This window comes from Bubalus kerabau, chromosome 5 (assembly GCF_029407905.1).
Source record: "Bubalus kerabau isolate K-KA32 ecotype Philippines breed swamp buffalo chromosome 5, PCC_UOA_SB_1v2, whole genome shotgun sequence".
Lineage (NCBI taxonomy): Eukaryota > Metazoa > Chordata > Mammalia > Artiodactyla > Bovidae > Bubalus > Bubalus kerabau.
The window spans coordinates 9,609,890-9,681,978 of NC_073628.1; the positions used below are offsets into that span (position 1 = coordinate 9,609,890).

Consider the following 72,089-nt stretch of genomic DNA (forward strand, 5'->3'; position numbering starts at 1 on the left):
ATCAACATGAATCCACCACAGGTGTACACATGTTCCCCATCCTGAACCCCCCTCCCACCTCCCTCCCCATACCATCCCTCTGGGTCATCCCAGTGCACCAGCCCTGAGCATCCTGTATCATGCATCGACCCTGGTCTGGTGATTCATTTCACATATGATATTATATATGTTTCAATGCCATTCTTTCAAATCGTCTCACCCTCTCCCTCTCCCACAGAGTCCAAAAGACTGTTCTATACATCTGTGTCTCTTTTGCTGTCTCGTATACAGGGTTATCATTACCATCTTTCTAAATTCCATATATATGAGTTAGTATACTGTATTGGTGTTTTTCTTTCTGGCTTACTTCACTCTGTATAATAGGCTCCAGTTTCATCCACCTCATTAGAACTGATTCAAATGTATTCTTTTTAATGACTGAGTAATACTCCATTGTGTATATGTACCACTGCTTTCTTATCCATTCATCTGCTGATGGACATCTAGGATGCTTCCATGTCCTGGCTATTATAAACAGTGCTGCGATGAACACTGGGGTACACGTGTCTCTTTCACTTCTGGTTTCCTCAGTGTGTATGCCCAGCAGTCGGATTGCTGGGTCGTATGGCAGTTTTATTCCAGTTTTTTAAGGAATCTCCACACTGTTCTCCATAGTGACTGTACTAGTTTGCCTTCCCACAAACAGTGTAAGAGGGTTCCTTTTTCTCCACACTCTTTCCAGCATTTATTGTTTGTAGACTTTTGGATAGCAGCCATTCTGACTGGCATGTGATGGTACCTCATGGTGGTTTTGATTTGCATTTTCCTGATAATGAGTGATGTTGAGCATCTTTTCATGTGTTTGTTAGCCATCTGTATGTCTTCTTTGGATAAATGTCTGTTAAGTTCTTTGGCCAATTTTTTGATTGGGTCGTTTATTTTTCTGGAATGAGGTGCAGGAGCTGCTTGTATATTTTTGAGATTCATTCTTTGTCAGTTGCTTCATTTGCTATTATTTTCTCCCATTCTGAAGGCTCTCTCTTCACCATCCTTATAGTTTCCTTCGTTGTGCAAAAGCCTTTAAGTTTAATTAGGTCCCATTTGTTTATTTTTGCTTTTATTTCCAATATTCTGGGAGGTGGGTCATAGACCATCCTACTGTGATTTATGTTGGAGAGTGTTTTGCCTATGTTCTCCTCTAGGAGTTTTATAGTTTCTGGTCTTACGTTTAGATCTTTAATCCATTTTGAGTTTATTTTTGTGTATGGTGTTAGAAAGTGTTCGAATTTCATTCTTTTACAAGTGGTTGACCAGTTTTCCCAGCACCACTTGTTAAAGAGATTGTCTTTAATCCATTGTATATTCTTGCTTCCTTTGTCAAAGATAAGGTGTCCATAGGTGTGTGGATTTATCTCTGGGCTTTCTATTTTGTTCCATTGATCTATATTTCTGTCTTTGTGGCAGTACCATACTGTCTTGATGACTGTGGCTTTGTAGTAGAGCCTAAAGTCAGGCAGGTTGATTCCTCCAGTTCCGTTTTTTCTCAAGATTGCTTTGGCTATTCGAGGTTTTTTGTATTTCCATACAAATTGTGAAATTATTTGTTCTAGCTCTGTGAAAAAAACCATTGGGAGCTTGATAGGGATTGCATTGAATCTATAGATTGCTTTGGGTAGCATACTCATTTTCACTATATTGTTTCTTCTGATCCATGAACATGGTATATTTCTCCATCTATTAGTGTCCTCTTTGATTTCTTTCACCAGTGTTTTATAGTTTTTTATATATAGGTCTTTAGTTTCTTTAGGTAGATATATTCCTAAGTATTTTATTCTTTTTGTTGCAATGGTGAATGGAATTGTTTCCTTAATTTCTCTATTTTCTCACTATTAGTGTATAGGAATGCAAGGGATTTCTGTGTGTTGATTTTATATCCTGCAACTTTATTATATTCATTGATTAGCTCTAGTAATTTTCTAGTGGCATCTTTAGAGTTTTCTATGTAAAGGATCATGTCATCTGCAAACAGAGTTTTACTTCTTCTTTTCCAATTTGGATTCCTTTTATTTCTTTTTCTGCTCTGATTGCTGTGGCCAAAACTATGTTGAATAGTAGTGGTGATAGTGGGCACCCTTGTCTTGTTCCTGACTTTAGGGGAAATGCTTTCAATTTTTCACCATTGAGGATAATATTTGCTGTGGGTTTGTCATATATAGTTTATTATGTTGAGGAATGTTCCTTCTATTCCTGCTTTCTGGAGAGTTTTTATCATAAATGGATGTTGAATTTTGTCAAAGGCTTTCTCTGCATCTATTGAGATAATCATATGGCTTTTATTTTTCAATTTGTTAATGTGGTGTATTACATTGATTGATTTGACTTTTGCAAATATATTTAGAGTTCATCATATGGTCCTCCTTACATGAACCTGCCATGGTATTCCTGTTTCTGAATCACATTGTCTATTAATAATTTATTGACAAATTTGAAACTTTTTTGACTCCTTCCCCCCAAAATGGGTCTGTTCATGGAATTATGTATTCTCATTTATTATATGTTTAATTGCCAATTAATGCAATAATTATAAATGAGATGTATTTTTCAAGTGTATTTTCTTGCCATTTTGTAGATATAAAGGAGATATCTACTCCTGGAGATATTTTTTCTTCATATTTTTTTCTTCCTCACCAGCAAGACCATGAAGAGCCTTAAAATTTTGTCACTTTTATGTAAGAATCTTTTTCATTTATTTTTCTTGAGAATTTTTGGCTGAAAAACCAAAGGAGAAACAACAAATTAACCAACCAATCAGAAAATAAGATTAGACATTATGAAAGAGAAAAAATAAAAGTAAGTTTGGATGCCCTCCTTGTACAAGTACAAACTGATCCCTAACCATCAGCTTTTTTCATTGTTGCTATTGAGTCACTAAGTCACAGATTCCTTACCACTGAATCAGGATGACTCAATGGTAAAGAACTCTCCTGCCAATGCAAGAGACACAGATTTGATCCCTGGGTCAGAAAGATCCCCTGGAGAAAGGGCATGGCAGTCCACTCCAATATTCTTGCTGGTAAATTCCATGGACAAAGGAGCCTCATGGGCTACAGCCCATGGGGTCCCAAAAGAATCAGACGTGACTTAGCGACTAAACGACACCAACTGTGCAGGCACATGAAAGCACTTGAAAGTGCTACTCGCACTTGGTCTTTTTGGATTCTCACTTTGTCATTTGGATCTCTGGCCAATGACACCTTTGATAACAGGAGCTGGGTTAAAAATCTAAAGGAATTCCCAACTTGTTATAGGTTCAGTTGTGTACCTTCCAAAGTATATATATTGAAGTCTTAACCATCTACCTCAGAATATGCAATTATCATATTTGAAAATGGGATTGTTGCTGATTAATTAAGATGAGGTCAAACTGGAGTAGAAAGAGCCCCTGATCCAATATGATGATGTTCTTATTAAAAGGGGGGAACTTGAAACATAAAGCGATGCCAGGGGGATGCGATGTGAAGACTGGAGCTATTTTCCACTAGCCAAGGAACTACCAGAATCCAGGAGAGACCTGGAACAGACCCTTCTCTAGAGCCTTCAGAAGATGTAGAGTCCTGCCAACAACTTGAGCTCAGACTTTCAGCCTCCTGAAACTTGACACAGTAAATTTATTTTGCTTAAGTCACTCAGTTTATCAGATTCTACTGTAGAAGCCCTATGAAACTAAAATACAACATTATAGTTTTAAAATGCCTTTTCCAGTTTCTTATTATCCTCAATCTTTGCATAACTTGTGGCAGCAAAACTGACTGAATCTTACAGCCACATGGAAATAAATAACTTTTTTACTGCCTTTCCACAGAAAGTCCTTAAATTGTGGAAAAGTCCTTAAAATGTGATTTTCCTAACAATGCTCCTTCACCAGTCATCCCATTTCTTTCCCCTCTATCCCAAGCTCTTATGGATCTGAGGATCATGATCCCAATATGAATGTGTGTTTCTCATGAGGACAGGTAGGATATAAAATCATAACAGAGCCAATTACCATCACTTCAGCACTAAAACTACCAATGAGAACAGGGCAGAGGGGATCTCTGCAGTCTAGACTAGAATTCACAATGGATGGAAATGACCTTGCCTCTCATGAAGATAATGGCCCAAGATGGGAGTATCCCAGGCAAGGCTCAGCCTCCCTAGTGATCTGAGGGACTTATGAGGTGTGTTGCCTTTCTCGCCCACAGATCCAAAGCACACAGTCCCTCCCAGGGGATGGTAGAAGGTTTACTCACTTATTTTCCACATCCTGGATGGTGTCAGGAATGGGCAGATTTGTGGTTTCAGGTAGGAGAAGAATGAGAAGACCAGCAATGATGGGAAAGACTCCATAGATGATCCAGGGCAGGATGGGTAGATACACTACTAGGGTCATCAAGAGGGGAGCCAGGGTTGCCCCACATCTACTAGCTAGCATATCTAATCCTGAAGAGTTTGCCCTGAAGGAATAAATTACATGATGTAGTAATTCACTAAATATCTGCACACAAAATTCATGAGATATAATTCTGCAATGAAACACAATTACTATATTCATGAGCTTGATGATAAACCCTTGTTATTCAGATTTGCTCCCTGGTTTTCTAGCTGTCTTTGTCCAAGTGTATTGATATATTTTCATTATTTTATATGGAATGTTACACATTGGACCTATAGTAATAAGAGATTCAAAAGATTAATGAGAAGATACATTGAATTACTGCTCAGAACAATACACAGAACAAAGTTCGGTTTTTCAATTAACTTTGGCTATAGTTGCTGTACATATATTATTACCATTACAAATGATTAATTTATAACTTAAAGATCTTATTGTGTTCACTCCTGAAATAAGCATCAGTTAGATGGGAAAGTCACACTTTAGATCCTGGCAGAGCATCCATAAACTCTTACCTGAGGAGAGTGGGGATGAGTTCAGTAGAGTGGACAGAAAGAGCAGACACAGAGGCAGCAACACAGCCAATTCCCACACTTGCCAAAGCCACACGCAGGGTCTGCATTTCTGGAGACAGGAAGACCAGCAACACTAAGAAATCTGGGCTGGAGGAAGTGGCATCCACCAAATTTACTCAGGAAGAAAAGAAAACTATGGTTTATTGATAGATTTGAAATATACCATAGAATATATATATATATATATATATATGTTGATAAACTGAGAGATGTAAAATCATCAATATATGTGGTAAAATTACATAAAACTATCTGGAATAATTGCAACAAATCCATCTGCATATCTGAGATTTGCAAGAAAAGAAAAAGGAAACAGTGTGGCAGAAATTTGCTTTCACTAATTTTGTCTAGTATTTGCAATATCCTTATTGCTGAAGTTAAGACCGTGATATGGACAATTACTGAGTCTAATGTTCAGCTCCAATCTTGAGACGTTTATAATTAAAGTGCAGGTTTTAAAGTGACCAGTCATCCTGGGAATTTGAAGGTTTTGATAATGTGAGATTTTCATTGATAAAGTCAGAAAAGTCCCAGGTAAACCCAAATAAGTCAATCAACCTAGTGTAGATACAGCATTGCCATGGGGTAAGTATGACACCAGAGAGTAACAGGACAGTACTGCTCTATTAGTGAACAGGCTGTGGAGAAGCTAGATCTACATCAATGTTAGACATGAAGAACTTAAAATCGAAGCCTCTAGTTGGGAAAAATTGTCAGAATTAGGGAACAATTGAGAAAATTGAGGGGAATCAGTTTTCTACACAGTATAAAAAGAAATGTAATTATAACTGGATAATATTGGAAAGAACTCCATAGTAAAGAAGTATTATTAATGCATTATTGATGATATTCTGAGGAGCAATAAAAATACCTATCTGTAATGCTGTGTCACATTCCTGCATTGGAGATGCAAATTGCCCACCAAGTTTCTCCTAATTATTACATATCATCATTCTATTAACTTATAAAGTAATCTGATAGGGAATGGACAGGATTTTTCTCAGCTTCAATTCTTGTTTCTACTACACCCTCCTTCCCCACTTGAAAAAGAGGATTTTTTTTTTTTTTCATTTCCTAGGAGACTTTCTTAAGCAAGAACTGTAGTCATAGTGACTTAAGCTCAGAGTCATATGTAGATACATAGAAATGGGGAAGTAGACCAGTCATCAAAGCTGGTAATGAGGAGCCCAAATAGAGGGAGTGGCCATAGTATGCTCTCACATGGGGTATAATTGCAAGGCCTCATCCCTCTTTACTGGTTATTTAATGTGTGAATGGGAAAACCACAAGTGAATGATTGCTGTCCTAGAGAGACTACCTGGAATAAATGGGACCATTTTCCAGACGTTTCCACTATGTGATGAAAGATAAATATATGTTTGCGCTGCCCCTTACTGACCTTTAGCTCTTTTCTCAAAAACTTACTAGCAGAATTTCTCACCAGTTTGGTTTGGGGGAATACTTAACCTTTCATTAGGACCTCTTTTTACTCCTGGCTTCAGACAAGTATGACCAAACAAACCTTGAAGAATAAGAAAAAGACCCTTCGTTTCCCTAAAGTCCAGTCTTCTCTCACCTTGGGGCACAAATGTGTTGACCAAAATGGAAATTCCCACCAGGAACATGAGAAACATCTGGGTTGGTCGATGGCCCATGTGATTCAGTGGTAAAACTGCAAGACTTTGGACTGAGACAGTGAGACCTCCAAAGATTACCTGGAACAGGAAAATATTGCTCCCAAAGTGCTGTAGATTCATAAAGATGCCATAATAGGGTATTGTGATTGCAAATCTGTAGCGGAAAAAAAAAAAAAAGAAGAAGAAAAAAGACATTAGCCATAAGACTTAGAGCAAAGGTACTATAATTGATGATTATATTCACCCAGGCAGCCAATGATCAATATTAAACAATAAAGGCCCTATCTGACTTGTGTAATTCTTCATTTTAAAGTGAAAAGTTGCCATAAAAATTACATGGCTGTATATGAAAACAACACTTTTTCCGACATTCTTTTGTCTGATTTATTAAACACAAATATGACAGTAAGAGGAAACATAACGTGACTCAGTCTCCAAACAGGATAGTATATAATATTTGACAACAGAAGCATTAATAGTAAAACTTAGAAATTAGGGAAATAATTTCTTTTTGAGGGTTGTCTATATGCTGTGTGTCCTTCCCCTCCTCGCCCAATCCCAATACTGCAAAGAATTTCTATTTTCTCAACTAGTGGTTGAAGCTGGAAAATACTGTCTGTGTCCCCTTGACTTGACAGCATAGTGCCCTGGGGATTAACACAGTTCTAGGAAATTTAAAGTTCATTCCTGATTTTTTAAGGCTAAGAAACAGTGTAAGAATACAGGAAAGCAAACATATACCAACAGTAACATCAGAAATGGAATCAAAGGATCTCACTTCAGATTTTATCCAGAAAACATTTAAAGGAAATAAGCCCACTTTAATGATCTACTATACCTATAGAGAGCTAGATTTAGTACAACTAGACTTAGACACTAAAATAGAAGAAACATCACAGATCACAGTATTCCAAGAAAGGTGTCTGATGACTGTCATCTTTACTTTTTCCTTCCACTCTGATTGTCTAGGATTCAGAAACACAAGTCTATGTCCTAGTGAATATGGAAAAGTTGAAAATGCTTGTGCTGTGAACTTAGTCACTTAGTCGTGTCAGATTCTGTGCAACCCAATGGACTGTAGCCCATCAGGCTCCTCTGTCCTGGGGATTCTCCATGCAAGAATACTGGAGAGGGTTGCCATGCCCTCCTCCAGGGGATCTTCCCAACCCAGGTCTCCCACACTGCAGGTGGATTCTTTACTGTCTGAGCCACCAGGGAAGCCCCTCAAAAAAAGGAGGCACTAATTTCCATGTGAGTATTATTAGGTGTCTTTTCCTCATCTTCTATCTCCCAATCAGTGCCTCCCCCTCATTCTTCATTATGAAAAAGCATAATAAAGTTAAATGCATAAATGGTCTACTAGGTTATGCCTGGGAAGAGATCAATTATGCAATGCAATAGTCACTTACTTAAGCTTGTCAGTGGGTCTATGTTGTCCTGTATGTTTTTCGTGCATGAGCATTCAGTATTCAAAAATTAAGAATTATATTTAAAATTTCTCTTGACTCTACCAAAGTAAGTACTTATATCCCCTCAAAAGACAATGACCAAGATTTCCTTACAGAAGCCCTTGTGCTAATACACAAATAAAATGTATCCAAATTGGAAACCAATAAAAGTCCACCAACATTGAAGTACATAATGGGGAGGGAGGAGGAAGGGGGGTTCAGGATGGGGAACACGTGTATACCTGTGGCAGATTCATGTTGATGTATGGCAAAACCAATACAATAGTGTAAAGTAATTAACTTCCAATCAAAATAAATAAATTTATATTAAAAAATAATAAAAAGGTATAATTTGGAAAAAAAAAAAAAAAGAAAGAAATTGTAGTGTATCCATCTAATGAAAACTGAAGCACTAGGGAGGAAAACCACCTAGTGTTACGTGCAGCAGAATGGGTGAATCTTCAGGAACGAGCATGAGAAAAGGGGGCCTGTCACAGAATCCTCTTATCATTTACATTAGGTGAAGGTCAGGATCAGGCAAGACTCTTCTGCAGTGAAAGAGATGAGAGCAGCTGGACAGGCCAGGGCAGTGAGGAGAGAACAAGAATGAGGCAGTGGTGGAGGTAGTGGTGCTTATTATTGTACAGGATATGTGAGGGGAATCCTGGGGTATCAGGATTTTCCTGCTTTGATCTGGAGGTTGCTACATTTTTACATGTTGAAATATTTATTAATCTGTATATATTCATAATATCTTCATGTATCAATTGGCAAAAATTGCTTCAATTAAAATTTAAAGAAAAAATAAACCCCCAAATCCACACTGTGACAGAAATTCCCAACATAAACCTTCACTGAAGAGACTGACACAGTGATATAACCAACTCTACTTCATATACTAATTTCTGTGGCAGTATTATTTGGTGTGTTTCCCTCATCTTTTATCTTCAAATCAGTGCCTCCCTCTCACAACACTGTTGTAATTAATGAAATAGTTTCATGTACACTCTCTTTTATTTTTATTTTATTTTATTTATTTTTTAATTATTATTTTTTTTACTTTACAATATTGTATTGGTTTGCCATACATCAACATGCATCCACCATGGGTGTACATGTGTTCCCCATCCTGAACCCCCCCTCCCACCTCCCTCCCTGTACCATCCCTCTGGGTCATCCCAGTGCACCAGCCCCAAGCTTCCTGTATCCTGCATTGAACCTGGACTGGCGATTCGTTTCTTATATGATATTATACATGTTTTAATGCAGTTCTCCCAAATCATCCCCCCCGCCCACAGAGTCCAAAAGACTGTTCTATACATCTGTGTCTCTTTTGCTGTCTCAAATACAAGGTTGTCGTTACCATCTTTCTAAATTCCATATATATGTGTTAGTATACTGTATTGGTGTTTTTCTTTCTGGCTTACTTCACTCTGTATAATAGGCTCCAGTTTCATCCACCTCATTAGAACTATTCAAATGTATTCTTTTTAATGGCTGAGTAATACTCCATTGTGTATATGTACCACTGCTTTCTTATCCATTCATCTGCTGATGGACATCTAGGATGCTTCCATGTCCTGGCTATTATAAACAGTGCTGCAGTGAACATTGGGATACACGTGTCTCTTTCAATTCTGGTTTCCTCGGTGTGTATGCCCAGCAGTGGGATTGCTGGGTCGTATGGCAGTTCTATTTCCAGTTTTTTTTTAAGGAGTCTCCACACTGTTCTCCATAGTGGCTGTACTAGTTTGCATTCCCACCAACAGTGTAAGAGGGTTCCCTTTTCTCCACATCCTCTCCAGCATTTATTGCTTGTAGACTTTTGGATCGCAGCCATTCTGACTGGCATGAAATGGTACCTCATTGTGGTTTTGATTTGCATTTCTCTGATAATGGGTGATGTTGAGCATCTTTTCATGTGTTTGTTATCCATCTGTATGTCTTCTTTGGAGAAATGTCTATTTAGTTCTTTGGCCCATTTTTTGATTGGTTCATTTATTTTTCTGGAATTGAGCTGCAGGAGTTGCTTGTATATTTTTGAGATTAGTTGTTTGTCAGTTGCTTCATTTGCTATTATTTTCTCCCATTCTGAAGGCTGTCTTTCACCTTGCTTATAGTTTCTGTTTTCTCCAGTAGTCCTGTATGGATGTGAGAGAAGGATCATAAAGAAGACTTAGTGCCAAAGAAATGACGCTTTCAAACTGTGGTGCTGGAGAAGACTTTTGAGAGTTCCTTGTACAGCAAGGAGATCAAATCAGTCGATAATAAAGAAAATCAGTCCCAAATATTCATTGGAAGGACTACTGCTGAAGCTGAAGCTCCAATATTTTGGCCAGCTGATGTGAAGAGCCAGCTTGTTTGAAAAGACTCCAATGTTGGAAAAGATTGAAAGCAAAAGGACAGGGGGCTTCAGAAGATGAGATGGTTAGATAACATCACCAACTCAGTGAACATGAGTTTAAGCAAACTCCAGGAGATAGTGGAGGACAGAAGAACCTGGCATGCTATAGTCCCTGGGGTCACAAAGAGTTGGACATGACTTAGCAACTGAACAATAGCAACAACCACATGCATTCTGTGAAGCCCACCTCAAAAAGGAGAGAAGACAGATCCTTTTACGCAGATTTGGGTGTGCGGAACAAGTCAAACAGAGTAGGTTTGGTCTGTGCTGCCTCCAGCTCCTCCTGCATGGTCGCTTTCAAGCCATTCAACAACAACAAACACATATCACTTGCTGATATAGTGCCAGGTATTGTGATGAACACTGGCACCCAATAGGATAGGAGAGATACCTTCCCTTTCTTTGTAGTACAACAGATTACGCATGCAATCACATGTGTGAACATGATATGAAGGAGGATGTAGGGAGTTAAGGGAGACTCCAGGAAATTACACAGCAACAATGATTTTTTTTTTTAATGAGGCCATGGTGGAGGGAAGTGGGCAGGGCATCCATGAGAGCACATAGGCTGCAGGTTCAAATCAGCAGATGAACTAAAGGAAGAAGTCCTTGTATAGTGTTCAAAGCTCCTTTTATAAGAAATGGGCATGAAAGACCAGGAAACTGAGCTTGCATTCTCAACTAGATGGCCTTGTTAGAAAAGCAGTTTGTCTCTCTCAATAAGGAGGAGGCAGGTACTAGTTCATGACTTCCCTCCAACCCAATAACCACCTTCCCTTTCCGGCTTACCTCCATACTCAAGATTTCTTCAGCATTCTTTATTCCATTTCTGTGTGCAACTTTTTAAAGTTCCTTTAAGCCCTCATCTGGTTTATTGGTGACAATCAGCCACCGTGAAGATTCCACCTGCCACCTGAGAAAGAAGAGCAGACAGGTATAGTCAACCCTTCTTTGCTTATTTGCTATATGGTTATTGACAACATGTTTTATGCCTTCCACCTACTATCCACTACATCAACTAGACATTCATGTTGTGTTAAACTAATTCTAGGAAAATATGAGAGTGATAACTCCATGCTGGGATGACAGACTTGGAGACAAATTGCCTTTATGCTTATTCAGCAGAAATTTTTCCTAGAAGTTTATGAAGGTTAAACTGGAGAATGCCTCACATACATAATTCCCTCTCAAAGCTTGACAGGAGATCTAGCAATTTTGTGCACATAATATATATTCTTTTCAAAAAGTGCCCCAGGCTTCCCTGGTATCTCAGTGGTAAACAATCCATCTGCCAACGCAGAAGACCTAGGTTTAATCCCTGTTCTGGGAAGATCCTATATTCCGGGGAGCAACTAAGCCCATGCACCAAAGCTATTGAGCCTGTGCTCTAGACCCCAGAAACCACAGCTACTGAGCCCATGTGCCACAACTACTGAAGTCTGTGTGCTTCAGGTCTCCTGCTCCACAACAAGAAAAACCACCCCAGTAAGAACCCATGCCCTACAATGAAGAGTAGCCACTGCTGGCTGCAACTAGAGAAAAGCCCATGTAGCAACGAAGACCCAGCATAGCAAAAATAAACAAATGAATAAAAACTTTTTGAAAAAAAGAAGCCCCAGTTATGTATGGTTCAGTTCAGTTCAGTCGCTCAGTCATGTCCGACTCTTTGAGACCCCATGAATCGCAGCATGCCAGGCCTCCCTGTCCATCACCAACTCCCAGAGTTCACTGAGACTCATGTCCATAGAGTCAGTGATGCCATCCAGCCATCTCATCCTCTGTCGTCCCCTTCTCCTCCTGCCCCCAATCCCTCCCAGCATCACAGTCTTTTCCAATGAGTCAACTCTTTGCATGAGGTGGCCAAAGTACTGGAGTTTCAGCCTTAGCATCATCCCTTCCAAAGAAATCCCAGGGCTGATCTCCTTCAGAATGGACTGGTTGGATCTCCTTGCAGTCCAAAGGACTCTCAAGAGTCTTCTCCAACACCGCAGTTCAAAAGCATCTATTCTTTGGCTCTCAGCCTTCTTCACAGTCCAACTCTCACATCCATACATGACCACAGGAAAAACCATAGCCTTGACTAGATGGACCTTTGTTGGCAAAGTAATGTCTCTGCTTTTGAATATGCTATCTAGGTTGGTCATAACTTTCCTTCCAAGGAGTAAGCGTCTTTTAATTTCATGGCTGCAGTCACCATCTGCAGTGATTTTGGAGCCCCCCAAAATGAAGTCTGACACTGTTTCCACTGTTTCCCCATCTATTTCCCATGAAGTGATGGGACCAGATGCCATGATCTTCGTTTTCTGAATGTTGAGCTTTAAGCCAACTTTTTCACTCTCCTCTTTCACCTTCATCAAGAGGCTTTTGAGTTCCTCTTCACTTTCTGCCATACAGGTGGTGTCAACTGCATATCTGAGGTTATTGATATTTCTCCTGGCAATCTTGATTCCAGCTTGTGCTTCCTCCAGTCCAGCATTTCTCATGATGTACTCTGCATACAAGTTAAATAAGCAGGGTGACAATATACAGCCTTGACGTACTCCTTTTCCTATTTGGAACCAGTCTGTTGTCCCATGTCCAGTTCTAACTGTTGCTTCCTGATCTGCATACGAATTTCTCAAGAGGCAGATCAGGTGGTCTGGTAGAGGTCAACAAATATTTTAAACACATGTACACCCATGGCTGATTCATGTGAATGTCTGGCAAAAACCATGACAATATTGTAAAGTGATTAGCTTCCAATTAAAATAAATAAATAAAATAACTACCCCCCCCCAAAAAAAGTAAATACATACTCCTGCCACTACCAACAATGTTAATATCTAACTGCACATGTGAGTCACGTATTACATGTGCCTCAATTCTCTCATCAGTAAAATGGGAACAAGAGGCCTAGCTTCCTTTTATGGTTTTTAAGAGGATAGAATGACTGAGCATGTGATTCAGACATGGATTACATTGTCCTCTCTCTATGAACTCATCTCACTGTTAAATCTATAGTCATCTTTCTGTGATCTATTAAATCCGATTCATCCTAGAATGGTTTTAAGTGTAGGAATGAATTTATTTATTTAAAAACTGTTTGTTGGGGCTTTCCAAGATGGTAGGGGAGTGGATGGACATGAAGTGCATCTCTCTCCAAGGATGCATCAGGAATACCTCTGCAGATGCAAAAGTTCTCACAGAACACTGGCTGAACACTACTAGCAGGAGACTTCAATCACCAGAAAGGACCATATGGAGCCACACATAACTGGCTAAGATGAAAGAAAGAAGGGAGAAGAAGGAGGAGAGCAAGCAGGACCAGACCTACACCTCAGGGTGGGGTAGCTGAAGGAAAAGAGAGATTCCCACATCCAGGGAAATCAATTGGGACAGAAGGGAAGAATTTGAGGCTGTCAGTTATGAACCAGCTGATCTGTGACAGTCTGGATAGAGTTAGAACCATACAGACAATCTGTGCCACAGTCCTAGATACCCTAGACTCGAAGCCACATCCACGGGTATGCAGTGGGTCTGGGAGCTGGAGCCTGGGGATTGGAGAGCAAACCCAGGCGAAGACTGCCATTGGCTGGGGGAGACATCTTAAGGGAATAGGAGGAGAAAATCCACAACAGGGAATGCCTTTGGAGGAAAATTGGACTGCCATGGAAGCAGAGCACTACTGCTGAGTCACATGCAGGGAGTAGAGTCACCACTGAAGCTTCTCTCGCCCTACAAACCAGCCTGGGCTACCTAGCAATAGAGAAGAACCAGCCATGGCTGCCCCTTGCCTGACTGTCTCTGGAGGTTAGGAAAAGCAACCAATAGAGCCTTATCTCTTGCATCCATGGCCACTGGCTTCCCTGTATGCTGGGCACCACCAGCCTTTCTCAACTCAAGCAGCTATGCTACCTCCGTGCCTGGTCCCCACTGCAGCAGACCCAAGTCCTCCAGGGCAGCCTTAGGAACAGACTCCTGTGAGTGGCCCACATGCAGAGTTGGCGATAAAACCACAAGTGAGCAACAGGGGCCTGGCAATTAAGTAAGAGGATCAAAAACCTTTTCATCAGCTGTTCAAGCTGCAGATTAAATACTCAACATCAACTAAAGACTCTGCATCTATGGAATATATGAGAGTATAACGAGTGCTCCCACAAAAGAAAATGCTCTAGCTCTGGCAGCTGTGGATATTGATGGCAAGCACACATGGGAGGAGGGCCAAATTAGAGTCTCAGCTGTCCTCACAGGGTCCACAGCAGGTCTAGAGATTAGCCCTCCCCAGCATTTGTGGGGTCTCTTGGGAAAGCAGTGGAGGGAAATGATTCAAGGTGGGGCAAAGGACACCAATGGCTGAGACCCTAGGAAAACTTTTATTATTGTTTTTGTGTTTTGATTTGTGCCATTATCACTGGGTTGGGAAGATCTCCTGGAGAAGGAAATGGCAACCCACTCCAGTATTCTTGCCTGGAAAATCCCATGGACAGAGGAGCCTGGTAGGCTACGGTCCATGGGGTCACAAAGAGTCGGACACAACTGAGTGACTTCACTTTCACTTTGGCTATTTTTGAAATTTCTTTATTCTCTGCTGTTGTGGTTGCTGTTTTTTTTTTTAATTTAAATTTATTTATTTTAATTGGAGGCTAATTATTTTACAATATCGTATTGGTTTTGTCATACATCAACATGAATCCTATTATTATTATTATTTCTATTTAGTTTTGTTGGATTCTTTTTTAACCATACTTTTAATTTTTTAAATCTATCTCTACTTTTACTTTGGTTTTCTCTTCTGTTTTTGGGGGGAGGGGGTTGATTCTTTTTGTTTTGTGGGGATTTCTTTTATTTAAATATAGATATACATCTTTTATATACTTCTGTATTAACTTTGCTTTTCTGTTGTTCTTTTTTTTTATCATTTTTCCATTTGTTTTGTTTTCTTTGTTTTATTCCTCAGTTGGCACTGTGCTTTGGTTTTATTTTCTGTTTTGTATTTTTGTTAGTTTTGTTTTTAATTGGTTGATTTCATTTTGGGTTTCCTTTGATTGTCTGGTTGCTGTCTTCTACTTTGCCCTCTTGATTTTGTTTTGGTTTCTTGTGTGTGTGTGTGTGTGTGTGTGTGTGTGTGCATGCGTGTGCACACACACACATGCATACACATGCTTATATTTCCTTTGCTCTTCTGTTTTTTTAGATTTTGCTTTAACATTTGTCTGGGTTTCTTTTTTATCCCTTTTATTACCATGATGAATGGCTTGTGGGGTATTGATTCCATGACTGGAAGTCTGGCCTGAGCCTCTAGGGTCGAAGCACTGAGTCCAGGACACTGAACAGAGGATTCCTGGCCCCAGGGACTATTGATCAGTGAGAGCTCCCATAAAGGCCTCTGTCCAAATCCAAGACCTAGTTCCACCCAATTGCCTGTAGCACCTAGAGCTGCACACCTCATGCCAAACAATAAGCAAGATAGGAACACAAACCAAATCATCAGCAGACAAACTACCTAAAGTCATACTAAGCCCACAGACACCCCAAAACACATCACTTTACACAACCCTCCCATCAGAGTGAAAAGATTCAGCTCTACCCATCAGAATGCAGACACTTGCCCCTCTCTACACAAGCCACTAGACCAGCCTCACCCACTTGGGGAAAAGACCAAAAGCAAAAATTATAACCCTGCAGCTTGGGGAAAGGAAAACTTAAACACATAAAATTAGACAAAATTAAAAAGACAGAGAAATATTGTGCAGATGAAGGAGAAGGTAAAAACCCACAAGACCAAATAAACAAACAGAAAATAGAAAATTTACAAGAAGAAGAATTCAGAGTAAGCCTAAGAATACTGGAGTGGGTAGCCTGTCCCTTCTCCAGGGGAACTTCCCAACCCAGGAATTGAACCAAGGTCTCCTGCATTGCAGGCAGATTCTTTACCAGCTAAGCTACCAGGGAAGCCCAATGATAGTAAAGATGATACAAAATCTCAGAAATGGAATGGAGCAAACGCAAGAAATGCTTAGTAAGGACCTAGAAGAAATAAAGAATAATAATATAAAAAATGATGAACAACACAAAAACTGAATTTAAAATACTCTAGAAGGAATCAACAGCAGAATAACTGAATCAGAAGAATGAATAAATGAGCTGGAAGATAGATTGCTGGAAATTACTGAAGCACACTAGAATAAAAAAGAGAGTTAAAATAATTGAGGACAGTCTCAGACACCTCTGAGACAATATTAAATGCACACATTCAAATTATAGGGATCCCAAGGGAAAAAAGAGGGAGAGAAAGAGAGAGAGAGAGAGACAGAAAGGGGTAAGAAAATATTTGAAGAGATTATAGTTGAAAACTACTCTAACAGGAGAAAGGAAATAGCCAATCAAGTCCAAGAAGCACAGAGAGTTTGATACAGCATACACTCAGTGGAGAAACATGACAGACACATATTAATCAAATTTTTTAAAAAATTAACACAAAGAAAAATATTAAAAGCAGCAAGGGTAAAGCAACAAATACTATACAAAGGAATCCCCATAAGTTTAAATCTGATCTTTCTGCAGAAACTCTGCAGGCCAGAAGATAGTGGCAGAATATAATTAAAGTAATGAAAGGAAGAAAACTACAACCAAAAATACTCTACCCAGCAAGGATCTCATTCAAATTCAATGGAGAAATAAAAAATTTTACAGACAAGCGAAGGTTAAGAGAATTCAGCAACATCAAACCAGCTTTACAACATATGATAAAGGAAATCCTCTAGGCAGGAAATATAAGAGAAGGAATAGACCTACAAAAACATACCCAAAACAATTAAGAAAATGGTAATAAGAACATAAATATTAATAATTACCTTAAATGTACATAGATTAAAAGCTCCAACCAAAAAATACAGATTGACTGAATGAATAAAAAAATAAGACCCATATATAAGCTGTCTACAAGAGACCCACTTTAGACCTAGGGACATGTATAGACTGAAAGTAAGGGGATCAACATAGACTTTAGAATAAGAACTGTTATAAGAGGCAAGGAAGGACAGTACGTAATGACCAAGGGATAAATACAAGAAGATATAAGAATTGTGAATATTTATGCACCCTACAAAGGAGCACCTCAATATATAAAGTAAATGCTAACAGCCATAAAAGGGGAAATCAACAGTAACACAATAACAGTGGGGATTTTGACACCCTACTTACACCAATGAACAAATTATACAGAAAGAAAATTTATAAGGAAATTCAAGCCTTAGGTGACACATGAGAACAGATGGACTTAATCGATATTTACATGACATTCCATCCCAAATCAGCAGAATACACTTTCTTCTCAACTGCACATGACTCTCCAGGATAGATCAGATCTTGGGGCACAAATCAAACCTCCATAAATTTAAGAATATTGAAATCATATTGAGCATCTTTTCTGACCACAATGCTGAGATTAGACATCAATTACAGGGAAAAACTAAAAAACGCAAACACACAGAGACTAAGCAATACACTTCTAACCAACAAAAAGATCACTATAGGAACCAAAGAGAAAATAAAAAATACCTAGAAACAAATGACAACAAAAACACACTGACCCAAAACCTATTGGGTGGTTTTGTTCAGTTGCTCAGTCATGTCTGACTGTCTGCGACCCCATGGACTGTAGCTTGCCAGGCTTCCCTGTCCTTCACTGTCTCCTGGATCTTGCTCAAACTCATGTCCATTGAGTCAGTGATGCCATCCAACCATCTCATCCTCTGTCCTCTGCTTTCAATCTTTCCCAGCATCAGGGCCTTTTCTAATGAGTCAGCTCTTTGCATCAGGTTGCCAAAGTATTAGAGCTTCAGCTTCAGCATCAGTCCTTCAATGAATATTCAGGACTGATTTCCTTTAGGATTGACTGACTTGATCTCCTTGCAGTCCAAGGGACTCTCAAGAGTCTTCTCCAGCACCACAATGTAAAGGCATCAATTCCTTGGTGCTCAGCCTTTTATGGTCCAACTCTCACACCCATAAGTTACTGCTGGAAAAACCATAGCTTTGACCAGATGGACCTTTGCTGGCAAAGTACTGTCTCTGCTTTTTAATACACTGTCCATCACCTGTCCATCACCATCTCCCGGAGTTCACTCAAACTCACGTCCATTGAGTCGGTGATGCCATCCAGCCATCTCATCCTCTGTCGTCCCCTTCTCCTCCTGCCCCCAATCCCTCCCAGCATCAGAGTCTTTTCCAGTGAGTCAACTCTTCGCATGAGGTGGCCAAAGTATTGGAGCTTCAGCTTTAGCATCATTCCTTCCAAAGAAATCCCAGGGCTGATCTCCTTCAGAATGGACTGGTTGGATCTCCTTGCAGTCCAAGGGACTCTCAAGAGTCTTCTCCAACACCACAGTTCAAAAGCATCAGTTCTTCAGCACTCACCTTTCTTCACAGTCCAACTCTCACATCCATACATGACCACTGGAAAAACCATAGCCTTGACTAGGTGGACCTTTGTTGGCAAAGTAATGTCTCTGCTTTTCAATATGCTATCTAGGTTGGTCATAACTTTTCTTCCAAGGAGTAAGCGTCTTTTAATTTCATGGCTGCAGTCACCATCTGCAGTGATTTTGGAGCCCCCAAAAATGAAGTCTGACACTGTTTACACTGTTTCCCCATCTATTTCCCATGAAGTGATGGGACCGCATGCCATGATCTTCATTTTCTGAATGTTGAGCTTTAAGCCAACTTTTTCACTCTCCTCTGTCTAGTAATTCTCAAATTATAGTAAGCAGACATTTCATAAGGCAAGCTTGTTAAAAATGCAGATTTCTAGGCTCATCACTCTTAATCTAACTTGTCAGCTATAGTGTAGGCCCTAAGAATGTTGAGTTTTAAACCAGCTTTTACCTCTCCTCTTTCAAGAGGTTCTTTAGTACCTCTTCACTTTCTGCCATTAGAGTGGTGTCTTCTGAATATCTGAGGTACTTGATATTTCTCCTGGCAATCTTGATTCTAGCTTGAGTTTCATCAAACCCAGCACTTTGGATGATGTCCTCTGCATAAAAGTAAAATAAGCAGGGTGACAATATATAGTCTTGATGTACTTCACAATTTGGAGCCAGTCTGGTCTGGTTCTAACTGTTGCTTCTTGACCTGCAAACAGGTTTCTCAGGAGGTAGGTAAGGTGGTCTGGTATTCCCATTTCTTTAAGTATTTTTCACAGTATATTATGATCCACACAGTCAAAGGGTTTAGCCTTTGAAGTCAATGAAGCGGAAGTAGATGCTTTTCTGGAATTATATTGCTTTTTCTATGATCCAATGGATATTGGCAATTTAATCTCTGGTTCCTCTGCCTTTTCTAAATACAACTTGAACATCTGGAAGTTCTTGGTTCACGTACTGCTGCAGCCTAACTTGGAGAATTTTGAGCATTACTTTGCTACCATGTGAGATGAGTGCAATTGTGCAGTAGTTTGAACATTCTTTGGCATTGCCTTTCTTTGGGATTGGAATGAAAACTGACCTTTTCCAGTCCTGTGGCCACTGCAGAGTTTTCAAAATTTGCTGGCATACTGAGTGCAGCACTTTCACAGCATCATCTTTTAGGATTTGAAACAGCTCAACTGGAATTCCATCACCTCCACTAACTTTGTTTATAGTCATGTATTGTAAGGCCTGCTTGACTTTGGACTCCAGGATGTCTGGCTGGACAGACACTCATTCCAGGATGTGAGCAAACACATCATGGTTATCTGGATCAATAAGATCTTTTTTGTACAGTTCTTCTATGTATTCTTGTCATCTCTTTTTAATATCTTCTTCTTTTTTTAGGTCCATACTCTTTCTGTCCTTTTTTGTGCTCATCTTTGCATGAAATGGTCCCCTGGTGTCTCTAATTTTCTTGAAGTGTCTCTAGTTTTTCCCATTCTATTGTTTTCCTCTATTTCTTTGCATTGATCATTTAGAAAGGCTTTCTTAATTCTCCTTGCTATTCTTTGGTACTCTGCATTCAGATGGATATATCTTTCCTTTTCTCCTTTGCTTTTGCATCTCTTTTTTCTCAGCTATTTGTAAGGCCTCCTCAGATAACCATTTTGCACTATTGCATTTCTTTTTCTTGGGGATGGTTTTGATCAGTGCCTCCCTACAATGTTACGAACCTCTGTCCATAGATCTTCTGGAACTCTGTCTATCAGATCTAATCCCTGTAATCTATTTGTCACTTCCACTGTATAATTGTAAACGATTTGATTTAGGTCATACCTAAATGGCCTAGGGGTTTTCCCTACTTTCTTCTATTTAAATCTGAATTTTGCAATAAGGAGTTCATGATCTGAGCCACAGTCAGCTCCCAGTCTTGTTTTTGCTGACTTTATAGAGCTTCTCCATCTTTGCCTACAAAGAATATAATCAATCTGATTTTGGTATTAACCATTGTGATGTCCCTATGTAGAGTCATCTCTTGTGTTGTTGGAAGAGGGTGTTTGCTGTGACCAGTTCATTCTCTTGGCCAAACTTTGTTAGCCTTTGCTCTGCTTCATTTTGTACTCCAAGGCCAAACTTGCATGTTATTCCAGGTATCTCTTGACTTCCTATTTTTGCATTCTAGTCCCATATGATGAAAAGGACATCTTTTTTGGTGTTAGTTCTAGAAGGTCTTGTAGATCTTCATAGAATTATTCAACCTCAGCTTCTTCAGCCTTAGTGGTTGAGACATAGACTTGGATTACTGTGATATTAAATGGTTTGCCTTGGAAATGAACAGAGATCATTCTGTCATTTTTGAAATTGCACCCAAGTACTGCATTTTGGACTCTTTTGTTGACTATGAGGGTTACTCCATTTTTTCTAAGAGATTCTTGCCCACAGTAGTAGATATAATGGTCATCTGAGTTAAATTCGCTCATTCTGGTCCATTTTGGTTCACTGATTCCTATAATTTTGATGTTCACTCTTGCCATCTCTTGTTTGACCACTTCCAATTTACCTTGATTCATGGACCTAACATTCCAGGTTCCTATGCAATATTGTACTTTATAGCATTGGACTTTACTTTCACCACCAGACACATCCACAGCTAGGCATTGTTTCCACTTTGGATCAATCTCTTCATTCTTTCTGGAGCTATTTCTCCACTCTTCTCCAACAGCATATTGTTCGCCTTCTGAGTTGCGGAGTTCAACTTTCAATGTCATATCTTTTTGCCTTTTCATACTGTTCATGGGGTTCTCAAGGCAAGAATGCTGAAGTACTTTGCCATTCCCTTCTCAGTGGACCACATTTTGTCAGAACTCTCCACCATGACTTGCCCATCTTACGTGATCCTACATGGCATGACTCATAGTTTCATTGAGTTAGACAAGGCTGTGATCCATGTGATCAATTTTGGTTAGTTTTCTGACACTGTGGTTTTCATTCTGTCTGTGCTCTGATGGACGAGTATAAGAGGCTTGTGGAAGCTTCCTGATGGGAGGGACTGGCTGTGGGGAAATCTGGGTCTTGCATTCAAAACCGATAGAATGCAGCAAAAGCAGTTGTGAGAGTAAAGTTTATAGCAGTACAATTCTACTTCAAGAAACAAGAAAAATCTCAAATAAAGAACCTAAACTTACACCTAAAGCAATTAGAAAAAGAAGAATAAAAAGGGGGCAAAGTTAGTAGAAGGAAAGAAATCATAAAAATCAGAGCATAAATAAATGAAGAAAATAATAGTGATGATCAATAAAACTAAAAGCTGCGTTAGTATACTGTATTGGTGTTTTTCTTTTTGGCTCACTTCACTCTGTATAATAGGCTCCAGTTTCATGTTGATGTATGGCAAAACGAATACAATATTATACAGTAATTAACCTCCAATTAAAATAAATAAATTTATATATTTTTTTAAAAGCTACTTTTTGAGAAAAATGGATAAACCATTATCCAGACTCATCAAGAAAACAGGAAGAAGACTAAAATCAATAAAACTAGAAATGAAATAGGAGAAGTTACAAGAGATACCACAAATATACAAAGGATCAAAAGAGACTACTATGAGCAACTATATGCCAATAAAACAGACAATGTGGAAGACACGGGAAAACTCTTAGAAAAGTACAACTTTCCAAGACTGAACCACGAAGAAATAGAAAATATGAACAGATGAATCACAAGCACTGAAATTGAAACTGTGATCAAAAACCTTCCAACAAACCAAAGTCCAGAGCCAGATGGTTTCACTGGTGATTTCTATTATATCATATGTCTAGAGAAAAGCTAACGTCTATCCTTCTCAAACACTTTCAAAAAAATTGCAGAGAGGAACACTCCCAAACTCATTCTACAGGCCATCATCACCCAGATACCAAAACCAGACAAAGACATCACACAAAAAAAGAAAATTACAGGGCAAAATCACTGGTGAACATAGATGCAAAAATCCTCAACAGAATACTAGCAAAATGAATCTAACAGCACATTAAAAGGATCATACACTGTGATCAAGTGGGGTTTATCCCAGGGATACAAGAATGCTTACACAAAAATCAATCAATGTGATACACCACAGTCACAAATTAAAAGATAAAAGCCATAAGACAATTTCCATAGAAGCAGAAAAGTTTTTGACAAAATTCAACACCCGTTTATGATTAACTTCCCAGAAAGTGAGCATAGAAGGAACCTACCTCAACATAATAAAGGCCATATAGGAGAAATACACAGCACACTTTATTTTCAATGGTGAAAACCTGAAAGCCTTTCCCCTAAGGCCAGGAACAAAACAAGGACGTTCACTCTAGACACTGTTCAACATAGTTTTGGAAGTCCTAGCCACAGCAAGGACATCATGTGAAAAGCCTGGCTAGATGAATCACAAGCTGGAATCAAGATTGCCAGGAGAAATATCAATACCTCAGATATGCAGATGACACCACCCTAATGGCAAAAAGTGAAGAGGAACTAAAGAGCCTCTTGATGAAGGTGAAAGAAGAGAGTGAAAAAGCTGGCTTAAAACTCAACATTTAAAAAACGAAGATCATAGCATCTGGTCCCATCACCAGTCCCATTCTAAGAGAATAGGAAAAAAAATATTGTAAATAGGTCAGGTAGTTAATTAAATTAAAAAATGTTTTGCTTAGGCCTCACATGATGCCTGCCTTACTTTAAAGCTATTTACCACAGTTCGGTTAAATAGTGTGGAAGTCCTTTTTCAGTCTGATGTGCATGTCTTATGATCAGGATAGTTTCTCCACCTTACCTAGTTACCTACAAGCAGGTAGGAAATACAGTGAATTTACCCTAAAATGTCCAATCTGTATTGACATATCTTGTCAGTGTTTTGATGTTGGTTTTCTAAAACAATCCGATCAATAATTCTTATCCAGGTCTTTAAACAATACTAAAATCATGGCATCTTGTCCCATCACTTCATAACAAATAGAAAGGGAAAAAGTGGAAGCAGTGACAGATTTTATTTTCTTGGGGTCCAAAATCACTGTAGACCTTTGACTGCAACCATGAAATTAAAAGATACTAGCTACTTGAAAGGAAAGCTATGACAAGCCTAGACAGCATATTAAAAAGCAGAAACATCATTTTGCTGATAGAGGTCCATATAGTCAAAGTTATAGGTTTTCCAGTAATCACAGGCGCATGTGAGAATTGGACCATAAAGAAGGCTGAGCACCAAAGGAACTGATGCTTTTGAACTGTGGTGCTGGCGAAGACTCGAGAGTCCCTTGGACAGCAAGATCAAACCAGTCAATCCTAAAGGAAATCAACCCAAAATATTCACTGAAAGGACTGATGCTGAAGCTGAAGCTCCAATACTTTGGCTACCTGATGTGGAGAAATGATTCATTGGAAAAGACTTGGTACTCGGAAAGATTGAAGGCAAAAGGAGAAGGAGGAGGCAGAGGATAAGATGGTTAGATAGCATCACTGACTCAATAGACATGAATTGGAGGAAACCCCAGAAGACAGTGGAAGGCAAAGGAGCCTAGCATGCTACAGTCTTTGAGGTTGCAAAGAGTCAGAGATGACTTAGCAAATGAATGACAACAACAAATCTGCTCCTGGAATCTCAAATTGTATAGAATGAACAGATGAGAAATATGGGTTTTATATCCTAACAATAAGAAAGGGCCCAGGGAATAAGGAAGTCAATATATTCCAATTCAATATGTATTTTCACCCCAGTTCCCTTAAGTCAGAGTGAGAGAGAAGACTTTTACCTTGAGAAGAGAACGAAGGCAAAGAAAGGTACAGACACCACCAGCTGTAGGGTGCGCCACTCTCGAAAGACAAAAGCCAGTCCTCCCAGCATTATCTGTCCAATACTAAGAAAACAGGATGTCAATGTTATTACCATGGCTTTTGACTGGGATCTGGTCCACTCTGCAACTGAAAGAAACAAAATTGAGGTAGTAATGTTAGATGAAGAAATTTAAAGGTTTGGAAAATGGAGGATATCAAAATTGTCAACTTACCGAGCATACCGTTATTTGATAAGATGACCACTGCAGAACAACCTGACCAGAAGCGTAGGGAGCAGTAAATGATGAAGGTGGGAGCAAAGGCTGCACAGGTCCCAGAGATGGCCAGCTGGAGCAAACAGCACCTGAGAATCAACTTCCGCCCAAACCTAAGAAACAGAAGGCAGTTAGAATATGAAAGCAATGATAATTTGGGGCAAAACATTAAGAAAGCAAAAGCATACACTGAAATGTAAAGAATGCTTTAACAAATGATTCTTTGTACCTGAATGCTTGAAAAATCAAGAGCTAAATCAGCAATGGAAATCTCCTCAAATAAAATTCCTTGCTACAAATGTACACTAGCAATACCAAAATTTCATCCTCCAATCACTAATGGACTCTGTCATCTAGCATATAAAGAGAACTATAATGTTGGAAATTGTAACATACTGTAATCACATATTGTACTAACTTACATATTTAACAAACTAGATAGTCTATCCAGTGTGTAGACCACAAAAGAGCTAAAAGTGTACTTGGGTCTCTAGGATCAGACAGATTAAGGCTAACTGATACAAAAGACTGGTGGGAAATGCAACAAAGTTGTAAGAGGTTTATGTAAGGACCACTCTTTGTTGAATCTGGATTTATTAGTCTAAGCAATATTCTTTTCTAGAACAGAATGTAAAAGTACTACAACACAGATAGAGGATATTATATAAATCTCTCAGAGAAAAGAACTATGTAAGATGGAGAATGAACAGGAAAAGATAAAGAACAAAGAAGGAAAAATAAATTTTCTGTTTCATTGAGAGTCATGAAAACAGAGTCTTAGTGGAGACATCTAGGACTAAACAGGATATGCAAATCTATATATCCAATAATAAAAACAGATAAACACATTTGGGATCAGGAATTCCTCTGCAATATTTAAATGAAATTTTTAAGTTATTCAAACAGTTCCTCCAAAAACAGAAAATGTACAACATAGGAACAAACACATCAAATAATCATATATGTAATCATTATCATAAAGAAAATAATTTAGAAAACACAAAATGACTTGATAGACAAAAAATGTAGCAATCATATCAAACTAATTTCAACTGATAGAAATTACCAGAATGGACTCTTTGAAAACTTAATTTTTTGCTTTTCCTGCATCATAGGCATATTCTTTACCATCTGAGCCACCAGGGAAGTCCACGCTTCCCACAATAGTACTTACATTATTATAGATTAAAACTAAATTGGCAAAAAATATATACAACACAAATAGTAATAATAATAAGCTGGAATATTTATACTAACATCAAATAAATTTCAAAGCAAAATACATTTCCAGAAATAATAATGCTAAAGATGTCAAATGTATCTCTTTTTTTTAATTTAAATTTATTTATTTTAATTAGAGGTTAATTACTTTACAATATTGTATTGGTTTTGCCATACATCAACATGAATCCGCCACGGGTGTACATGTGTTCCCAATCCTGAACCCTCCTCCCACCTCCCTGCCCGTATTTTCTTTGATATGGACCATCTTTTAAAGTCTTTTATTAAATATTGCTTCTGTTTTATGTTTTGGTTTTTAGGCCTCAACGCATATGGGATCTTAATTTCCTGACCAGGGATCAAACTGACAATCCCTGCCCTGGAAGGTAAAGTCTTAATCACTGGGCTGCCAGGGAAGTCCTTATGCTACTTTCCCAATAGCACTTGCTGAGGATCGTTCCATACATGGATGTAGTTTTTCTTTTTTTTTTTTTTTTTTTTTAATTTTATTTTATTTTTAAACTTTACATAACTGTATTAGATTTGCCAAATATCAAAATGAATCCGCCACAGGTATACATGTGTTCCCCATCCTGAACCCTCCTCCCTCCTCCCTCCCCATTCCATCCCTCTGGGTCGTCCCAGTGCACCAGCCCCAAGCATCCAGTATCGTGCATCGAACCTGGACTGGCAACTCATTTCATACATGATGTTACACATGTTTCAATGCCATTCTCCCAAATCTTCCCACCCTCTCCCTCTCCCACAGAGTCCATAAGACTGTTCTATACATCAGTGTCTCTTTTGCTGTCTCGTACACAGGGTTATTGTTACCATCTTTCTAAATTCCATATATATGCGTTAGTATACTGTATTGGTGTTTTTCTTTCTGGCTTACTTCACTCTGTATAATAGGCTCCAGTTTCATCCACCTCATTAGAACTGATTCAAATGTATTCTTTTTAATGGCTGAATAATACTCCATTGTGTATATGTACCACAGCTTTCTTATCCATTCGTCTGCTGATGGACATCTAGGTTGCTTCCATGTCCTGGCTATTATAAACAGTGCTGCGATGAACATTGGGGTACTCGTGTCTCTTTCCCTTCTGGTTTTCTCTGTGTGTATGCCCAGCAGTGGGATTGCTGGATCATAAGGCATGTCTATTTCCAGTTTTTTAAGGAATCTCCACACTGTTCTCCATAGTGGCTGCACTAGTTTGCATTCCCACCAACAGTGTAAGAGGGTTCCCTTTTCTCCACACCCTCTCCAGCATTTATTACTTGTAGACTTTTGGATCGCAGCCATTCTGACTGGTGTGAAATGTAGTTTTTCATGTGTTCAGGTGGGAGGGTGAATTACATATCCTCTTGAACTACCATCTCACTCTTATTTCTGATTTTTACTGTTTGTTATTCTAGTCATCCTAGTGTGTTTGAACTGGTTTCAATTTAGATTTTTTAAATATAAATTTATTTATTTTAATTGGAGGCTAGTTATTTTACAACATTGTATTGGTTTTGCCATACAATTTAGATTTTTTAAGTTGGAGTATAGTTGATTTACAATGTTGTGCTAGTTTCTGCTGTACAGCAGTGTGAGTCAGTTATACATAAACATGTTGTTGTTCAGTTACTAAGTCGAATTCAACTCTTTGTGACCCCAAGGACTGCAGCAAAACAGGCTTTCCTGTCCTTCGTTATCTCCCAGAATTTGCTCAGACTCATGTCCATTGAGTCACTGATGCCATCCAACCATCTCATCCTCTGTTACTCCCTTCTCCTTCTGCCTTCAATCTTTTCCAGTATGAAGGTCTTTTCCAAAGAGTCAGCTCTTTGCATCAGGTGGCCAGTGTTGGAGCTTCAGCTTCAGCATTAGTCCTTCCAATGAATATTCAGGGTTGATTTCCTTTAGGATTGACTGGTATGATCTCCTTGCTGTCCAAGGGACTCTACTCTTTTCTAGATTCTTTTCCCATATAGGTTATTACAGAGTATGGAGTAGATTTCCCTCTGCTATGTGTGTACATGTGTGTTAGTCACTCAGTTGTGTCCAACTCTTTGCGACCCAATGGATTGTAGCCCACCAAGCTCCTCTGGCCATGGGATTCTCCAGGCAAAAATCCTAGAGTGGGTTGCCATTCCCTTCTCCAACTCCCTCTGCTATACAGTAGGTCTTTCAGCTCAGTTCAGTTCAATTACTCAGTTGTGTCCGACTCCCATGGACCAGAGCACACCAGGCTTCCCTGTCCATCACCAACTCCCAGAGTTTACTCAAACTTATGTCCATTGAATTGATGATGCCATCCAACCATCTCTTCCTCTGTCGTCCCCTTCTCCTCCCACCTTCAATCTTTTCCAGCATCAGGGTCTTTTCAAATGAGTCAGCTCTTCACATCACATGGCCAAAGTATTGGAGTTTCAGGTTCAACATCAGTCCTTCCAATGAACACTCAGGACTGATCTCCTTTATTATGGAATGGTTGGATCTCTTTGCAGACCAAGGGATCCTCAAGAGTCTTCTCCAATACCACAGTTCCAAAGCATCAGTTCTTTGGCGCTCAGCTTTCTTTATAGTCCAACTCTCACATCCATACATGACTACTGGAAAAGCAATAGCCTTGACGAGACAGACCTTTGTTGACAAAATAATGTCTCTGCTTTTTAATATGCTGTCTAGGTTGGTCACAGCTTACCTTCCAAGGAGTAAGCGTCTTTTAATTTCATGGCTGCAGTCACCATCTGCAGTGATTTTGGAGCCCCAAAAAATAAAGTCAGCCACTGTTTCCCCATCTATTTGCCATGAAGTGGTGGGACCGGATGCCATGATCTCAGTTTTCTGAATGTTGAGCTTTAAGGCAACTTTTTCACTCTCCTCTTTCGCTTTCATCAAGAGGCTTTTTAGTTCCTCTTCACTTTCTGCCATAACAGTAGTGTCACCTGCATATCTGAGGTTACTGATATTTCTCCCGGCAATCTTGATTCCATCTTGTGCTTCACCCAGCCCAGCATTTCTCACAACGTACTCTGCATATAAGCTAAATAAGCAGGGTGACAATATACAGCCTTGACAAACTCCTTTTCTTATTTGGAGCCAATTTGTTGTTCCATGTCAAGTTCTAACTGTTGCTTCCTGACATGCATACAGATTTCTCAAGAGGCAGGTCAGGTGGTCTACTATTCCCATCTCTTTCAGAACTTTCCACAGTTTATTGTGATCCACACAGTCAAAGGCTTTGGCATAGTCAATAAAGAAGAAATAGATGTTTCTCTGGAACTCTCTTGCTTTTTTTATGAGTAGGTCTTTATTAGTTATCTATATTATATATTGGGGTTTCAATATAGTTTTGATTGGTATGGCTTAACAAGTGATGCTGTTGTGCTTCTTTTCATGTGCTTCTTACAAGTTGTATATCTTCTTTGTAAAGAAATGTATGTATTCAAATCCATTGGTAATTTGTCCACTTTATTGAGGTATAATTGACAAAAGCAAATAAAATTGCATATATGTACCTCATGCGAAGAGTTGACTCATTGGAAAAGACTCTGATGCTGGGAGGGATTGGGGGCAGGAGGAGAAGGGGACAACAGAGGATGAGATGGCTGGATGGCATCACTAACTCGACGGACATGAGTTTGGGTGAACTCCGGGAGTTGGTGATGGACAGGGAGGCCTGGCGTGCTGCAATTCATGGGGTCACAAAGAGTCAGACATGACTGAGTGACTGAACTGAACTGAACTGAAGATGTTCAGTGTGATGATTTGATATATGTATATTGTGAAGCAATCACTTCAACCAAGCTTATTAACACACCCATCATGTCAGATACAATTTTTGTGTGTGAGAGAGCACTCATGATCTAGTCTCTTGCAAGTTTTGAGTATACAGTAAATTATTAACTATACCTACTCATTGAAAAATACCTGTGGCAGATTCATGTTGATGTATGGCAAAATCAATACAATATTGTAAAGTAATTAACCTCCAATTAAAATAAATAAATTTATATTTAAAAAGAAAAAGAAAAAGACCCTGATGCTGAGAAAGATTGAAGGCAAAAGGAATGAGAGAGGCAAAGGATGAGATGGTTAGATAGCATCATCTACTCAGTGGACATGAATCTGAGCAAACTCCGGGAGACAGGAAAGGACGTGGGAGCCAGGCATGGTGTAGTCCATGGGGTCGCAAAGAGTTGCACACAACTTAGCAACTGAAAAACAACTGTGCCATACATGACCAGGATATATTCATCTTGCAAGACTGAAACTTTATACCCTTTGACCAACATCTTCCCATTTCTCTCACCTCCAAAATCTTGACAATCACTTCTCTACATTATCTTCCTCTGATTCAAGTATTTCATAATCGACATATAAGTTAGTCATGCAGTATGTGTCTTGTGTCATGTTTATTCATGTAGTGTAATAATACATTCATAGTATAATAATTTATTTATTCGTATTACTGCAACTGATAAGATTTCTGATGAATCACAGCCTTGTTATGGTGAAGGTGTTTGTGTAACTCAATGAAACTAGGAGCCATGTCATGCAGGGCCACCAAAGACTGATGAGTCATAGTAAAGAGTTCTGGCAAAACATGGTCCACTGGAGGAGGAAATGGCAAACCACTCCAGTATTCTTGCCACAAGAACCCCACGAGCATTATGAAAACATAAAAAAATATGACACCAGAAGATGAGCCCCCAGGTCAGAAGATGTCCAATATGCTACTAGGAAAGAATGAAGGGCAATAACAAAGAACTCCAGAAAAAATTAAACAACTGGGCCAAAGCTCAAACGAAACTCAGTTGCGGATGTGTCTGGTGGTAAAAACAAAGTCTGATGCTCTAAAGAACAACATAATATTAGAACCTGGAATTTAAGGTCTATGAATCAAGGTAAATTGGACATGGTAAAACAGAAGATGGCATCAGTGAACTCAAATGGATGGAAATGGGAGAATTTAATTCAGATGGCAATTGTATCTACTAATGTGGACAAGAATCCCTTAGAAGGTATAGAGGAGCCCTCATAGTTAAATAGTCCAAAATGCAGTACATGTGTGCAATTTCAAAAGCGATGAAAGGACCTCAGTTGTTGCCAAGGCAAACCATTCAACATCACAGTAATCCAAGTCTATGCCCCAACTACTGATACTGAAGAAACTGAAGTTGACTGGTTCTATGAAAACTTACAGCATCTTCTAGAACAAACACAGAAAAAGATGTCCTTTCCATCATAGGGGATTGGAATGCAAGGAAGTCAAGAGATACCTGGAGTAACAGGCAAGTTTGGTCTTGGAGTACAAAATGAAGCAAGTAAAAGGCTAACAGAGTTTTGTCAAGAGAATACACTGGTCATAGCAAATATCTCATCATGCAAGATGCTGAATATTTTCAATTTTTTAACCATCTATTGATATGATCCTGTATTCTGTTAATATGCTGTATCATGTTGAATGATTTGCATGTTTTGAACCATTCTTGCATCCTTGGGGTAAAAACCACTTGTTCATGGTATAAAATGCTTTACTGTGTCATTGAATTTGGTTTATTAGTATTTTAATGAGGATTTTTGCATCTATGTTTACCATTGATATTGTCCTATAGCTTTACTTTGCTGTTTTTTCATTATAGTATCAGTAGGATGCTGGCCTAGTAAATAAATTTTAAAATATTATCCCACCTTCTATTTGTATGGATAAATTTAAGATGGGTTGGTATTGATTCTACTTTAAATGTTTGGTAGGACCATAGGACAGGAAAAGGTCAGTTTTCCTTTCAATCCCAAAGAAGAGGAGTGCCAAAGAATGCTCAATGTGCATGCTAAATCACTTCAGTCATGTCCAACTCTTTGCAACCCTGTGGACTGTAGCCCACCATGATCCTCTGTCCAGGCCTGTGATTCTCAAGGCAAGAATACTAGAATGAGTTGCCATGCCCTCAATCTTTCCAACACAGAACTAGAACCAGCATATCCTGTGGCTCCTGATTTACAGGTGATTTCTTTACCACTGAGCTACCAGGGAAGCCCAAGAATGTTCAGACTACTGAGAGGGTAACAGGCAGGAAGGCCAGGGGTCTCCAAATGGAGGAAATAGCCTGCAAGTGTCAGACATTTTTATCTCTCTTAAGTGGCAGGAGGAAACAAACTAGCAATATTTTTTTCCTTCTCTATACAAATTTAAAGAGAGGTTTCTCTTAAAATACTGTGTTGCCATAATGACACCTGGTTTCACCTGAAGTTAGCTATTCTTGAGCCTAGAGATAACCAATGCCTTTTTCTTATGGAAATGTTTGTCTTAAGCTATGCTAATGTACTACGCCTTTACCCCAAACTCGGTCTCCAAGTCGGTTCCGCCTCTTGGCCCAAAACCTACTTGACAAACCAGTATGTTATACTCAGATATTGTTCCCCTAATCTATGTAAATGAAACTATTTGTATGGTGGTCTGCCCTTCCTTAAGATTCAAGTTAATTATTTTATGGCCCAAGATAAACCATTTGGTGCCAAGATTATCCCAAAATGCATCTTATGGGCGAGGGGCCTGGTGCTATTCTGAATTATAAGACATTCCTTTCTTTCATTAACAGACTGCTAGTGACTATATAACATCCAGCTGAAGACTAGCAAGGGGGTACTCTTTCTGCCCCCTTCTGATGCCTATGTCAGAAGCTTTCTCTATCTCCTTTATACTTTAATAAAACTTTATTACACAAAAGCTCTGAGTGATCAAGCCTCGTCTCTGGCCCCGGATTGAATTCTTCTCCTCCGGGGGCCAAGAATCCCGGTGTATTCGCGTGATTCAACAACAACCTTTCACTACTGGACAATTGTGTTCTTTTCTCATGCTAGTAAGACTATGCTCAAAATCCTTCAAGTTAGGCTTCAGCAATAGGTAACCGAGAACTTCCAGATGTACAAGCTGAGTTTAGAAAAGGCAGAAGAATCAGAGATCAAATTGCCAACATCCATTGGATAATAGAGAAAGCAAGGGAGTTCCAGAAAAACATCTACTTCTGCTCCCCAGACTATTCTAAAGCCTCTGACTGTATGGATCACAACAAACTGTGGGAAAATGTTAAAGAGATGGGAACACCAGACCACTCTATCTGTCTCCTGAGAAATCTACGTGCAAGTTTAGAAGCAACAGTTAGAACAAGACATGGAACAATGAACTGGTTCAAAATTGAGGAAGGATTCCATCAAGGCTGTATATTGTCACCCTGTCTATTTAAGTTTATGCAGAGTATATCATGTGAAAGGCCAGGTTGAATGAATCACAACCTGGAATCAAGACTGCCAGGAGAAATATCAACAACCTCAGATATGCAGATGATAGCACTCTAATGGCAGAAAGTGAAGAGGAACTAAGGAGCTTCTTGGTGAGAGTGAAAGAGGAGAATGAAAAAGGTGGCTTAAAACTCAACATTCACAAAACCAAGATCATGGCATCTGGTCCTATCACTTCATAGCAAATAGATGGGTAAGAAGTAGAAACAGTGACCGATTTTATGATCTTGGGCTCCCAAATCACAGCAGATGGTCCCTGAAGCCATGAAAATAAAAGAAGGTTGCACCTTTTAAAGAAAGTTATGACAAACTTAGAGAGCATATTAAAAGGCAGAAACTTCACTTTGCTGACAAAGGTCCATATAGTCAAAGCTATGGTTTTTGCAGTAGTCATGTATGGATGTGACAGTTGAGCCATTAAGAAGACTGAGAGCCAAAGAATGGGTGCTTTCTAAATGCGGTGGTGGAGAAGACTCTTGAGAGTCCCTTGGATAGCAAGATCAAACCAGTCAATCCTAAAGGAAATCAGTCCTGAATATTCATTGGAAGGACTGATGCTAAAACTGAAGATCCCGTACTTTGGCCACCTGACATAAAGAGCCAACTCATTGGGAAAGACCCCAATGCTGGGAAAGATTGAGGATAGGAGAAGAGGGTGGCAGAATATGAGATTGTTGGATGGCATCATTGACATAATGGACACAAGTTTGTGCAACCCCAGAAAATAGTGAAGGACATGGAAGCCTGGCATGCTGCAATCCATGGGGTCACAGTCAGATATGACTTAGTGACTGAACAACAAACAACAACATATATGAAGGGAGAAATAGACAATACAATGATAAGAGGGAAATTCTATACCACATTTTTGACAATGGAAAGAGATCATCCAGACTGCAAGTCAATAAAAACACAATAAACTTGTATTATACTTTAGAGCAAACAGCCCTAACAGATACAAAGCACATTTCATCCAACAGCAGCAGAATACACATGCTTAAGTGCACAGCAAACATTTTCTGAAATAGATTATATACCATGTCACAAAAAAAGTCTTAGTTAAGAATTTTTGAAATTTTGTCAAGTATCTTTGTGACTAACTACAATAAAATGAAGCTAGAAATAAATAACAGATGGAAAATTGGAAATTTTAAAATATATAAAAATTAACTAAAAAACCAATGAGACATAAAATAATTCAAAAGAGAAATCCCCAACATCTTGAAACAAACAAGAATGATAATACAACACATCAAGACTTGCGAAATGCTGCAAAACCAGCTCTAAGAATGAACTTTATAGCAATAGATAAGGCAGTTATGAAAAAGAAACTTCTCAAATTACATTACTTTAACCTCAAGGAACAGAAAAAAGAGAGAGAAACAATCCCACAGTTAGCAGAAAGAATTACATAACAAAGGGAAGATCAGAAATAAAATAAATGGAAACCAGAAAATCAATAATAACATCAAAAAACCCGAGATTATTTTTTAAGAAAGTGAACAAAATTGACAAACTTTATCTAAACTAAAAAAGTGAAAGAAGACTCAAATTTTTTTAAAAAGGAGACATTTCAGCTAATACCACAGAAATACAGAGGATTTTAAGAGACTGCTACTGACATTTATAAAGAATAAAGTTGATAAGCTAGAATAAATGGATAAATTCCTATTTATCTGTCATAAAAATAGAAAATCTGAACTACCTTACCCCATACAAAATGTAGTTACTATCAAAAATATTTAAACAGTTCATGTAATTCAGTATCAAAAAGTAAATAACTCAATTTTTTTTAATAATTCAATTTTTAAAATGATCAGAAGATCTAAATAGACATTTTTCCAGTGAGGACATACCGATGGCCCATGGGAAGATGAAAAATGCTCAACATCATTAGTTGCTGCTGCTGCTGCTAAGTCACTTCAGTCGTGTCCGACTCTGTGCAACCCCATAGACGGCAGCCCACCAGGCTCCCCCGTCCCTGGGATTCTCCAGGCAAGAACACTGGAATGGGCTGCCATTTCCTTCTCCAATGCATGAAAGTGAAAATTGAAAGTGAAGCTGTCCAGTCATGTCTGACTCTTAGTGACCCCATGGACTGCTGCCTACCAGGCTCCTCTGTCTATGGGATTTTCCAGGCAAGAGTACTGGAGTGGGGTGCCATTGCCTTCTCCCTCATTATTTGCTAGAAAAATGAAAATCAAAAGCACGCTGAGATATCACCTTATACATATCAGGATCACTATCAAGGAAAAGACAAAAATAACATCTGTTGGCAGAAGTATGGAGAAAAGGGAACTTTCATGAAATATTGGTGGGAATGTAAATTGGTGCAAAAACTGTATAAAACAATATGGAGGCACCTCAAAAAATTAAAATAGAACTACTATATGATCTAGCAATACCACTCCTGGGTACATACCAGAAAAACAACAACAACAACAACAATAATAATTCAAAAAGATACATGCATCCCAGTGTTCACTGAAACATTATTTATAATAGCCAAGACATGGAAGCAACCTAAGTGGCCATTAACAGATGAATGAACAAACAAGATACAGTGCATATATACAATGGAATATCATTCAGCTTTAGAGAAGAAGGAAATTCTGTCATTTGCAACAACGTGGATGAACCTACGTGCTTAATGAAATGACGGAGACAGAGAAAAACAAGTACTCTATTACTTATATGTGAAATCAAAAACTAATAGAAAAGAATGGATGTAACAATACAGAAACAGCCTCACAGATACAGAAGACAAACTAGGATGGGATTAAAAGATACAAATGTATCTCTTATGTATAAATGTGCCTTTATGTATAAAATAAATAAACCACAGGATCTACTGTACAGCACAGAAAAATGTAACCATTAATTCATAATAACTTTAAATGGAGCATAATCTATAAAATATTGAAATATAATTTAGTGTACCTGAAGGTAATATAATGCTACAAATCAACTATATTTAAATTTTAAAAGGTAGGACCAGATGGTTTCACAGGTGAATATTCCCACACATTCAAATGACAATTAACACCAATTCTTCTCAAACATTTCCAAAAAATTAAAGAGGCGAGTACACTCTCAAACTCACAGGAAAAGACCACCATTTTCATGCTAGATAAGGACATTGCAAGAAAACTACAGACCAACATCTCTGCTGCATATAGATGCAAAAATTTCTTAACAAGATATTAGAAACCGAATTCAACAGCACACTAAAAGGATTATACACTAGAATCAAGTGGCATTTATCCTTAGGATGCCTGGAGTTCAACATACACAATTCAATGTATGCGATATACAACATTAATAGAACGAAAAATAAAAATAATATGATTGCCAGTCCAGGTTCGATGCACGATACTGGATGCTTGGGGCTGGTGCACTGGGACGACCCAGAGGGATGGAATGGGGAGGGAGGAGGGAGGAGGGTTCAGGATGGGGAACACATGTATACCTGTGGCGGATTCATTTTGATATTTGGCAAAACTAATACAGTTATGTAAAGTTTAAAAATAAAATAAAATTAAAAAAAAAAGAAAAAATAATAATAATATGATCATCTCAAAAGATGCAGGAAAAGCCATTTGACATAATACAACATCTTTTTGTGATAAAAATACTCAATCAATTGGGGATAGAAGCAATGCACATCAACATTATGATGAGTCTTCAGATAACAGCGTACTTAGTATGGACAGGTTGAAAGATTTTCCTCTCAGTTCAGGAGCGGAAAGGAGGTGCCAGCTCACACCCCTCCTATCAACATAATCCTGGAAGCCCTAGTCAGAGCTATAAGGCAAGAAAAAAGAAAAAAGCATCCACTGGAAAGGAGGAATTATATTGACTTTGCATATGATATGAAATTATATATATAAAATTCTGAAAACTTACAAAAAATTTTTCAATTCACTAAAAGTGAACTAAAGACTTAAACATTACCCCAAAACAGTAAAACTCCTGGAAGAAAGAAAAGGAAAATCTCCTTGGCAATAGTATCTTAGATATAATAGCCATCAGAACCAGCATGAGGATATATCTCACTGTTCTTTTGATTTCTATTTCTCTGGTTATTAGTGATGTTATTTGGCAAAACTAATACAATTATGTAAAGTTTAAAAATAAAATAAAATTAAAAAAAAAAGAGTCTTCTCATATACTGATTGACTATTTCTATATGTTCTTTGGAGAAATATTGACTGAGGTCCTATGCCATTTTAAATATCAGGATATTTGAAAGCTTTTCTTATTTGTTGTAATACTTTCTTTGGATATTAATTCTTTATCAGACATATGTTTTTCAAATATTTTCTCTTATTCTGTAGGTTTCCATTTCATTTTGCTGATCATTTTCTTTGCAATGGAGAAGTTTCTGGTTTGACATAACCCCACTTGTCTATTTTTGCTTTTGATACCAATGTCCAGAGCTTTTTATCTATTTTTAGTTCAAAATCTTTGACTGAGCTATAAGTTTCCTGCTTCTTCACTGAATTTTCTTCTCTCATTTTCTGTCATAACATACTAACAAACACATATCTATAAGCATCACCACACATCAGTATTATCTAACACATGTACACCCGTGGTGGATGCATGTTGATGTATGGCAAAACCAATACAATATTGTAAAGTAAAAAAATAAATAAATAATAAAATAAAATAAAATAAATTGATCAATCAGCATTGGTTGTGAATCATCATAAAAGGCTCAGTCAGAAGACTGGCCAATATGAGCACTTCAGCTCTGAAATCTTTTATGAATTACACAGAGGTGATACATTTAGAGTTCACAATTTTCAGATGTAAGAGGAAATGATATTAGGCTTACAGACAAGGGATATTTTAAGCCTCCCACTTCTCCTACAGAGGACTTGATGTGTGGCTGCCACAGTTGTTCTCTTACTTTTGGATGACCACTGCCAGGTACAAGATAACCCAAATGTCTCACAACACAAATTATATCACCTGAGGTTTACAGATTAGTTAACTCACGTGGCTGGAAGTATTACCTCTAATGAGGTTTTTTAAGCAAAACCAAACATCCAGGTTATAGTCACAATTATTTCTTAATTCAGCTTCAGAACCGTCTCACTAAACACCAAAGTTTTCTAGAAATGAATATGGGGGGTACTATGACAGCAGGACCAATATGAGAATCCACAGGCATTTAGTTCACAGAGTCAAGGAGTGAATTAACATAGAGTCATAACATATAAACCTGCAATATTGTTTCTCTAAAAAGATTGAACCTCCTGTCTTGAAGCACTTTACTCTCACTTCTCATTGGTAATTTCTGCTCATCTTTACAAATGAAGTTTACGTAACCCTCCTCTACTGTTCTGAAATGCCCCCCGACCTAATAGAGATGTTATTTCTGTGTCCAGTACAATGAGCTCTAAAAATTGCATTTGTAACAATGAGTCTAATTCTCCATTTCTGTCTATAGCTCCCTAGAAACCAACAGTATAAACTGCCTATTGGAACTCAATAAAGACTTCTTTATGAAAGAGTTAATAGAAAACTGTGAAACCACCCAGAGGAAGGGCAGCAGTGATGTGGAGACACTCACCTGTCTGAGAGAAGGCCGTATATGAGGCCTCCCACCAGCACTCCAGCCATGTATAGGGATTGACCCACTGATTTCTGTTACAGATGATCACAAATGAGGTCCCACTGGAAGAGAAGGAAACCAGCACAGAGGAGCTTCACAGCTTCTTATATCCCTCAACGAACGTTCACTCACTCTAACAACCCTCAGAGAACACAGCCTCTGATTTCCTTTGAACATTTACTCACATATATTACTCAAGTCTCAGCTTAAGCACGGAATTCTCTAAATCCTCAACTAAATCCTCTAAGTTCTATCATGGCAAATCATACTCACGTAGCACCGTGTGCCTCACTGGTTCTCAAACTTTGCCACACATTGAAAATATTGAGGGGATTTTTTTTTCATTACTGATGCCTGGATTTTACACATGGAATAAAATGTATTTGGTTTGTTTCTTTCATAAGAATCCAGGACATGGAATTTTTTAAATAAATATAAGTATTTCCAACTTGCACAGAGGCTAAGAACATGTGACCAAGAATAATTTTCCACAATTTATATCAAGTATTAACTTGGCTAAATATAAAAATTCACACAAAACTTAAGTTTTGTGATAGTAAAATCCATAATCAGTTTGTTAATTTCAGTGTCCTCAAATTGTAAGTAATTGACAATTTTAAAAAATCAGCAATCACTATTTGCTAAAAGAATGAATAAAAGCTGGCTACCTGAATAATGAACCTGTGTTTATTTTACATTATTCTAAACACAGAGAACAAGTACTCACAAGAGGTAAATGGGGCCTTTACCTCAGTCACGATGGTGGAGGAGAACAAGCTGTGGTCATACACCCAGCCGTCCACACAGGGCTCCGTGTCCAGGTCAGTCATGTTGGGGAAGGTCCCATTCAGGTGAAGGAGCTGCCACTGGGGGTGAAGGAAACGATGACACTTCTCTGGCTTCAAGTTCAAATCCAGTGGGATGGAAATTCTCAGGAGGACATCAGGGCTGAGGATCCCTGTGTCATTACCAGAGACAGTGGCATTATCAAGAATGTGGACCCAGCAGCGATGACCGGGAATGGCTGCTGTGAAGTTCTCCAACAGTGAGTGACAGACTACTATCATGTAAATGGGGAGAACAAAAACCATCTGAACAATCTGGAATTTCCTGAGGCCACCAACTTTATCCAGGAGCTCCTCAAAGGCTATTGTGAACAGGTGATCCTCAGGAAGAGTCACAATGACATCAAAGCTGCAACTTCAAAGGGAGAAAACAGCATCCTTTCATTAATTCACATTAAATCTATGTGACCTCATGTCAGGTTCTCCTCACTACCGAGTGGATCCAACTCACCTCACTACTACAACAGAGAAATGGAAACAGTTTCCCTAGTCCTTTTGGAAGCATAGGATGTTCATTTTTTAATAGTCATAGGGAAAATTATTTACCAAAGATACTTGAATCTGATGAACATTAAATCTGTTTAAAGATTTACTCTCTGATGTGCTTGTCCTCAGTGATTCTGTATCATCAACAGTGAACTTTGGCATGTACATGGTCTCCAAACAAGTTAAAATAAACCTGCTACAAGTATTCAGTCATTTTCAGAAGATGGAAAGGACAGAATTGAACTGCTTCATGGTTTTTCTGTGGAAAGAACAAAAAAGGAAGGGTTTTACTTCTTTATATGGACTTTGCTGCTGTTGTTCACTTGCCAAGCCATGTCCAACTCTTTGCAACTGCATGGTCTGCAGCACACCAGGGTCTATCCTCCACTAATTCCCAGAGTTTGCTGAAACTCATGTCCACTGAGTCAGTGGTGCTATCTAACCTCTCATCCTCTGCCACCCCCTTCTCCTTTTGCCTTCAATCTTTCCCAGCATCAGGGTCTTTTCCAATGAGTCAGCTTTTGCCATCAGGTGTTCACAGTAGTGGAGCTTCAGCTTCAGCATCAGTCCTTCCAATGAATATTCAGGGTTGATTTCCATTAGGATTTACTGGTTTGATCTTATTACTGTCCAAGGGACTCTCATGACTCTTCTCCAGCACCATGATTCAAAAGCATAAATTCTTTGGTGCTCAGCCTCCTTTATAGTTCAACTATCACATCCATACATGACTACTGGAAAAACCATAGCTTTTACTAAATGAACCTTTTTCAGCAAAGTGATGCCTCTGCTTTTTAATACACTATCTAAATTTGCCATGGCTTTCCTTCCAAGGAGCAAATGTCTTTTAATTTCATGGCTGCAGTTCTTGTCTGCAGTGATTTTGAAGCCTAAGAAAATAAAATCTCTCACAGCTTCCACTTTTTGCCTCCTATTTGCCATGAAGTGATGGGACAAGATGCCATGATCTTAGTTTTTGAATGTTGAGTTTCAAGCCAGCTTTTTCACTCTTTCACTGCCATCAAGATGCTCTTTAGTTCTCTTTACTTTCTGTCATTAGAATGCTATCATCTGCATATCTAATGTTGATATTTTTCCTGACAATCTTGATTCTGGCTTGTAATTCATCCAGCCCAGCAGTTCACATGATGTATTCTGCACAGAAGTTAAATAAGCAGGGTGACAATATGCAGCCTTGTCATACTCTTCTCTCAATTTTGAACTAGCCAGTTGCTCCATGTCAGGTTCTAACTGTTGCTTGTTGACCTGCAAACAGGTTTCTCAGGAGACAGGTAAGGTGGTCTGATACTCCCATCTCTTTAGGAATTTTCCACAGTTTGTTGTGATCCACACAGTTAAAGGCTTTAGCTTAGTCAGTGAAGCAGAAATAGATGTTTTTTTGGAACTCCCTTGCTTTCTCCAAGATAAAACAAATGTTGGCAATTTAATCTCTGGTTCCTCTGCCTTTTCTAAATCCAGCTTGTACATCTCTAAGTTCTTGGTTCACATACCATTGAAGCCTAACTTGAAGGATTTTGAGCATTACCTTGCTAGCATGTGAAATGAGTACAATTGTGTGGTGTTTGAGCATTCTTACTTTGCCAACAAGGGTCCATCTAGTCAACGCTATGGTTTTTCCAGTAGTCATGTATGGATGTGAGAGTTGGACTGTGAAGAAAGCTGAGCACCGAAGAAATGATGCTTTTGAACTGTGGTGTTGGAGAAGACTCTTGAGAGTCCCATGGACTGCAAGGAGATCCAACCAGTCCATTCTAAAGGAGATCAGTCCTGGGTGTTCATTGGAAGGACTGATGCTAAAGCTGAAACTCCAGTACTTTGGCCACCTCATGCGAAGAGTTGACTCATTGGAAAGACTGATGCTGGGAGGGATTGGGGGCAGGAGGAAAACGGGACAACAGAGGATGAGATGGCTTGATGGCATCACCGACTTGATGGACTTGAGTTTGAGTGAACTCCAGGAGTTCGGTGGTGATGGACAGGGATGCCTGGCGTGCTGCAATTCATGGGGTCACAAAGAGTTGGACACGACTGAGTGACTGAACTGAACTGAGCATTCTTTGGCATTGCCTTTCTATGGGACCAGAATGAAAACTGACTTTTTCCCTGTGGCCACTGCTGAGTTTTCCAAATTTACTGACATATTGAGTGCAACATTAACAGCATCATCTTTTAGGATTTGAAATAGATCAGCTGGAATCCATCACCTCCACTAGCTTTGTTTGTAGTAATGCTTCCTAAGACACACTTGACTTCAAACTCCAGGATATCCAGCTCTAGTGGAGTGATGGCACCATCATGATTATCCAGGTCATTAAGACCTTTCTTGTATAGTTCTTCTGTGTATTCTTGCCACCTTTTTTCAATCTCTTCTACTTCTGTTAGGTCCTCACCATTTCTATCCTTTATCGTGCCCATCCTTGCAAGAAATATTCCCTTGATATCTACAATTTTCTTGGAGAAATCTCGTCTTTCCCATTCTATTGTTTTCCTCAATTTCTTTGCATTGTGAGATGTGGCTTCAATCTCTGGTTCAGGAAGATCCCTCAGAGGAGAAAAATAGCAAAGATCCCTTAGAGGAGGAAAATAGAAAACCACTCCAATATTCTTGCCTGAAAAATTCCATGGACAGAGGAACCTGGGAGGCTACAGTCCAAACTGCCCCAAAGAGTCAGACACCACTCAGCAGCTAAGCACTTGTACTATTACTGCTTCTTGCTATTCTCTGGAATGCTACATTCAGTTGAGTATATCTTTTTCTTTCTCCTTTGCCTTTCACTTCTCTTCTCTCCTCAGATAACCACTGAGGTTATCTGAGACAACCACTTTGCCTACTTGCATTGCTTTTCCTTAGGGATGGCTGCCTTCTGCATAGTGTTACAAATCTCTGTCCAAAATTCTAGAGGCACTCTGTCTACTAGATCTAATCCCTTGAATCTATTCATCACTTCTACTGTATAATCATAAGTTATTTAAGTAATACCTGAATAGTCCAGTGGTTTTCCCTACTTTCTTCAATTTAAGCCTGAATTTTGTAATAAGAAGTTCATGATCTGAGCCACAGTCTTGTTTTTGCTAACTGTATAGAGCTTCTCCATCTTTGGCTGCAAAGAATATAATCAGTCTGATTTTGGTATTGAGCATCTGGTGATGTCCATGTGTAGAGTCACCTCTTGGGTTGTTGGGAAAAGGTGTTTGCTATGACTAGCATGTTCTCTTGACCAAACTCTGTTAGCCTTTGACCTGCTTCATTTTGTACTCCAAGGCCAAACTTTCCTGTTATTCCAGGTATCTCTTGATTTCCTACTTTCACATTCCAATCCTATATGATGAAAATGACATCTTTTTCTTTTTTCTTTTTTTGGTGTTAGTTTTAGAAGGTGTTGTAGAACCAGTCAACGTCAGCTTTTTTGGCATCAGTGGTTGGGACATAGACTTGGATTACTATGATGTTGAGGTGGTTTGCTTTGAAAATGAACTGAGATCATTCTGTGTTTTTTGAGATTGCACCCAGGTACTGCATTTCAGACTGTTTTGTTGACTATGAGGGCTACTCCATTTCTTCTAAGTCATTCTCGTTCACAGTAGTAGATACAGTGGTCATCTAAATTAAAATCACCCACTCCCATCATTTTAGTTCACTGATTTCTAAAATTTTGATGTTCACTCTTGCCATTTCCTGCTTGCCTACATCCAACTTATCTTGATTCATGGACCTAATGTTCCAGGTTCCTACACAGCATTGTTTTTTACAGCATTGGACTTTACTTTCACCACCAGACACACCCACAACTGAGCATTGTTTCTGCTTTGGCCCAGCCACTTCATTCTTTCTGCAGCTATTTGTAATTGCCCTCCACTCTTCCCCAGTAACATATGGGACACCTTCCAACATGCAGTGGGGGGTATGGAGGGGGAAGAGAAGAGGCAGCATTGTAAGTTTGAGAACAGAGTACAGGGTGCATAAACTGGGAGACTGATCCCCCTCTGAAGTCAGAGTTAAATGAACTTGGACTGCCAGGAAATTCCAAGGATTCCCTTGGTAGTTACAGTCTCACATTTCCTGGAAAAGTGACTAACCACATTCAGTGACTTGAGTCCAAAGTGCAAAACAGAGAGAAGTTACTCCCAACCACACATCTAAGTGCACAGAGTTGTGTAGGTGACACATGGCAGTTTCAAGGAGCACGGATGGGATGGGATTGGCTCTTGTTCAGCATCTTCGTCTCCTGCCTATCCAACTCCATGCACTTCCCAGTCTCACAGAGAAGGACCTTATATAGGGAAAGGCCAGTCTATTCAGAATACTTTTTCATGGAGGAAGGCTATTTAAGAAGTCTTTGGGTGATCCTTGGCCTTAGAGTTGGTGTCCCCAGAGGGTCTCCATGGCAGGATAAGGTGTGGGAGCTTGATTCAAGGAGGGCTCTGATGATTGCCTAAGGAAGAAGGGCTGGGGTTAGGAGGGGCTGCTGGGCCTCCACAAGCTGAAGTGAGGAGCCCTTGGGAGGAATGGACCTGGCCAACTTGGCTAGGTCTTACTGTAAACTGGGACCTAGAAGGTCCCAGCTTTAGCTTCATGGAGATAGGAAGGGGTAGTGAGATGAGGTTCCTGTAAGTCCCACTTCCCTAAAGCCATTGCCATGGAAAACTACTTCTACCTTCCTGGCAGGACAAGGAAATTTGCAAATGTATACAAATAATTTTCTCCTATAGAGAAATATTTCCCTTCACTATAGAATATTTTATCCTAGTTAACTTCTTCTTCTTCTTCTTTTTTTTTTTTTTTTGACTCTCTGATTTATTTTATTTTCCTAAGTGTTTGAGCATTCTTTGGCATTGCCTTTCTTTGGGATTGGAATGAAAACTGACCTTTTCCAGTCCTGTGGCCACTGCTGAGTTTTCCAAATTTGCTGGCATATTGAGTGCAGCACTTTCACAGCATCATCTTTGAGGATTCGAAATAGCTCAACTGGTATTCTGTCACCTCCACTAGCTTTGTAGTGATGCTTTCTAAGGCCCACTTGACTTCACATTCCAGGATGTCTGGCTCTAGGTCAGTGATCACACCATCGTGATTATCTTGGTTGTGAAGCTCTTTTTTGTACAGTTCTCCTGTGTATTCTTGCCACCTCTTCTTAATATCTTCTGCTTCTGCTAGGTAAATACCATTTCTGTCCTTTATCGAGCCCATCTTTGCATGAAATGTTCCCTTGGTATCTCTAATTTTCTTGAAGAGATCTCTAGTCTTTCCCATTCTGTTGTTTTCCTCTATTTCTTTGCACTGATCTCTGAGGAAGGCTTTCTTATCTCTTCTTGCTATTCTTTGGAACTCTGCATTCAGATGCTTATATCTTTCCTTTTCTCCTTTGCTTTTCACTTCCCTTCTTTTCACAGCTATTTGTAATGCCTCCTCAGACAGTCGCACAATTGCATTCATCTCACATGCTAGTAAAGTAATGCTCAAAATTCTCCAAGCCAGGCTTCAGCAATACATGAATTGTGAACTTCCAGATGTTCAAGCTGCTTTTAGAAAAGGCAGAGGAACCAGAGATCACATTGCCAACATCGGCTGGATCATGGAAAAAGCAAGAGAGTTCCAGAAAAATATCTATTTCTGCTCTATTGACTATGCCAAAGCCTTTGACTGTGTGGATCACAATTAAACTGTGGAAAATTCTTCAAAAGATGGGAATACCAGACTACCTGGTATTGAAAAAATACCTTGAAAAACCTATATGCAGGTCAGGAAGCAACAGTTAGAACTGGACATGGAACAACAGACTGGTTCCAAATAGGAGGAGTACGTCAAGGCTGTATATTGTCACCCTGCTTGTTTAACTTATATGAAAAGTACATCATGAGAAACACTGGGCTGGAAGAAGCACAAGCTGGAACCAAGATTCCTGGGAGAAATATCAATAACCTCAGATATGCAGATGATACCACCCTTATGGCAGAAAGTGAGGAGGAACTAAAAAGCCTCTTGATGAAAGTGAAAGAGGAGAGTGGAAAAGTTGGCTTAAAAGTCTACAAGCAATAAATGCTGGAGAGGGTGTGGAGAAAAGGGAACTCTCTTACACTGTTGGTGGCAATGCAAACTAGTACAGCCACTGTGAAGAACAGTGTGGAGATTCCTTAAAAAACTGGAAATAGAACTGCCTTATGACCCAGCAATCCTACTGCTGGGCATACACACAGAGGAAACCAGAATTGAAAGAGACACATGTTCATACCCCAGTGTTCATCACAGCACTGTTTATAACAGCCAGGACATGGAAGCAACCTAGATGTCCATCAGCAGATGAATGGATAAGAAAGCTGTGGTACATATACACAATGGAGTATTACTCAGCCATTAAAAAGAATACATTTGAATCAGTTCTAATGAGATGGATGAAACTGGAGCCTATTATACAGAGTGAAGTAAGCCAGAAAGAAAAACACCAATACAGTATACTAATGCATATATATGGAATTTAGAAAGATGGTAACAATAACCCTGTATGGAAGACAGCAAAAGAGACACAGATGTATAGAACAGTCTTCTGGACTCTGTGGGAGAGGGAGAGGGTGGGATGATTTGGGAGAATGGCATTGAAACATGTATAATATCATATGTGAAACGAATCGCCAGTCCAGGTTCGATGAATGATACTGGATGCTTGGGGCTGGTGCACTGAGATGACCCAGAGGGATGGTACAGGGAGGGAGGAGGGAGGGGGGTTCAGGATGGGGAACATGGATATACCTGTGGAGGATTCATGTTGATGTATGGCAAAAACAATACAATACTGTTAAGTAATTAACCTCCAATTAAAATAAATAAATTTATATTTTCAAAAAGTTGGCTTAAAGCTCAACATTCAGAAAACGAAGATCATGGCATCTGGTCCCATCACTTCATGGGAAATAGATGGGGAGACAGTGGAAACAGTGTCAGACTTCATTTTTTTAGGCTCCCAAATCACTGCAGATGGTGATTGCAGCCATGAAATTAAAAGACGCTTACTCCTTGGAAGGAAAGTTATGACCAACCTAGACAGCATATTAAAAAGCAGAGACATTACTTTGCCAACAAAGGTCCATCTAGTCAAGGCTATGGTTTTTCCTGTGGTCATGTATGGATGTGAGAGTTGGACTTTGAAGAAGGTTGAGCACCGAAGAATTGATGCTTTTGAACTGTGGTGTTGGAGAAGACTCTTGAGAGTCCCTTGGACTGCAAGGAGATCCAACCAGTCCATTCTAAAGGAGATCAGTCCTGGGTGTTCATTGGAAGGACTGATGCTGAAGCTGAAACTCCAGTACTTTGGCCACCTCATGTGAAGAGTTGACTCATTGGAAAAGACCCTGACGCTGGGAGGGATTGAGGGCAGGAGGAGAAGGGGATGACAGAGGATGAGATGGCTGGATGGCATCACTGACTTGATGGACATGAGTTTGAGTAAACTCCGGGAGTTGGTGATGGACAGGGATGCCTGGCGTGCTGCGATTCATGGGGTTGCAAAAATCGGACACGACTGAGTGACTGAACTGAACTGAACCGAAAGCAATTTCATTTTGGGAGGTCTGTTTTTAAAAACCCAGTGGCCCAATGGCCCTTAAAAAGTTGATCTGGTTTTATTCAGGATTTAAAACTACAGTACCAAAGAACAGATGTGTGTGTGTGTGTGTGTGTGTGCTCAGTCGTGTCCAACATTTTGCAACCCCATGTAGCCCACCAGGCTCCTCTGTCCATGGAATTTTCCAGGCAAGAATACTGCAGTGGATTGCCATTTCTTTCTTCAAGAGTTCTTCCCGACCCAGAGATCAATCCCGTCTCCTGCATTGACAGGCAGATTCTTTGCCACTGAGCCACCTGGAAAAGAGATATCAACATTAAAAAGTATTGAGAGACAGACAGACAGACAAAAGAGGGACTTTCTCCAGGTTCCAGGAGAAAGACTGGGAGACTGAAGAGTTAATTCTTTCCTGTAACTAGAGCGAGCACAAGTCATAGCAGCGGTCACTTAGTTTTATAAGATACTCAAAGGAGAAAAGGCTTCAATACTTTGGCCACCTGATGTAAAGAGTCAGCTCATTGGAAAAGACCTTGATCCTGGGAAATATTGAGGGCAGGAAGAAGAGGGGGAGACAGGGGATGAGATGGCTGGATGACATCACCGACTCAATGGACATAAGTCTGAGCAAACTGCGGGAGATAGTGAAGAACAGGGAAGCCTGGCGTACTGCATGTAGTCCATGGGGTAGAAAAGAGCTGAACACAACTTAGCAACTGAACAGCAACAACAAATGAGAAAACACAGAAGGGGAAAGATGTGCTCACTGAAACCTCTCTGATGACCTTCCATCAAAATGCAGCACGTGTAAATTCCAGAAGCTCCAGCATTCTTCCAGAGACTGTCACCTTCTGTGACAGGAGCAGGTGGCCCCAGAGGATGACTTTATGTGGAACATCCATGAGCTGGAAGGAGAGGCGGGTCGGCCATTCTCAGAAGTCTGTCCTGGAGGCGAGAGCGGAGGGCGGATGCTCTTTGCTTCCATAAGGGATGGAGCCCCTTCCCCAGGTCCGCTGGACTGGCGTCCTTCAATGGGAGGGAGGCCTTTTCCCCGGTCTATCTCTATCGGTCTATCGGTCCTTTCCCGGGATCTCTGTGCAGCCCCGGGGCCCCAGGCCGACTCCAGCCCCTACTGGGGAACGCAGATGCCGCTTTCCTTGGGGAGCGGAGTCTCTGGGCCACCCTTCACCCTCAGCTGCCGCTGAGACACGGTCAGGGTGAGGCCGGGGGCTCTGCCCACAGTGGTGAGAGTTGGTCCTCTGGTGTTGCGAGCGAACCTGAGGACACGGCCGGCCCGAGACGTCCCCCTCACCCTGCCCCCCCCCCCACTCCTCACCCCTCACCCCCGCACTTCTGCCGCCTGAAGTTGCCGGCAGGAGAAGGGGGCAGGGGGCGCGGAGTTTGGAGCCGAGCTTCCTGAAGGTGTCCTGGGTGGCGCGCGGGGCTCCCTCCCCGCCAGGCCGCTGTCCAGGGCCTCCTCGGAAGTTTGTCGGAGGCCCCCTCACCAGCTTCGGCTCAACAGTGGCGCGGGCGGGTCCCAGCCGCCAGCCCTTGCGAAGGGAGCCCTCTGCAGCGGGAAGAGCAGGGGGAGGAGGGTGTGGAGGGGAGCGCACCCGCTCTCGCTCTCCCAGCACATCAGCGCCAGCCCGGGCCCCGCGACCCTCTGGGCAACAGTGACCGCGGAGGCCGCAGCAGACGCCGACGCCTCTTTGAGGGAGTTCCTCTTCGGGGGGCCATCACCTCCTTCCCTCTGGCCGGCCTGTCCTTGGGCAGGTCCCTGTGGCAGCCAGCCGGGCTCTCGGCTGCAGTGGGAGCCTCCCCAGGTGGGATGCAGGTGTGGTTAGAGGAGACCTAGCTGCCTCCGGTCTCCCTGGCTCCGGAGGACACGGAGCCCTCCCCCATCCGCCCTGATCCTGCGGGTCCCCCGCTTCGGGTCTGGAGTCGGTTCCCTCCTGGCAGTCCAGGGGCAGCGAGCAGTCAGTGGTGTCTGAGACTTAGAACCGAGAGCCAGGATCTTGGTTCTCAGGGTCACTGCTGCCCTCAAATATCAGACCCTCGCTCCTGGGCCCCTCGGGGCCGCCCCGCCATTCCCCAGCCCCCGCCCTGGGCACCTCTGCCCGCACGGGCGTCAGGCTGTCTTTTCAGGCGCCCGGAGACTAAGTCTCTCATCCGCCCACAGACGCCAGCTCTACAGGGCTGAAGTCATTCACCGTCAGGTGCCCGGCTCTTCCGGGCCCGTGGGAATCTGGCGGTAGAAGTGAGCCAGTCCGGTCACCAGCTCATGCCCCCTAATCCTTAGAGCCGACGGCGAGAGTAGGGGGTACCGCTCGGAACCCAGACCCCGGCTCGCTGCTCCAGCCCACTGCGCTGAACCCCGGGTAAGATGGAGGAGGGTCCTCTGGCCGGGGGTGCGGGGAGAGCTGGGACTAGCTCGGCCAAGCCAAGGCAGGTTCGGGGGCTTCCTCCTGGCTCTCCGAGGCCGGAGGTCTGAACGCTGGGCTGGGGTCCTGGTCCCTAGGCTCTCCAGGCTCCGCTGGGCGGGTCCCGCCGGGGGTAGCTCCCCGCCGAGCTGTTGAACTTGAGCTCCTCCTCAGGGCTGCCAGTGGAGCTCTCTCCACGAAAATTAGAAGCTCAGGGTCCGAGGCGCCCAGGGAGAGGCTGGAGCGGCGGGCGTTGAGGGTCTGGTAGGAAGGGCTAATGGGCGCGGGGTGGTGGGGTGGAGGAAAGCGGGCGGGTCCTCCGCGCTCCTCTCGGTCAACAGCCCAGAGTCATTCTCTGCTGCTCCAGCCGGATCCCCAGCTTCCCAGCCGCTACTTCAGCTCCTGCGCCTCGTGGTCTCGGTTGTCCTTCACCGCTTCGTTGAATCTGACACAAAGTCACTGACTATCCGGAGGCATTTGTCCAGTTGCGCGGTGTCTTTGTCTTCACAAAAGAAGTCCGTGAAGGCATTGCGGCTTGTCTTCGAGCCCTTGCTTCCAGCGCCCCAGCTTTTCCAGGGCACATTGAAAGAAGAAAATCTTCGTCCACTGACACCCACCCACCACCCCACTGGATGTTCTTTAGAGATCTCGTCCTGATCCCAAAGGCCAGGAAGCAGCTAAGCCCGTGGGTCACAACTACTGAGCCCACTTGCAGCTCCCGAAGCCCCAGCGGCCCTAGAGCCCAGAGATCCGCAGCAAGAGAAGCCACGGCATTGAGAAGCTAGAGAGTAGCCCCCTTTTCCTGCAAGTAGAGAAACCCAACGTGCAGCAATGAAGACCCAGCACAGCCAAAAATAAATAAAATTGTATTTTAAAAAAAGAGAGAGTAGACCCTGCCTCCGTATTTTCCAGAGATAATCTAGCATCCTTGAGAACACGATGAAACTTTTCAGAAAAGTTCAGAAGCACGGCATCTTCCTTTTGGGCTTCCCGTGCAACAATGCAGGAGATTCACCATAGGTTTATTTGCGTTGTCTGCCAAGTTGAGCAAAGAAGACAGTTTAAATCACACTGCATTGCTAGCATGCCCCCTCTGCAATCATGATATCCCCTTCTTGCAGCACCAAGTATATTAATAATATTAATAATATCGAATGTAGTTCCTCACACACATCAGCTCTTTTGTAGCAGTTTTGAGAATCATCATGTCTGTGTATAGACAAGAAGAAGGCAAAAATTCTAATTTAGCACCATGACTTCAATCCGCAGTGAGTAGTTCGGCATCTGAATTAAGGGGTCTTCCCAGGACAGCTTGGCCATGTCTTCACCTAATGCTTTTAATTTCTTCATATCTTCTGACTCTGGCAAAAGCTTAAGAAATTCTCGCAATGCCTCTGGTCCATCATGCTCACTCTTTCCTTGGTGAATGTCTTCTTCAATGGACCAAGGAGAATTCTCAAATAACTTAGGAAATATCCCAACGTTCATGCTCTGTTTTGCATCCAAGATAGTAATCTCTTCTCTGGCCTTCCTGAAGGACAATTTTAAAGCCTTCCTCTCCTAGAAGAGGAAGACTTGGTGGTATTTTCTTGCTGCCCAAACAGCTCCTGGGTGGTCCCTGTGTCGATTTGGTACTGATGCTGTTGCCTGATGCCAAGGTCCAGACGTTGGTTTTGCTATGAACTTGGTCCTCTGGAATGGTTTTCCAATTAAAAAAAAAAAAAGCTTCTCATTCACTTTTTCTTACCAAGGTGGCTGTAGCTGTTCAGGTGAGAGGTTGAGGGTAGTTCTGGGGTGGGGAGGGGGACCAGAGGCCCTCCAGTCAACGGAGGGGGAGAGGGAGGAGAGAGAGGAAACCTTTCTAAGGAGTTTGAACCTGGTCGGTGGGTGGAGAGGAGTTGGTGGTGGTGCTTGCCCAGCCATGCATCCAGCTGCTGTGGTGTTATTCCTACTTCCTTTATTACTGACCAAGCAGATACAATTCATAGCATGCATAGTATGTTGCCTTTTAAGGAGATAATTTCTTGACCTAGGAGAAGCAGACACAGACATCCGACTTATGCCATACTTTTCCAGCCACTAGCAGGAGGAGAAGTGGTTGACACAGGATAAGATGGTCAGATGGCACCATGAACACAATGGACATGGGTTTGAGCAAACTCCGGGAAAACAGGGAAGCCTGGCATGCTGCAGTCAATAAGATGGCAAAGAGACAGACACGACTGAGCAAATGAACAATGAGAAGAAGTCTGCCGCCGTTGAGTGTCATCTTCCAAACCAACGCTCCACCAGCTGGACACACAAAAGGCTCTGAGGGCGCCGCATCCGCTGGAGTCCCTCCTCCAGCCCCAGCGCGTCTTCTCGCGGCAACGGCTGGAGGGGTGAAGGCGCGGGCTCAGGTGCGCGGCGGCGATGACAGCTCAACGCGGGACACGCGGGCCCACGGGATCACGCCGGGCAGGCTCGGACCCATCCACTTTCCTGAGCGCTGATCGCCCCCGCCTGAACCTGCTGTTTTAAAAATGCAAGCAAATATTTCACACTGGATTTGACTTAAACTACTATTAAATTTGAACAACTTTCATATATTAATTAACCAGAGCATTTGGAATATAAATTTAATTTGTAGTGATTTTATTAAATGTATATACATTTTGAATTCTGTTTATCCTGTTATTTTCCCCACGATTTTTATAACTTCATGATATTTTGCATATATTTATTGTTTTAAAAAATGAAGAGAAAATTGCAAAGAAAAAGTAGTAACCACTTAAAAATCTGCTCTTTAAAGGTCCCCGTCATTATAATTTCAATGAGTGAATTTCCAAGGAGCACTTAATCTTTCTCTTTGCCAGTGACTTTTGTTGTCGAAACTAGCATGTACTAAGTTTACAAATGTATTGGTATCTACTTCTGTATTTCTGTTGGTACTGGTTACCTATGCTACTCTGTTCTGATTTTGGTAAATTTAGAGTTCATTATGTGCTGATCCATATATAAACCAGCCACATCCTAATTACATAGTATTTCTGTTTCTGAATTATCTCATCCATTAATATTAATAATTTATTGATAAGTTAGCTTTTCAGCTACCTCCCCCAAATATTGAATTGTTAGTAGAATTGCCTGTTCCCATATATTATACATTGAATTGTAAATAAAATTAATATTTCCAGTGTATTTTCTTGCTACTTTGTAGATAGAAAGGGTTTTTTCCTTCATATTTTTCTCTTTCTCATCAGTGATATGAAGTCTTAAAAGTTTGTCAGGTAGGAATCTTTTTCATTTGTTTCTCGAGAATTTTCTGCTGAAAAAAAAAAAAAAACCAGACACAGCCAATCAACCAATTAGCAAAAATAAACATTATAAAACAAAAATAAAAATAATTTGGGATGCACTCGCTGCATAAATACAAACTGGCCTTCTAACCATCACCTTTTTGTAATCCAGTAAAATCCATGGGATTGAAACTCATGCTGGAGAAAGGCTTTGCTAACCATACAGACCCAAGAAAGTAGTCTTGAAACTTGCTGCTCTCACTTGAGATTTTCAGACCTCTGACCAATGACACCTTTAGGAAGGCAAGAGGTAAATTAAAAATCTAAGGGATTCCATATGTATGCATTAACATATAATATTTGCTTTTCTCTTTCTGACTTACTTCACTCTGTATAACAGGCACTAGGTTCATCCACCTCACTAAAACTGACTCAAATTCATTCCTTTTTATGGCTGAGTAATAGTCCATTTGGAGAAGGCAATGGCACCCCACTCCAGTACTTTTGCCTGGAAAATCCCATGGATGGAGGAGCCTGGTAGGCTGCAGTCCATGGGGTCGCTAAGAGTCAGATACAACTGAGTGACTTCACTTTCACTTTTCACTTTCATGCATTGGAGAAGGAAATGGCAACCCACTCCAGTGTTCTTGCCTGGAGAATCCCAGGGATGGGGGAGCCTGGTGGGCTGCCGTCTATGGGGTCGCACAGAGTCGGACACGACTGAAGTGACTTAGTAGTAGTAGTAATAGTCCATTATATATATGTATAGCATTTTCTTTATCCATTCATCTGTGGACACAGTGGGGGAAGAAGAGGGTAGGACAGATTGAGAAAGTAGCATTGACATATGTACACTGCTGCTGCTGCTGCTATATATATATATATAGTTGCTTCAGTTGTTTCTGATTCTTTGAGACCCTATGGACCAGCAGTCTCCTCTCTCCATGGGATTCTCCAGGCAAGAACACTGGAGTGGGTTGCCATGCCCTTCTCCAGGGGATCTTCCCAACCCGGAGATTGAACCTGCATCTCTTATGTCTCCTGCATTACAGGCAGGTTCTTTACCACTGAGCCACCAAGGAAGTCTATATATATATCAACACACCTGATTTGTGGCGTTGTATGGCAGAAATCAACAGAACAATGTAAAGCAATTATTCTCTAATTGAATATTTTTTTAAATCTAAGGGAACTCCCCATTTATTATTGGTTGAAATGTGTCCCTCCCAAAGTACCCATATTGTCAACTCTCAGTATCTCAGATGTGAGATTACCATATCTGGAAATAGGGTTGTTGCTTATATGAGTAATTAAGATGAGGTCAAACTGGAGTAGAATGGGCCCCTAATCCAATATAGTTGGATCCTTATAAATAGGGGAATTCTGGGTCTTCCCAGGTGGCTCAGTGGTAAAGAATCCACCTGCCTTGCAGGTGACTCAGGTTCAATCCCTGGGTCCAGAAGATCCCTTGGAGTAGAAAATGTTAACCAGCTTCAGTATTCTTGCCTGGAAAATTCCACAGACGAGCCTGGCAAGCTATAGTACATGGGATCACCAGGAGTCGGACACAACTGAGCATGCACTCAGTGGACAAAGAGGCATGCCAGGGAGATGCCATGTGAAAATTGGAGTTATTTTTCCACAAGTCAAGGAACCACTAGAAGCCAGGAGAGACATAGAACAGACCCTTCCTAGAGCCTTCAGAGGAAGCGTGCCCCTGCCAACAACTTGAACTCAGACTTCCAGCCTCCTGATGTGTGTAAGACAATTTCAAAATTTCAGTTTGTAGAACTCTGTTATGGAAGCCCTATGAAACTATCCATCTAGTCGATGATGGCATCCAACCATCTCATGCTCTGTCATCCTCTTCTCCTCCTGCCTTCAACCTTTCCTGACATCAGGGTCTTTCCCAATGAGTCAGTTCTTCACATCAGGTGACCAAAGTATTAGAGCTTCAGCTTCAGCATCAGTCCTTTCAATGAATATTCAGGACTGATTTCCTTTATGATTGACAGGTTTGATCTTGTAGTCCAAGGGACTCTCAAGAGTCTTCTCCAACACCACAGTTCAAAATCATCAGTTCTTCAGGGCTCAATTTTCTTTATGGTCCAACCCTCAAATCCATACATGACTACTAAGAAAACCATAGCTTTGACTAGATGGACCTTTGTCAGCAAAGTAATGTCCCTGCTTTTTAATATGCTATCTAGGTTGGTCATAACTTTTCTTCCAAGAAGCAAGCGCCTTTTTTCATGGCGGCAGTCACCATCTGCAGTGATTTTGAAGCCCAAGAAAAAAAAGTCTGTCACTGTTTCCATTGTTTCCCCATCTATTTGCCATGAAGTGATGGGACCAGATGCCATGATCTTAGTTTTTTGAATGTTGAGTTTTAAGCCAGCTTTTTCATTCTGCTCTTTCACTTTCATCAAGAGGCTCTTTAGTTCATCTTTGTTTTCTGCCATAAGTGTGGTGTCATCTGCATATCTGAGGTTATTCATATTTCCCCTGGCAATCTTGATTCCAGTTTGTGCTTCATCCAGCCCGGCATTTTGCATGATGTACTCTGCATATAAGTTAAATAAGCAGGGTGACAATATACAGCCTTGATGTACTCCTTTCTCAATTAGGAACAAGTCCATTTTTCCATGTTCAGTTCTAACTGTTGCTTCTTGACCTGCATACAGACTTCTCAGGAGGCAGGTAAGGTGGTCTGGTATTCCTATCTCTTGAAAAATTTCCCACAGTTTCTTGTGATCCACACAGTCAAAGACTTTAGTCTTTGAAGTCAATGAAGCAGAAGTAGATGCTATTCTGGAATTCTCTTGCTTTTTATGTGATCCAACAGATATTGGCAATTTGATTTCTGGTTCCTCTGCCTTTTCTAAATCCAGCTTGAACATCTGGAAGTTCTTGCTTCATGTACTGTTGAAGCCTAGCTTGGAGAATGCTCAGCATTACTTTGCTAGCATGTGAGATGAGTGCAATTGTGTGGTAGCTTGAACATTTTTTGGCATTGCCTTTCTTTGGGATTAGAATGAAAACTGACCTTTTCCAGTCCTCTAGCCACTGCTGAGTTTTCCAAATTTGCTGACATATTGAGTGCAGCACTTTCAAAGCATCATGGCCACCTCCATGGCCCTATCAGAGTCTTTTTCTAGCCTCTGGCAGCTGGCAATCAGACAGCCTCTTTGGCTGGTCCTTCTATGTTTCTCAGCCTGTTCAGACACTTAAATGGCCACCCTGGCTGGAGTCCTTCTCTCTTGCTCCATATGTCAGGCACTTAAAGAAGCCTCCTGATTGGGGTCTTTCTCTCTGATTCAGTGCCTCAGGTGTTTAAAGGGCCAGCCTCTCTGGAGTCTTTCTCTATTGTTCAGCTGCCTGTGCTGGTGTGTGGGGAGAGAGAGGCTACCGTGATGGCTCCACTCTTTGCACGTGACTCAGCAGTATCCCCTCGCCTGGTTTTTCCCCACAGGCATTTCCCACCGTGATCTCTTCCCTCGTGTGCCCTGGGGTCATCTCCCTGCAATCAACAACAGATCTTGCCCTGGGTTTGCCCTCCAATTCCCATGCTCAACTTCCCAGCTGCTGTGCTTTCTAGGGGACTTGTGTGCCTGTCTGGGATATGTGTGGCTGTGTCAATGATTGTCCTACTCCACCAGTTTGTCTCACCCTCCATACTTCCCCATATCCATAGTCCCTCCTCTATGTTTGCATCTTTATTACTGCCCTGAAAACAAGTACCATCTTTCTAGATTCGTACATATGTGTTAATATGCAATATTTGTTTTTCTCTTTCTGAATTACTTCACTCAAATGACAGACTCTAGGTCTATCCACATCACCACAAATGAAGCAGTTTCATTCCATTGTATAAATGTACACATCTTCTGCATCCATTCATTTGTTGATGGATATTTAGGTTGCTTTCATGTCTTGGCTATTGTAAATATTGCTTCAATGAACATGATGGTTCACATGTTTTTTGAATTATGGTTTTCTCAAGGTATATGCCCAGAGTGGGATTGCTATGTTATATGGTAGTTCATCAGCTTCCTGGGTGACTCAGTGATAAAGAGTCCTGCAATGCAGGAGATGCAAGAGATGCAGGAGACACGGGCTTGATCCTTGGGTCAGGAAGACCCCTTGGAAGAGGGCATGGCAACCCATCCAGTATCTTGCCAGGAAACTCCTATGGACAGAGGAGCCTGGTGGGCTACAGTCCCTAGGGTCACAAAATGTCAGATGCAACTGAAGCAACTGAGAATGGATGCACATGGTACTTCTATTTTTAACTTTTTAAGGAACCTCCATACAGTTCTCTATCGTGGCTGTATCAATTTATACTCCTACCAACAATGCAAGAGGGTTTATTTTCTCCACACCCATTCCAGCATTTATTGCTTATAGATTTCTTTATGATGACCATTCTGACTGGTGTGATGTGATACCTCATTGTAGTATTGATTTGCATTTTTCTAATAATGAACAATGATGTTTCATATGTTTCTTGGCCATCTGTGTGTCTCCTTTGGAGAAACGTCTATTTAGGTCTAAGAGGAACTAAAAAGCCTCTTGATGAAAGTGAAAGAGGAGAATGAAAAAGTTGGTTTAAAGCTCAACATTCAGAAAACTAAGATCATGGCATCTGGCCCCATCACTTCATGGGAAATAGATGGGGAAACAGTGTCAGACTTTATTTTTTTAGGCTCCCAAATCACTGCAGATGGTGATTGCAGCCATGAAATTAAAATACGCTTACTCCTTGGAAGGAAAGTTATGACCAACCTAGATAGCATATTGAAAAGCAGAGACATTACTTTGCCAACAAAGGTTGGTCCAGTCAAGGCTGCGGTTTTTCCAGTAGTCATGTATGGATGTGAGAGTTGGACTGTCAAGGAAGCTGAGCACCAAAAAATTGATGCTTTTGAACTGTGGTGTTGGAGAAGACTCTTCAGAGTCCCTTGGACTGCAAGGAGATCCAACCTGTCCATTCTAAAGGAGATCAGTCCTGAGTGGTCTTTGGAAGGACTGATGCTAAAGCTGAAACTCCAATACTTTGGCCACCTCATGGGAAGAGTTGACTCATCGGAAAAGACTCTGATGCTGGGAGGGATTGGGGGCAAGAGGAGAAGGGGACGACAGAGGATGAGATGGCTGTATGGCATCACTGACTCGATGGACGTGAGTTTGAGTGAACTCTAGGAGTTGGTGATGGACAGGGAGGCCTGGTGTGCTGCAATTCATGGGGTCGCAAAGAGTTGGACACGACTAAGCAACTGAACTGAAATGAACTGATTTAGTCTAAATTTAATTTGGTTGTTTGGTTGTTTTTTTGGTTGAACTGCTTGTATATTTTGGAGATTAATTCTTAATCAGTCGCTTTATTTGCAATTAGTTTCACTTCCCTAGTGGCTCGGCTGATAAAGAATCCACTTGTAATACAGGAGACCTGGGTTCAATCCCTGGGTTGGGAAGATCCCCTGGAGAAGGCTACCCTCTTCAGTATTCTGGTCTGGAGACTCCCATAGACTGTACAGTCCATGGGGTTGCAAAGAGTCAGACATGACTGAGTGACTTTCACTTTCACTTTTTCTCCAGTTCTGAGGTTTGTCTTTTCAAATTTTTGTGGTTTCCTTTTTGCGCAAAAGCTTTTAAGTTTAATTAGGTCCTATTTGTTTGTTTGTTTTTATTTTCACCATTCTAGAAGATGGGTCAAAGAGGATCTTGCTGCCATTTATGTCAAAGAGTGTTCTGCCTATGTTTTCCTCTAAGAGTTTTATAGTGTCTCTGGCCTTACATTTAAGACTTTTATCCATTATGGTGTATTTTTGTTAATGGGGTTAAAAACCATTTACATTTCATTTTTTTGCATGTAGCTGTTCAGTCTTTCCAGCATCACTTATTGAAGAGGCTGTCTTTTCACCATGGTATTTTCTTGCCCTCTTAGTCAAAGGTTAGGTGACTATAGGTGCATGAGTTTTTCTCTGGACTTTCCATATAACCCAAAGCAATCTACACATTCAATACAATCCCTATCAAATTACCAATGACATTTTTCATGGATCTAGAACAAAAAATTTACAACTTGTATGGAACAACAAAGGACCCCAGATAGACCCCTTAGCAACCTTGAGTAAGAAAAATGGAGCTTAAGGTCAGGCTCCCTGACTTAAGACTATACTACAAAGCTACAGTAATCAAGACAGAATGGTACAGACACAAAAATGGAAATATAGATCAATGAAACAAAATAGAAAGGCCAGAGATAAACTTACAATATATTTTAAAAATACAAATAGCTTGTAGGCTTTTTTTACTGACTAAATTTTGTGGGTGCTGATTCCTTCAGCCCAGATTTTTTAATCTCGCTGATCTTCTTGTCTCCAGAAATACAGACCTTGCATGCAACTTTGGCAAGTGTGGGAACTGGCTGTGTTGCTGCCTCTCAGACCAGTAATTCTGTCCACCATAGTGAACTCCTCCCTACTATCATCAGGTATATGAGTTTATGACTATTTTGCCAGGGTCCACATAGAAGTTTCTCAGCTAATTGATGCTTACTCAGGGGAATAAGTGGAGAAGGCAGTGGCACTCCACTCCAGTACTCTTGCCTGGAAAAATCCCATGGACGGAGGAGCCTGGTAGGCTGCAGTCCATGGGGTCATGAAGAGTCGGACATGACTGAGCAACTTCACTTTCACTTTTCACTTTCATGCATTGGAGAAGGAAATGGCAACCCACTCCAGTGTTCTTACCTGGAGAATCCCAGGGATGGCAGAGCCTGGTGGGCTCCCATCTGTGGGGTCGCACAGAGTCAGACACGGCTGAAGCAATTTAGCGGCAGCAGCAGAGGAATAAGTATAACAAGGTCTGTTAATTACAAAGCAAGTGTTAATATTTATAATAGTAATAGTATGTTAAAAGCAATTATAACCAAAGTTTATTGAAATTGTTGACTTTGTGCCAACTACTATGCTAAACTTCAACGCATCCTCTCATTAAGTTTTTAGAACTTTTGTCAACTAGATCCAATATGTAACACTGTTTAAAGGCTAACACACCTTGATTTTGACAAAGACAGCTAGCAAAACACAGGGCATATCACAAAAGCAAGTGTTTATCACCATGCTCATGATTTAATACTGTAGGGGTTTTTGGTTCCAAAATAAAGGCAAAATGCATGTTAAGTCGCTTCAGCCATGTTCGACTCTTTGAGACCCTATGGACTGTAGCCCACCAGGCTGTTCTGTCCATGGGATTTCCCAGGCAAGAATGCTAGAGTGGGTTGCCATGCCCTCCTCCAGGGTATCTTCCTGACCCCGGGCTCAAACGCTCATCTCTGGTGCCAAGTGGCACCAAAGGCAAAATAATAGACCATAAATTAAAGTCTAGAATTTTACTGGATTATTATGTATTATCATTTACCCATCAGAGCAAAAGCTTCAAGATTAGATATGATGGCTAGTAGGTGTGGGGCAGTACTGACTCCTCTGCTGATGACCCTAATGGTAATCTACCAATTCTGCCCTGGATCATCTATGAAGTCTTTCCCATAATTGCTGGTCTTCTCATTCTTCTCCTGCCTGAAACTAGAAATCTGCCTCTGCCTGATGCCATCCAGGATGTGGAAAATAAGTGAGTAAATCTTCTAGCCACCCCTTTGGAGGGACTGTGTGCTTTGGATCTATGGGTGAGAAAGGCAACACACTGTGTGGGTCCCTCAGATCACTGGGGAAGCTGAGCCTTGCCTAGGATATGCCCATCTCTGCCTATTGCCTTCATGAGGGGCAAGGTCATTTCTATCCATTATGAGATGTAGTCTATACTGCAGAGATCCCCTCTGCCCTGTTTTCATTGGTTACTTTAGTGCTGAAGAAAAGATAATTAGCTCTATAGTTCCTTGGCTTGTGGCAGCATAACTTCAATAATCACATAGCATCTCCCAGGTACATCACTGTGTCCAAATGTTTCCTTTGAATAAGGACACCAGTCTTATTGGACTAGGAGCCCACCCTACTCCAATATGACCTCATCTTCATTCATTTTATCTGTAACTTCCTTTTGTCTTAATATGATAATCTCACATTCTGAGATACTGAGAGTTATGACTTCAACACATGAATTTTAGGAGAGACACAATTCACCCCATAACAAATAGGGAGTTCTCTTAGGATTTTCACTTCACCTCTTGCCTTTCCTCTGTCACTGGCCAGACCTCTAAAGAGACCAAATGCAAGTAGCAATTTTCAAACTTTCAAGGGTCTGCACAATCAGCAGAGCCTATTCCAAAGTAAGTGTCAAGTCCATAGATTTTACTGAATTAAAAAAGATTATGGGGAGGATCAGTTTGTACATGTGCATGGAAGGCACACAAACATTTTTCTTTTTTTAGTGTTTGTTTCCATTTGCTAATTGGTTGGTAATTGATTGTTTTTGTTTTGTTTTTCCAGCCAAAAAGTCACAAGAAAAGTAAATAAAAAGTTTTCTCCATAAAAGTGACAAAGTTTTAACGGGATTACATGAGCTGACTGGTGAGAAAATGAAAAATGTGAAGAAAAAAATAGGAATTTTCCTTTTTATTTACACACTAGCAAGAAAATATAGTGGAAAATGAATCTCACTTACAATCATGGCATTAATTTTCACTTAAACATATACTTCGTTGGAATATGTAATTCCATGAACAATTCTTTTTGGGGAAAGTAGTTGAAAAAGTTTTTAATTTATCAATCAATTATTAATAGACAAGATGACCCAGAAAGAAAGATACATAATGGAATTATGATGTGACTTGATGTATGGAGCAGCATATAGTGAACTCTAAAAAATTTTGCAAAAATCAGAACACTATAGCATATGCAACTGGACATCAAAAGTAATCCAGAAACAAATACCCAATGTGTAAATGCTTAACATGATACATTTGAAATCATAAATCACCTGCAAAAAAACACAAAATTATATAATCTTTGAAAATGCATTCATTGAAATGATAACAATGGTGACATTTGACATTTTAATGGTGGGATTTTAAGTGATTATTACTTTCTCTTTGAAATTTTCTCTTTTCATATTTTCAACATCAGCATATATGATTTTAGTACTTTAAGACATCGAAATTGAAAGATAAGCAACTTCAAAATGTATATATATATTTAAAAATCACTACAAATTAAAAAACTATATTCCCAATCTCCCAAATTGTCCCTTCCCTCTTTCTCCTCTGGTAACCATAACATTGTTTTCTACATCTGTGACTCAATTTCTGTTTTGTAAATGAGTTAATATACACACTACCATGGAGACAAGGGTTTGATCCTTGGGTTGGAAGATCTCCTGGAGAAGGGCATGGCAACCCACTCCAGTATTCTTGCCTGGAGAATCCCCATGAATGGAGGAGCCTGGCAGGCTACAGTACATGGGGTAGCAAGGAGTCAGACACGACTGAGTGGCTAAGCACAGCACATGTATATAAAACAGATAACTAATAATGACCTGCTATATAACATGGGGAACTCTACTCATACTCTTTAATGACCTAGATGAAAATAATCTAAAAATGAGTGGGTGTATATATATATATGTATGATTGATTCACTCTGATGTACAGCAGAAAGTAACAAAACACTGTAAATCAACTATACTCAAATTAAAAAAAGTTTAAAATAATTAAGTGCATGATTCAAGAGAAAAAAAAACTATATTTCAAGCATCAGGGCTAGTTCATATAGGAGAAGTTAACAGTAACTTAAGACAAATCCAGTTTGAAATATAACTTCTCACTTTAAAAACAATAAACTCAAGAGTGCTAATAATTCTCTTTGTGGGTGAGGGTGACACTGCAATGAACATTCATATATGTAACAACAGGGTATAATTTTACAAAGCAAACGTGCTCTAAAGCTGCCAGAAACAGTTGACATTATGTTGAATTTTAATCAACTTTTAGTTCAGCACACACTTGTCAAGCAAATATAACATACAAAAGACTTGACTTTTCCCTGTGGATACAGAGATTTGATGAGACAAAAAGCATAATATCAGAACTATTAGGTAGTCCACAAATGCATCCTGGCTGTCACATTTTGCTTTACCACAAGTCTCTGATTTTAACTTGAAGGCTCAAGCTCTCCAAGTTGGAAGGATTCCAAAATTATTTGAGTGTATCTTTATACAAAGTCAACATTATGGGTTAGGGGTCAAAGAAGGGGCTTTCATTTTTCTGTTGGGAGTCCTCTCTCTTGTTCCACAACCCGATCTTGGGAAGAATTTCTCTTTTCTCAAATCATGATTGAAGCTGGAAAAGAGACTACCTGTGTCCCCATCACCTGGGAGCACAGTTTCCTGGAGTCTAACACAATTCTGGGAAATTTAAACTTCATATCTGATTTCTTAGGACCAAGAGAAAGTATAAGGATTCAGGAAAGCAAACACGCACCATCAGAAATGGAATCAAAACTTCCCACTGGGGTGCGGGGGGGGGGGGTCTACATTTTACCCAGAAGTCATCTTAGCAACAGGAGTGCACTTTAATGATCTACTGCACCCAGAGAGTGCGTGAGACATGAGATAGTAATGTGCACTTTAATGATCTACCACACCCAGAGAGTGTGTGAGACATGAGATAGTAATGGATGTGAGAGTTGTACCATAAGGAAGGCAAAATGCCAAAGAACTGATGTTTTCAAACTGTGGTGCTGGCGAAGACTCTTGAGAGTTCCTTAGACAGTGAGGAGATCCAACCAGTCAATCCTAAAGGAAAACAACTTTGAATACTGATTGGAAGGACTGATGCTCAAGCTGAAGCTCTAATACTTCAGCCACCCAATGCGAAGAGCTGCTCATTGGAAAAGACCCTGATGCTGGGAAAGATTGAAGGCAGGAGGAGAAGTGGGCAACAGAGAATAAGACAGTTGGATAGCATCATCAATTCAATGGACATGATCTTGGGCAAACTCCAGGAGATGGTGAGGGACAGGGAGGCCCGAGGTGCTGCAGTCCATGGTGTCCCAAAGAGTCAGACACAACTTGGTGACTGAACAACACCCAGAGAGAACTAGACTTAGACATTACAGCAGAAGAAACATCACAGATCACTGCAATTATAACCACATCCTCTCTTGAACATTATCTCTGCTTTTCCTTCCACTTTGACTGTGTAGGATTCAGAAACATAAGTCTCTGTCTTAGTGAATACTGAAAAGGTGGAAAAGCACAATGCAGTGAAAAGCAAAAGAGTCTACTAGGATATTCCTAGGATGAGATAAAATGTACAATTCAATAATTACTTTTTTAAGCTTGGCAGTAGATCTATACTGTCCTTGTGCTTTCTGTGCATTTGAGTCTTCAAAAATTGTAGAATTATATTTTAAATTTCTCTACCTCGCTGTACCAAAGTACCCCCTCATGAGATAATGAACAAGATTTGCTACAGAAGCTCTTATGCTAGCACAAAAATAATCTGTATACAAATTGGAAGCAAATAAAATCCACCAGTATCAAAGTACTTAAAGAAACTACAGTGTATTCATCTAATGGAAAATAAAATAATAGGAAGGAGAACATCCCACTGCTACAGGCAACAGAATGGATGATTTTCATGAATGGGCATGAGGAAAGGAAGCTGTCACAGAATCCTTTGATCATTTGTTTGAAGGTCAAAATCAGACTAAACTTCGATATAGCAATGGAGATCAGAACAGTGCACAAGACAGGGAAGTGAGGAAATGAGAGTGAGGCTGTGGTGGTGGCGGTTATTGGTGTTCTACAGGATATAAATGAGGGATCTGGGGAATTCAGATTTTTCTATCTTGATCAAGACCTTGGTTATATTTTAACTATTGAAATACTCATTTATCTGTATATAACCTCAATCTATTCATACTTTCCTGTGCAAGATTGGCTTCAACTAAAATTCAAAGAAAACTAGAGAAAATTAAAGGCCAAAATCTGTACTTTTAAAAAATTAATTAATTTTGATTGGAGGCTAATTACTTTACAATATGGTAGAAGTATTTGCCATACAATGGCATGAATCAGCCATGGGTGTACATGTGTTCCCCATCCTGAACCTCCCTCCCACATCTCTCCCCATCCCGTCCCTCAGTGTCATCCCAGTGCACCAGCCCTGAGCACCCGTCTCATGCATCGAACCTGGACTGGAAATCTATTTCACATATGATAATATACATGTTTCAATGCTATTCTCTCAAATCATCCCACCCTCACATTCTCCCACAGAGTCCAAAAGTTCTTTACATCTGTGTCTCTTTTGCTGTTTCAAATATAGGTTTCTTGTTACCATCTTTCTAAATTCCATATATATGCGTTAATGTACTATATTGGTATTTTTCTTTCTGACTCAGTTCACTCTGTATAATAGGCTCCAGTTTCATCCACTGGAGTGGATGAATCAGTTCACTCATTAGAACTGATTCAACTGCATTCTTTTTAATAGCTGAGTAATATTCCATTGTGTATATGTACCACAGCTTTCTTATCCATTCATCTGCTGATGAACATCTAGGTTGCTTCCATGTCCTAGCTATTGTAAACAGTGCTGAGATAAACATTGGGGTGCATGTGTCTTTAAATTTTGGTTTCCTTGCTGTGTATGCCCAGCAGTGGGATTCTTGGTCATATGGCAGTTCTATTTCCAGTTTTTTAAGGAATCTCCACACTGTTCTCCATAGTGGCTGTACTAGTTTGCATTCCCACCAACAGTGTAAGAGGGTCCTTTTCTCCACACCCTATCCAGCATTTATTGTTTGTTGGCTTTTTGATAGCAGCCGTTCTGATTGGCGTGAGATGGTAACTCATTGTGGTTTCGATTTGCATTTCTCTGATAATGAGTGATGTTGAACATCTTTTCATGTGTTTGTTAGCCATCTGAATGTCTTCTTTGGATAAATGTCTGTTTAGTTCTTTGGCCAATTCTTTGATTGGCTCGTTTATTTTTCTGGATATGAGCTGCAGGAGCTTCCTGTATATTTTTGAGATTAATTCTCTGTAACTTGCTTCATTTACTATTATTTTCTCCCATTCTGAAGGCTGTATTTTCACCTTGCTTAGAGTTTCCTTCATTGTGCAAAAGCTTTTAATTTTAATTAGGTTCCATTTGCTTATTTTTGCTTTTATTTCCAATATTCTGGGAGGTGGGTCATAGAGGATCCTGCTGTGCCTTATGTCGGAGAGTGTTTTGCCTATGTTTTCCTCTAGGAGTTTTATAGTTTCTGGTATTACATTTAGATCTTTAATCTATTTTGAGTTTATTTTTGTGTATGGTGTTAGAAAATGTTCTAGTTTCGTTCTTTTACAAGTGGTTGACCAGTTTTCCCAGCACCACTTGTTAAAGAGATTGTCTTTTCTCCATTGTATATTCTTGCCTCCTTTGTCAAAGATAAGGTGTCCATAGGTGCGTGGATTTGTCTCTGGGCTTTCTATTTCATTCCATTGATCTATATTTCTGTCTTTGTGCCAGTACCATACTGTCTTGATGACTGTAGCTGTAATATAGTCTGAAGTCAAGCAGGTTGATTCCTCCAGTTCCATTCTTCTTTCTCAAGATTGCTTTGGCTATTTGAGGTCTTTTGTATTTCACAATACAAATTGTGAAAATATTTGTTCTAGTTCTCTGAAAAATACCCTTGGTAGCTTGATAGGGATTGCATTGAATCTATAGATTGCTTTGGGCAGTATACACATTTTCACTATATTCATTCTTCTGATCCATGAACATGGTATATTTCTCCATCTATTTGGGTCATCTTTGATTTATTTCACCAGTGTTTTATAGTTTTCTATAAATAGGTCTTTTGTTTCTTTAGGTAGATTTATTCCTAAGTATTTTATTCTTTTCGTTGCAATGGTGAATGGAATTGTTTCCTGAATTTCTCTTTCTATTTTCTCATTGTTAGTGTATGGGAATGCAAGGGATTTATGTGGGTTAATTTTATATCCTGCAACTTTATTATATTCATTGATTAGCTCTAGTAACTTTCTGGCAGTGTCTTTAGGGTTTTCTATGTAGAAGATCATGTCATCTACAAACAGTGAGAGCTTTACTTCTTCTTTTCCGATCTGGATTACTTTTATTTCTTTTTCTTCTCTGATTGCTGTGTCTAAAACTTCCAAAACTATGTTGAATAGCAATAGTGAGAGTGGGCATCTTTGTCTTGTTCCTGACTTTAGGGGAAATGCTTTCAATTTTTCACTATTGAGGGTAATGTTTGCTGTGGGTTTATCACATATGGCTTTTATTATGTTCAGGTATGTTCCTTCTATTCCTGCTTTATGGAGGGTTTTTAATGATAAATGGATGTTGAATTTTGTCAAAGGCTTTCTCTGAATCTATTGAGATAACCATATGGTTTTTATCTTTCAATTTGTTAATGTGGTGTATCACATTGATTTGCAAATATTGAAGAATCTTTGCATCCCTGGGATAAAGCCCACTTGGTCATGATGTATGATCTTTTAAATATATTGTTGGATTCCGTTTGCTAGAATTTTGTTAAGGATTTTTGCATCTATATTCATCAGTGATATTGGCCTGTAATTTTCTTTCTTTGTGGCATCTTTTTCTGGTTTTGGTGTTAGGGTGATGGTGGCCTCATAGAATGAGTTTGGCAGTTTACCTTCCTCTGCAATTTTCTGGAAGAGTTTGAGTAGGATAGGTGTTAGCTCTTCTCTAAATTTTTCATAGAATACACCTGTGAAGCCTGGTGAATCTGGCTTCTGGTCCTGGGCTTTTGTTTGTTGGAAGATTTCTGATTACAGTTTCAATTTCCGTGCTTGTGATGGGTCTGTTAAGATTGTCTATTTCTTCCTGGTTAAGTTTTTGAAAGTTATACTTTTCTAAGAATTTGTCCATTTCTTCCAAGTTGTCCATTTTATTGACATATAGTTGCTAATAGCAGTCTCTTATGATCCTTTGTATTTCTGTGTTGTCGTGATTTCTCCATTTTCATTTCTAATTTTGTTGATTTGATTTTTCTCCCTTTTTTCCTTGGTGAGTCTGGCTAATGGTTTGTCTATTTTATTTATCTTCTCAAAGAAACAGCTTTTAGTTTTGTTGATTTTTGCTATAGTCGCCTTTGTTTCTTTTTCATTTATTTCTGCCCTAATTTTTATGGTTTCTTTCCTTCTATTAACCTTGGGGTTCTTCATTTCTTCTTTTTCTAGTTGCTTTAGGTGTAGAGTTAGGTTATTTCTTTGATCTTTCTCTTGTCTCTTGAGGTAAGCTTGTATTGCTATGCATTGTCCCCTTAGCACTGCTTTTACTGAATCCCATAGGTTTGGGGTTGTTGTGTTTTCATTTTCATTTGGTTCTATGCAGATTTTGATTTTTTTTCTATGATTTGTTGGTTATTCAGAAGCGTGTTGTTTAGCCTCCATATGTTTGTATTTTTAATAGTTTTTTTCCCCCCATGCTGCTGCTGCTAACTCGCTTCAGTTGTTTCCGACTGTGTGCAACCCCATAGACGGCAGCCCACCAGGCTCCCCCATCCCTGGGATTTTCCAGGCAAGAACACTGGAGTGGGTTGTCATTTCCTTCTCCAATGTATGAAAGTGAAAAGTGGAAGTGAAGTCACTCAGCCATGTCCAACTCTTAGCGACCCCATGGACTGCAGCCTACCAGGCTCTTCCATCCATGTGATTTTCCAGGCAAGAGTACTGGAGTGGGGTGCCATTGCCTTTTCACTCTATAGTTGACATCTAATCTTACCACATTGTGATCAGAAAAGATGCTTGGAATTATTTCAAGTTTTTTTGAATTTACCAAGGCTATATTTATGGCCCAGGATGTGATCTATACTGGAGAAGCTTCCATGTGCTTTTGAGGAAAAGGTAAAATTCATTGTTTTGGGGTGAAATGTCCTATAGATATCAGTTAGGTCTAACTGGTCCATTATGTCATTTAAAATTTGTGTTTCCTTGCTAATTTTCTGTTTAGTTGATCTATCCATAGGTGTGAGTTGGGTATTAAAAGTCTCCCACTATTATTGTCTTACTGTTAATTTCCCCTTTCATACTTGTTAGCATTTGCCTTACATATTGCAGTGCTCCTGTGTTGGGCGAATATATATATTTATAAATGTTATATCTTCTTCTTGGATTGTTCCTTTGATCATTATGTAGTGACCTTCTTTGTCTTTTTTCACAGCCTTTATTTCAAAGTCTATTTTATCTGATATGAGTATTGCTACTCCTGCTTTCTTTTGGTTTCCATTTGCATGAATCTTTTTCCAGCCCTTCACTTTCAGTCTGTAAGTGTCCCTTGTTTTGAGGTGGGTCTCTTGTAGACAGCATATATAGGGGTCTTCTTTTTGTATCCATTCAGCCAGTCTTTGTCTTTTGGTTGGGGCATTCAACCCCTTTACATTTAAGGTAATTATTGATAAGTATGATCCCATTGCCATTTATTTTGTTGTTTTGGGTTCAAGTTTATACACCTTTTCCGTGTTTCCTGTCTAGAGAAGATCCTTTAGCATTTGGTGAAGATCATTTAGCACCTTGTTTGGTGGTGCTGAATTCTCTGAGCTTTTGCTTATCTGTAAAGCTTTTTGTTTCTTCATATTTGAATGAGATCCTTGCTGGGTATAGTAATCTGTGTTGTAAGTTTTTCTCTTTCATCACTTTAGGTATGTCCTGCCATTCCCTTCTGGCCTGAAGAGTTTCTATTGAAAGATTAGCTGTTATCCTTATAGGAATCCCCTTCTGTGTTATTTGTTGCTTTTCCCTTGATGCTTTTAATATTTGTTCTTTGTGTTTGATCTTCATTAATTTGATTAATATGTGTCTTGGGGTGTTTTGCCTTGGGTTTATCCTGTTTGGGACTCTCTGGGTTTCTTGGACTTGGGTGGCTATTTCCTTCCCCATTTTATGGAAGTTTTCAACTATTATCTCCTCAAGTATTTTCTCATGGCCTTTCTTTATGTCTTCTTCTGCTGGGACCCCTATGATTCAAATGTTGGGGCATTGAACATTGGAGGTCTTTGAGGTTGTCCTCATTTCTTTTAATTCTTTTTTCCTCTCTGTTTCATTTATTTCCACCATTCTATCTTCCACCTCACTTATTCTATCTTCTGCCTCAGTTATTCTACTGTTGGTTCCCTCCAGAGTGCTTTTGACCTCAAATATTCCATTATTCATTTCAGATTGACTCTTTTTTATTTCTTCTAGGTCCTTGTTAAACCTTTCTTGCATATTCTCAATCCTTGTCTCCAGTCTATTTATCTGTAACTCCATTTTGTTTTCAAGATTTTGGATCATTTTTACTATCATTATTTTGAATTCTTTTTCAGGTAGACTCCCTATCTCCTTCTATTTTGTTTGATTTGGTGAGCATTTATCATGTTCCTTTACCTGCTGAATATTTCTCTGTTTTTTTCATTTTGTTTAGATTTCTGTGTTTGAGGTGGTCTTCTGTATCCTGGAAGTTTGTGGTTCCTCTTTATTGTGGAGGTTCCTCCCTGTGGGTGGGGTTGGACGAGTGGCTTGTCAAGGTTTCCTGGTTAGGGAAGCTTGCATCTGTGTTCTGGTGGGTGGAGCTGGATCTCTTCTCTCTGAAGTGCAATGAAGTGTCCAGTAGCGAGTTTTGAGGTGTCTATGGGTTTGGTGTGACTTTTGGCCACCTGTATTTTAATGCTTAAGGTTAGCTTGGTATGTCTTGCTCTGCATTGTTGGAGAATTAGCTTGGTATGTCTTGCTCTGAAACTTGTTGGTTCTTGGGTGGAGCTTGGTTTCAGTGTAGATATGGAGGCTTTTGGATGAGCTCTTGTAGATTAATGTCCCCTGGAGTCAGGTGTTTTCTGGTGTTCTCAACTTTTGGATTTAAGCTCCTGCCTCTGGCTTTCAGTCTTATACTTACAGTAGCCTCAAGACTTCTCCATCTATACAGCACTGATGATAAAACATCTAGGTTAATGGTGAAAAGATTCTCCACAATGAGGGACACCCAAAGAGGTTTACAGAGTTACATGGAGAAGAAAAGAGGGAGGAGGGAGATAGAGGTGACCAGGAGGAGAAGAGGGGGAATCAAAAGGAGTGAGAGCAATCTAGCCATTAATCAATTCCCTATGTGCTCTCCACAGTCTGGAACACTCAGAGAGATTCATGAATTTACATAGAGAAGAGAAGAGGGAAGAAGGAGATAGAAGTGACCAGGAGGAGAAGAGGGGGAATCAAAAGGAGAGAGACAAATCTAGCCAGTAATCAGTTCCCTAAGTGTTCTCCACAGCCCGGGACACCCAAAGAGATTCACAGAGTTAGGTAGAGAAGAGAAGAAGGAGGGAGGTGATAGAGGTGACCTGGGAGAGAAAAAGGAGAGTCAAAAGGGGGAGAGAGCAATTGAGCCAGTAATCACACGCCTAAGTAAAAATGGGTACTGAAGATTAGA

At 40.2% G+C, this 72,089-nt stretch overlaps 2 pseudogenes; both read right to left on the reverse strand.

Moving 5' to 3' along the window:
* Nucleotides 1-2,687: 2,687 nt before the first annotated feature.
* On the reverse strand, nucleotides 2,688-48,976 carry LOC129654137 (solute carrier family 22 member 10-like; annotated as a pseudogene).
* Nucleotides 48,977-50,505: 1,529 nt separating this feature from the next.
* LOC129654138 (FH2 domain-containing protein 1-like) lies at nucleotides 50,506-52,406 on the reverse strand (annotated as a pseudogene).
* Between the last annotated feature and the right edge of the window lie 19,683 nt (nucleotides 52,407-72,089).